The sequence below is a fragment of the Canis aureus genome, chromosome 37, assembly GCF_053574225.1.
Source record: "Canis aureus isolate CA01 chromosome 37, VMU_Caureus_v.1.0, whole genome shotgun sequence".
NCBI classification, from domain to species: domain Eukaryota; kingdom Metazoa; phylum Chordata; class Mammalia; order Carnivora; family Canidae; genus Canis; species Canis aureus.
Window position 1 is genome coordinate 17,790,414 of NC_135647.1, and position 72,089 is coordinate 17,862,502.

Below are 72,089 nucleotides of genomic sequence, written 5' to 3' on the forward strand. Positions count from 1 at the left end.
AAATTGTCAAAAGAATTTTATCCAAGAGACACCTGGGTGGCTCAACAGTTGAACATCTGCCTTTGGCTCAGAGCACGATCCCCGGATCGGGTATCAAGTCCTCCATCAAGCTCCCTGCATGGAGCTTGCTTCTCCCTCTCCCTAAGTCTCTGCCTCTCTCTCTGTGTGTCTGTCTCTCATGAATAAATAAATAAATTTTTAAAAAAAGAATTTTATCCAAGGTTAGCTCTCATCTAGACATAGGAATAAAAGAAAAAGGCAACCATTCTTCAAAATTTCTAAGCACCACAACTGACTTGCTTTTGTTGTTCAATTATTGTCAAGCCTCAGATTAATCAATATTAATTATTTCTTTAGGAGAGGATATAAATCAATATTAGGAGTTTTCAGGATCTTTTACAGGAGTCAATCAAGAATGGTTGGATGAATTGTAGCAAGAATTGGCTGGGAAGTGCATCATTTGCTTGAAAAGGTAAGAAAACACATTTTTATGTTATATCATTTTTGCAAATGAAGAAATCAAAAGGCTGAAAAGTCACTTGTCCAAATATTGCCATTAGAAAAGTAAAACCATATACAACCAATTTTCTATGAAGAAAGGAATGATCAACTTTGCAGAATAATGTAGAAAGAGCTTCATTTCTGTTTAACACTCTTACCCTCTGTTATTTCTTTTTGCATATAAGCCCCATAGCTCCTGGAACCCTCCCCCTAAAGAGAAAGAAGGGGGCTGAGGATTGAAAGGAGGAGAGAGATCTCGTGACAGCCCTAGACTAGCAAGATTTCTCCTATGTGATCTTTATTATTCCGTCATTTGCCCCTGATCTTCCACAGTGGGTCCACTTGACTGGCTCCTTCATTTTGTGGGGCTTTGTTTAACTTGTTCCTTCCCCTGTCACATTTGCCTGCAACAGTGTCTGGTCATGTAATGGTCTACTCTGGTATTCACGGGATGTCTAGTAGAATGAGTAAAAGTAAAAGGGATGAATAAAAAGAAAGAAGGAGAGACAATAGAAAAGACGGAAAAATGGAAGATTGGAAAAAGGAAGGAAGGAAGAAGGATGGATCAGTCTAACAGAAATCTCAATTTCTTGTACCTAGCTCATTAAAAGTAACTTTCATTTCCATCACACAAAGAGCAAGAGACAGAATGAAGAAACTAGCCTCTTTGCCAGCTCTCAAATTTAGCCTTCACACTATTGGCTTCCATTTTGTTTAGAGTTTTGGAATTCCTGGGAATCAGACATAATGATATTCAAATGAAAGATTTAAACCTGCATTTTAAACCATTTCAATCAGGATATTTCACCCACATACAATAGACGCAGAGATTGACACCATTTTATAGTATAGCTTATACCAGCTTATTAATTATAGAACAGATTCCATGTGAGTTATTAATTATTATTATTAATTATTATATAGTAATAATTATTATTTGCAGGTTGGATCAACCTGCAAATTTGAAGTAAGATATTGTACAATGACAAGGGGCCAATCCTATACCAATAATGCATTTGATATCTGTTAGTGACGTCATCTGTGACCTGAGAAGGGTTCCCATTTTTATCTTTGTTGCCACATGAGAAGAAACTTATCTGGAAAGCTTCAAGCCCTCAAACATCCTAGACAGAGACTGGCTGGAGACACATTTAATCCTGGAAGTATAGCAAGTACACAGGCCATAGGGCATTTTATTTTATTGTAAGTGGTCTCTACATCTGACGTGGGGCTCAAACTCATGTTCCCGAGAACAAGAGTCCCATGTTCCACTGACGGAGCGAGCCAGAAGCCACAGAAGATCCATGCTTTAAAGGAAACATCTAAACTTCATTCTCCTTCCTCCCTCCTACTCCTTTCAACAATACTGCAGAAGAGGATAAACTCTGTGCTCCTGCCCAATTGGACTTTTTTTTTTTTTAAGTAAAATCATGATGGGCTCCATGACAGCCCTTGGAGGCATATTTCCAAAAAGATGAATATATTGTAATTAAAGTTAACAAACTCATCCACCAGAAATCTGAAGTGCACAGCAGAAATGGGTTGATTTTAGCATGTTAGCAATGTTGCCACTTGACAGCTCTTGTGTCAAAGTTACTATTTGAATATATATTTAAAGTGCTTGGGGCACCTGGGTGGCCCAGTCAGTTAAGCATCTCACTCTTGGTTTTGGCTCAGGTCATGATCTCAGGGTCGTGAGATCAAGCTCCAGTGATCATGACCCCATGTAGGGCTCTGTGCTCAGTGCTGAGTCTGTTGGAGGTTGTCTCCCTTTCCCTCTCCCTCTTGCCCCACCCCCTCCTTGCTGGCTCTTTAAATAAATAAATAAAAATAAATAAATAAATAAATAAATAAATAAATAGTTCTTGGTTGTATGTATCAATAACTAAAATAGAACTGACTCTATGACTGATAAGTTAGTATAAATGATTGTAAAATGACTATTTTCCATAGAAGATTAGAAAAAGATTAGAAAAGAGAAAGAGTAAGCTATTATTTTCTTAACACAAATGGTGCTCTTTCCTTTGTTATTTGGATATAGGTTATTCCCCAGGAAATATTTTGGTTATTGTGTGCCATTCTTTATTTTGTTAATCTCCTGGGAAACGTGAATCTGGTATCCTCCAGCAGAATCTTCTATTCTGTTCTCTTGCACCATTTAATTGCCTCAATTAGCCATTTTAGAAAATTTTCAGCAGATGAAAAAACAGGTTGTTTGAAGGCCATAATTAAAATTAAATATGTCATTTATATTTTCCCTCTTTCCTATAATACTACTACTTGACCTATTACATTTTGGCAATGGTATGTTTTTGCACTGCTCTGTTTTTCCTTTTTAAAATCTCTTATCCTGAGCTGTAATGGGGTAAACTATCAACTCTGAGTTGTCAGTACATTTTTTTCTCGTGAGTTTAATCAAAATATTGACCTCAGTAGCAGGATACAGATGAGAGTGATCAATAAAAAGAGCTTAGATTTTTTTAAAATTTTATTCATTTATTCACGAGAGACACAGAGAGAGGCAAAGACACAGGCAGAAGGAGAAGCAGGCTCCATGCAGGGAGCCCGATGTGGGACTCGATCCCAGGACCCCAGGATCACGCCCTGAGCCAAAAGCAGATGTTCAACCACTGAGCCACTCAAGTGCCCCAAAAAGAGCTTAGATTTTAAGTCAAGAAAATATAGTTTCTAGAGGTACTTGTATTACACACAACTATCATAAATTCCCAATATTAAAAATAAATTCCTAAAACGGGTAAAATGGAATGATTACTTCTACTGCCACGAAAAGCAGTGGAAATTTTTTCACTTTACAAAATAGTTACCCCTACCATTCTTTTCTGTACCCATTCCCCCTAATGTATATGAAGTACAATTTGATTTATAAAACCCCACAGATGTGCAATATCACACAGGCCCACAGATTCCCCCCAGGGTTGGCAGATCTAAAGTTTGGTTCAGCTGCTTGTCCAGGAAAACTGTGTCACAGGAACTCCTTAGGGCAACTTTAAAATATCTTTATACTCTATACTGTTAATAATATTTAAAGAAGCAGTCACCGAATCCAGTCTCATAGCACCTTTCCACTGATTAGACATTTTGGCCTGTAAATTATACTATCTCATTGGTACAGCAGCCCTCTGTGGAAATTTTCTCCCCCTTTTGGGGATAAGAATCTCAGACTGTCCACTCTAAGTGACTCTGTGGAAGGGTGAGACTTGAACCCAGTCGTTTAGCTTCTAGCCTAGCACGCTTTCCATTCTATCACAGTTGTTTCATGTCATTAACACTTGGGACTTAGAAATAATCCTAGAAATTACATCAAAGGTAGGTCAAGAACTGGCTATAATGGTCTCTTCAAAATTGTTCAATGTGCTTATTTGTCATCACCCTCGTACTTACGTACTAAGCTCATTCCACTTCTGAATTCAAGCCACTAACCATTAGTATTGACGGAGACTGTTCTCTCCCTCATACAGAATATTGCACTCTTCCATCTTCTGGGAGCTCCTGATGACCTGTCCTGGTTGGGAAAATCATATATTCCAAATATTTTAACACAAAAGAATGATAGTTATAAGGCAACAAACATAAACAAGTAGTTAAATGACAGAAATAGATATAGATAGACAAATAGAGTTAAAAACAGAATTTGACTTCCAAAAACACATAAGCACGGAGACAAAATGTTTTGAAATGTGACACCAAGTGCCAGTTCAGAGCAATTAACTGATGTTTAATAAACAGGCAACTTAAATTTTCATCCCACTTGCGATCACTGGGGCAATATTTCTAGGGAATCATATTAGTTTTTAGCGTAAAAAAATTTAGCATAAATTTTTTCAGAGTACACAATAAGCACCAACTAGAATAGTGACTCTCACCTGGGGCGATTTTTCTCCCCTGGGGACATTAGTTAGCATTATCTGGAGACAATTCTGATTGTCCCCACTGGGTGAGGGGATACTACTGGAGTCCAGCAAGCAGAGGCTGAGGATACTGCTGAGCATCCTACAATTGACAGGCAACCCACCCACGAGAAAGAATTTTCGGGCCCAACATATCCCCAGGGTTGAGGCTGAGAGATCCTGCACCAGAGAAAGCATTTGGAATGTCAGGAGTGTGTAAAGGGAAGAATAGTAAAAAACAGAAAACATGCAGTAACTGTGTGCTACCAAAAGATGTGTGCAATTAATTGGTAGCAAAAATGGAAAGAAAAGGACACAATTAAACATTTGTGTCACTCAATCTGATGCCAGTTTCCTAGATAGCCCACGCCATGTAATCCTGCCTTTGCTGGACATGGGCGCCTGATGGTCGTCCTTAGTTCCCCTCTGTCACCAAGGTGAGCACTGCCTCCTCTTTTCCTTTCCTTTTCTTTTCTTTTCTCTTCTTTTCTTTTCATAAGATTTTATTTATTTATTTGAGAGAGAGAGAGGGAGAGAGAGAGAGAGAGAGAGAATGTGAGAGAGAGAACACAAGCAGAAGGAGGGGCAGAGGGAGAAGCAGGGAGCTCCAGGATGCAGGGCTCCATCCCAGGACCTTGGGGTCATGACCTGAGCAGCTGTCAGATGCTTAACTCACTGAGCCACCCAGGTGTCCCCAGGCCTTTTCTACCTTCTCCTGAAGGTCTCCTACTCATAGAGCCTTCCCAGATTTCTCTCCCTGGCTCTCCCCTGGGAATTAGCTTTGTCTTTCTCTGAACTCACCTAAGCACAGAAGAAATGCATTGGCACTCTATATTCTTTGTGACCTCCTCTTCTCTGACCTCTCGCTTTCGCTCATGCCCACATAATTTAAGAGAAAGCAAGACAATTATTGTGTGCCTTCCTATTATTCAATTTCTAAGACACTGTTCTTTTACTCCAGGGTGACCTATCTGCTCTCACTCACAGACGGTTCCCCTGATACACTGCTCCCCTTCAGAGCAATCTGGCTTAGTTTAACGTAGTCACTCCACACTGCTACCCAAGCAAGCCCGGGTGGTTCTGTTCTCTTTGAACCATATACGTTGGCCCAGTAAACACTTTCCCAAGCCCTGTTTTAACACTATTTGAAGCCATAAAATGGGTTCTGAAGATCCAGAGGTTACCTAGAAGAGCTCAAGTGTGTAATTCTTGAGGAAGTGTACAATTTCTTTGGTTTCAAGTTTAGAAAAACAGCGATTTGTCATGTTTCATATTTCCAAGCCGATAGGCCCAACTCATGTGGTTTGCGTCTGAGCTATGCCGTAAAAAGGAAGTAAAATGTCAAGTTGTTTATTTCTGCAAGACCTTCTTATCTCAAAATAACACCGAGTTTGCTTAATCAGATCTGTGTTCAATAACATCAGTGGAATTCCTCTCCCGGTCACCACTTTCTTTCCAAAAATGACAACTTCTGGGAAAGGAAGAGTTAAACGTTTTGACAATTGTGTCAAAACAGAATAAAAGGCAAAAGTTAACTAGAACAGCAGCTCTCTATTCCAGTGAAATAAAGAGTCTAGTCTCCTGGTCTCATCTCACACGCTACCTTCTTTTCAATGCTGTTTCATTATAGATGAAAGGCGAAGTTAGGAAGCTCCAAAAAGACACCTATGGAAAAAAAAAAATCTCCTTCCTGATCATAAGCTTTCACTTAGTGACAAGCAGAAGCCCTGTGTGCTGATGTCAGCAGAGCAACAGTGAACTCCGCGCTCTCCATTGTAAGATAAGTGATCAAAGTCCTCTATGGAAAAGTAAGGAGAGCCGCCAAAGCTTTTTGTTTTACCTTCGAGACCTTCAGTTTGATCTCAAAGTCTGAAAGTCATACTTCTTAGGGCTCTGAAAATTGTAGTGTCAGTATGTTTTTAAAAACTTAGCTATCGGAATAAAGCAGAGCACAACACTGATATTTTATTAGGTGTCCCAAAGAAAGGATGTCTTGCTGACACGGCAGGCACCCTTCTTTGCACACAAATGACATAAAACAGCCGGTGCTCATTCAGCACACCCACTGAATTCAGAGTGAAGTTAGTTTGGGGAAAACTTCTCATAAACATGTTTATTATTTATATAGTTTATATAAAGTGATTTCTCTGCCTTAGAACTTCTTGGACACATGTTTATAAAGTTCACTTGGCAATTAGTCATCTGCTCCCTTAGGATATCTTTGTAATTGCTACCTTGGACCTTTATTGAAATTTTCTGTTCATTGCTTCCCCCCGCCGAATTTCAAGTTTTTGTAACTTGACTCTTGAAGTAAATTGGGACATCTTTTATGCATTTCTTACACATTTTTTTTTTTTTTTTGCAACCAATGGAATAATAGGTCATTGACGGAGGGAGTTGTGTTTTGTTCAGGATGCCTGAAGAATGCCTGACAGGGTTTAGACACATACTACATTCAACAAAATTATAATCTTCCACAAAACTTCCTCTAACTGTACCTAAATCTGAGCCAAACCCACAGCAAAGTCCATGTGTTCTATAAATCATTTTGGACTCAACATGTTGATTTGACTATATCTTATGCATCATTATTTATTGGGTCTTAATAGGTACAGGCACATTCCCATTTGATCCTGAAAATGAAACTACAAGATGGAGTTTATTTTCCAATTAGAAAAATAATGCAGAACTTGGTAGGTAAGTTGCCCCAGCTCAAGTGCACAGCCTAGATTCTAACACAGGTCACTCTGATTCCAACGTTGTGAACAGCTTCGCTAGGAGACCCTGACTAAGAGTCATGTTTTAAGTAGTGCTACATCGGTGAGTTCTGCTACCTCTTTGGGAGTTAAACTTTTATTAAAATATTGAATACTCAGCTATAGCACTCTGCATCGGCAAAACATTTTAAAAATCAAAATTCATTAGATTCCTGCATTATTTCTATGATGTAAACATTTTGATTTTTATTTGGTGGACACTGACACTAAAATGAAAAGAGAACAAACACTATCCCCAAAGGCAATAGACTTAAGTAATTTTGAGATTACTACTCCCTAACCCTATTCCCAGAATGGTTGAGGCATGTCTCAAAATACAGGAGAAATACTAAAACTCATAGTGTTATTAGGTTGTAGTAAAACCAGTGATCCCAGGCTGGAGTTCAATGAAATACCACCAACAACAAAAATAGTAACAATCATCATGTTTAAATGCTTACAAAGTGGCAAGTAATATTCCACATTTTTAACATGCCTGATTTTATTTAATCTTTGGGTTAATTATATGAGACAGACCATCCCCCTGTAGCATACATGAAGATGACTTACAAAAGTTAAAGTTATAGAAATAGTTTTTGATAGAGACAGAATTTAAACTCACATTGCTCTGAATTTAATACAGGTGTGTTTACTTGCCCATCTACACCTCATCCCTGGGCAACTCAGTTTGCAGGACAAGTCTGAAGTCATGGGACAGTTACCCAAATGTAGAAGGAACCAAGCATGGACCAACAAGTTACTATTATTCATAGTGTATTAAGCAATATCCAAGTGAACAATCGTACAAGAATGAATACTCGTTGATGAATCTACCAATAAAAATAAGACAATAAGTAGAAGGGTAGTTCCAGGCCATTTATGTGAAAATATTTCAGGGAAAGGAGGGGCTTCTATGACCTGGACTAGTCAGAGACAACATCACAGGCAAAGTGGTCTCGAGTTCACTGTCTTTGACATTACTGAGTCTCTATCATATTCCAGACCATACCTCGACCTGAGATACAACTGTGAATGAATCAGAGTGAGTACTTAGAGGAGGGATAGGATCTGGATACAGAGGAGAGGGTAGAGAATTTGTAGGGAATATACAGGGAAAGGGAGACAAGTCACCAAATTAAAAATGACACAATCTGGGATTGTGAGGAGTCAGGTTCATCTGCAGGGCTGTAGCAGGGAAGGAATGGAAAATCCGACAAGACAAGGACATCTTATCATCTTGAAAATCAGGCAGAGGATTTTGATGGGATGGGCTACTGATGGCTCTTAAGATGAGTTTTTAGGAAGAGTTTTCTGGTGACATTAAAAGGCAGCAAGACCAGAAACACAGCCTGGTTTGTTATGAGGTATATCCTAATGTGAGGTGATGTGTGGGAACGAAAAGAAGGGATAGATGCCACAAATGGTAAATAAGAAAAAATACAATGTCACTTTGTGTTTACTACCAAAGAGAAAATCTACCTATGTACCTGAAATAATGAAGCAGCCGAAGCATCTAATTTATTCTGGAAAGGAGGACAGGACCAGCAATGTTTCTAGGCAGAGGCTGGCCTGGGAGCCTGCTGGAGAACGTGTGGAGAACAATGCCTGTCCTGGCCCAATGCTCAGAGAGTCTAACCCAAGAGAGGAATTCAGGAGTGCAGACAATTGGCTATGGTGATCTTACTTCCAGAACTGCAAGGGGATTTTGTCTTTTTATTTTTTAATACATTTACACAAAGGTGAAAAACTAAATCACATTTAGTCAAATGTTTGTTAATGGTCTGTGTCATTATTATTATTACTATATAATATTTTAATTCAGTTTGTTCTAGAAATTACATGATACATGGAAAGTATATTTTTGGTATCTTATTAAACTTTTGACATATATTTTTATTTGTTTCCTACTTCTGTAAAAGTATGGACTCCTTCAAAAATATTGGCCCATATCTCATATTTATATGTAGTCACATAATTTCAAAAAAGGTAATTAATTTAAAGCACTGATGAAATGGCTTTAAAAACCATCAAGATTATTTATAATTATATTTCAAAATCAAGAAAGATAATTATAAAAGGAGAGAATATTAAGGTATATAAGGTACACATCTGTTGCACATATATACATGTTGCACCATATACATTTAAAACAAAATGGTGACTTTAAGTTTTTTTTACAAAATGGTGACTTTATAAAATGCATTGTAAAAAAAAATAAAAAAATAAAAAATAAAAAATAAAATGCATTGTACACACAAAAATCAATTCCAAATGGATTCAAGACTTTGACATAACACCTGAAACTGCAGAACTCTTAGAAGAAAACATAAAGAAAAAGCTTCATGACATGGTCTTGACAATAATATTTTTGCTATAGCACCAAAAGCACAGGGGGAAAAAAGCAGATATAGACAAGTAGGAGCTTCAAACTAAGAAGCCTCTGCACAGCAAAGAAAATAATCAATAGAATGAAAAAAAGGAAATGTGTGCCATCCATATATCTGAAAGGGATTACGATATTCTATGTATATTTATATTATATATATTTATGTTTACATATTTATTTATATTTATATGTTACATTATATGTAGTTATACATTTATATATTATTATGTTATATTTAGGTACACATATATAATATCCAAAATACATTTAAAAATTCTTACATTTGATAGCAAAAAAACGAAATACTTGATTAAAATCATCAAAGAATTTGAATAGACAGGCTTTTCCAAGAAGATATACAGATGGCCAACAGGGATATGAAAAAAAAAATGCTCTAAATCACTCATCATCAGGGAAATGCAAATAAAAATCTCAATAAAATATCATTTCCTACCTGGCGGATGGCGGTTTATAAACAACAACAACAAATGTTGGTAAGGTTGCAGAGAAACCAGAATCTCTTACACTGTTGGTGGGACTGTAAAATGGTGCAACCACTATGGAAAACAGTATAGATATTCCTCAAAAAGTTAAAAATAGGGATGGCCGGGTGGCTCACCAGTTAGCATCTGCCTTCAGCCCAGGGCATGATCCAGGAATCCGGAATCGAGACCCACATCGGGCTCCCTGCGAGGATCCTGCTTTTCCCTCTGCCTATGTCTCTGCCTCTCTCTGTGTGTCTCTCATGAATAAATAAATAAAATCTTAAAAAAAAAAAAGTATTTACCTAAAGCTAAAAAAAAGAGCAATTACTGGTCAGGTTTTCATCACCTCTTTATCACTCTTATTGCGTATTATTGAATCATGTTACCAATGCTATGTAAGTGTGCAGTGCTACCACCACACCTGGCTGTTAACTGAAGTCTGTCCAGCTATTACACTTTATGGGCAACATCTAGATTGGCCCATATGCACTGACTGGTTATTGATAATGTCAATTGCAGTGTGAAACTACACAATCACGTGATATAATACAGTGTGTGTGGGGGGAGACGGTAAACAACAGGAATCTGACATTTGTACCCAGTTTCTACAGCCTTTCCTAGGTCATTACTCAAACAAATATTCAGTATCTGATTTACAAAAACAATAATACTTTCTACCACTTACTAAGTTGATATTATGTGTTTTACATAAAATTATTTTCACACTTTAGCAATATAGTAACTGAAGACCAGAATGGTTAAAAAGTTCAACTGAAGCAGAATTAATACTATAACTAGTACTTGAGCATGAGCTTAATGAATTATTAAGGTCAATTATCTAATTAATTCTTCATAAAAATAAAATAAGAGTGGCCATGAGAATCAATATTTCAATTTAACACTTAAATTTAAAAGAAAAATTGTATTTAGTTCTTGGTTAAGTCTTTACAAGACTAGTACTTTACAGACTAGTACCAGATATTTTATTAGAGATTATCACTTACAAAACCATTCTTTAAATTTTCTTATTGGAAATCTGGATCTTAAATACATGAAAAATGTTTGCGTTGTAGCTCAAAATGACAGTTATTAGTAAGGAATGTATCATGATCACAGATCAAATGTGCTTTTAAAAAAGCATCAGCTTCCTAAAACATACAGAGTAAAAGAAGTTGCAGAAAAAAATCAGGAGTGAAAAAAAAAGAAAAGAAAAGAAAATAGTGCACCCTAAGGCAGTGGAAATCCTAAATCTTAGGAACATTTAATTGACCCCTGGGTAAATCTCATTGATGGATTTAGATTATTGCTCTTTGTCATTTTTGGATCATTTAAGAAACATACTTAAGAATCCCAACTAAAAAAAAAAAAAAAAAAGAATCCCAACTAAAACCTTTTAATGTAGCATCAGTGTTCTAGATTTAGGGCAAGAGTACTTTTCTATGTACTTTAAACAATGTTCTCTAAAGAGAATTTCAGTGGATTTTAAAGTCTATGATAACCTTGTGCTTAAACACATCCACTCTGATACTAGTTTTCTTCTATTACTGTCTCTTTTATTTCCCTTGTGCTCCTGTAGTGTATAGTATCGTGTGGCATATGTTTTAGGCAACGATTTGTGTACACAATAGATAATATTTTAATTTCTAAATGCGTCATCTGAATTGAGAAAGAAAATGTCACTGTCTTCTCAGCTTCGGTGTTCACTACCAAATCGTGCTGGCTAGAAAATCTGTACCGAGAAAGCAAACCCACTGTGCTAGAGTTTAACAAATATCCTAAACTAGATAATGCAAACAGGCTGGGTTTTAACACTAGTCCACATCAATCTAAGGTAATTGTTTTAAATGCTGTAAATATTCATTTGATACCTCTACCATAGAATAAACAATTACTTACCACTCTCATATACTTCTGAGGTTTCCAGAATACCATAAGGATTTATTTACTTCCTGTAAAACAACAGGGGTCCTTAATCCTGTCAACAGATTATAAGGAGCTGTTTTCTCCTGGAGAGGAGAGTTTGGAGAGCCCCCAGCCCGGGTGCTGGCGTTATTTTGTGACATGCTGCCATCTATGGGAGACCAGTGGGCATTACCTGTAGGGCTGATGCTGAGAAACCGCAGGGTGGGACAACTGCTCTGCAAGGTTAGTTCAGTAAATGAAGCAGTTCTTGGTCAATAACCAGGAAGACAAATTATAGCACAGGCTAGAAAATAAATTTTAGAAACTCCAAGCTGGCACCACTCGCTGCCACAGCTATTCCTAGGGAAGGGCGGGGGGATTTCTATGGCAGTTACTCTTGCAGCTTCCCTCCAAATCTGTTTCATTTCCCCCCCCCCCCCACCAAACGCATGCACACCCACATCAACACTTTTGCCTAAAGTGTTGCAGTGTTATTAGAACAGTACCACCTTCCGCACACTTGCAGACAGATACATTACTTAGGTTAATTACACACTAAAAAACCCCTGCGCAATCTGAATCATAGCATAAACCAAATTTCCAACCTGCTCCTGACCTTCCTGTATTGCAACTGAGGCTTGTGAGACAATGTGACATATTTCCATTCAAAATACTGCAAAGAAATACTGATTTAACAATTTCTCCTCCTTCTCGTTCATTTAAAGTTTGTACATCAAGATCATGACACACATTTTACTGTTTGAAAGGCCCTTTTGTGTTTATTGAAAACATTGATGACACACTTTCAACAGTAATGTCATTTCTTACTCACTTCAGCCCTAAAAACCCAATATTGTTATTATTGTCCAAAACGGTGAACTTTCCCAGAAAGTTAGAAAGGTCGAGTCACTTTGCTTATGTTTTACAGATAAGTAAACAGTAAACCTAGGATTTGAATAGTCTGTCTTTCTTAGGCCTTCCTTGTGATCAAGGAATGATTCAAAACTTGCTTCTTGTTTTCTGTTTTCATCTTACATCTACATGGCCTTGGGCAAATCATTTAACTTTCCTTTGTCTCAGTTTTCTTATTTTTATGTCAAAAAGTTTAGGGCATATATTTCTGTATTCCTTTCCAACTCTAATCATATAATTCATCTTCCTTGTTGAAGTCAAAATTAAAGTCACAGATGGATAAAACTCTGAAGGTTCTTTAATTCAATTCTCTCATAAACAAAAAAGGAGCAAAGCTTGTGAAAAAAAAATCAGGTAGCTAAGAGGCACTCTCCTTGGAAGAATTAACTTTCTATACACGAATACCCCTAAAGAGCTCGATTTCAGCTTGTTCTAGGCCCTCCAATTTTCACTAAGCCAGCTAAGTGAAAACACAGAGAACAAAAAGTAATCCTTGAGTGACTTCAACAGGCAAAATGGGAATATGGTAGTGGTTACTCATCGGATATAGAGTAGGAAAGAACAAGGAATCTGTAGAATTATGAGGTATTCTGACATGTTGACTTGATAAAGTTTGGAGTCCAGGAAGGTGGACCTCAAATGGGATAACAAGTTTGCCAATGAGGTAAACCGAGCAGGCATTCCTCCAAATTACTACCTTAACAGTGAAGAGAATATTGCTTTTTCACCATTATTTATAGATCTTCAGAGGCCCCCGACATGGCTCAGTATAATGGCTTTGGTGTTAGTAGAGTTTGGAAAATAATTTTCAAGTGAATGACACACTTCCATTTCTGTCTAAGAATGGACAGCTGCAAAGGATATTGCTTCAAACCTAATAAGGAGAAAAAGCTAGATTATTTACAATATCATAGCTTTTCTGGGATTCATTAGAGAGCTGATTCCTCAAAGCAATAAGTAAGCCAAATCTAAAGATGAATAAACCCATCAAAGGAAAGACAGGACATAAAAATGGTCTCACCTTAGTTGGGACAGGAAAGAAAGAGCCAAAGAAGTGGGTACAAAAGAAATAAGTGAACTTAAAAAAATTATTTATTGATTTGAGAGACAGTGTGTGAGTGGGGATAGGGGCAGAGAGAGAGAGAATCAAAAGCAGACTCCCCAACGAGCAGGGGCCTGATGTGGGGCTTAATTCCAGGCGGCCGAGATCACGACCTGAGCCAAAATCAAGAGTCAGGCCCTTAGCCAACTGAGCTACTCAGGTGCCCCAAGAAATAAGCAAACATTTTAATTAATCCTCAAAGACCAAAAGTAGACTAGTAAGCTAGTATGGAATAGGTGCAAAATGTTTTTAACAGTCTCCTGCCAGATGCTCAGGAGAAAGATGAAGTTTGGACAGGAAGCCAGAGAAATCTCTCCTAGCACAGGGGAAGTAGATGATGATCATCAGTGGGGATATGGGCAGAGGCCCTGCATACTTCTCTGGACCTCTCCAACACAGTGGATGCCTTAGCTTCTGAGGGATGAGTAGAAGAAAATGCATTCACACTTCAGGGGAGTGGAATGGAATTCTTTGGGACACAGGTACAAATTCATTACTATTAGGAAAAAGATTGAAACCTGTACCATTAGGGAGGAGAATACAAAACAGTCTTAGACCTCGGATCCTACACTGATGCAAAGTAAAGGCCTGACATTGCTGGTGGAGGAGCAGGAAATCCCATCCAAGACTGTCAAGAACTGTGAAGGGTCTGAGATTTTACTGTACTGAACAAATTAGCTTGACACAATGTCATAGATTCTGGCAATATAGTATGAGGCCCCTAGGGCATAGACCAAGAACAACATTCAGAACAGTTGTTGAGAACACTCACAGCAATAGTGGTAGTCAGAATATTATCATTTTTTTCTCCAGATCCCTGAGTCCCATTTCCCATAGGGTGACAGGATGAGTGTACATGTAGTGAGTTGCCTTACAGAAGAGAAGCTCCAATTTAGGATGTTTCAATATTTTATAATAGACTGCAAACAAACCTATCTAACTTTTGCCCCAGAGGGAGATTTGATCTTTAGTTTAGTGAATAGCAAAAAAATTTGCCCTGTGCTCCAGAGAGATTATCTTTTTCTGACAGGTTTGGTCCCTATACAAAATTGTTGAAAAAATAGTTCAGAAAAGAAGATAGTTAGTGTCTCTGCTCATATAGTGTTCAGAAGCACAGGAGACTGTGGGGAATTGTCTCTTAAAAAACACCAGCCAGGGGATCCCTGGGTGGCTCAGTGGTTTAGTGCCTGCTTTTGGCCCAGGGCGCGATCCTGGAGTCCCGGGATTGAGTCCCGTGTCGGGCTCCTGGCATGGAGCCTGCTTCTCCCCCCTCCTGTGTCTCTGCCTCTCTCTCTGTCTATCATAAATAAATAAATAAATAAATAAATCTTAAAAAAAAAAAAAAAAAACCCACACACCAGCCACAGATTACAAGACAGAGATATTTTTGCCATGAGGAGAAGGGACAAGAACACTAAGCAGACCCCATCCTGGAGGCCAGGAGACATATGTAGGTTTTGCCAAAGATTAATGCTGGACAGAGACAGTAAAGAACTCGTTCAACCCTACCATGCACCAAGCATTGAGTACCACGCACAGCACTCTACGACTGGGAGAATGGGAAGAACATGGAGAGAAACTCTTCTCTGTGGTACAGGTGTGTAGGGATGGCCAAAACCTGGTGGGGAACAACAGGTACTGGGAACATCTTTGGGGATCCCAGACTCCCATCTAAGCAGCTGGAGGAATTTACAGCCTCCAGTACATTGAAACCAACCATAACAAAAACAAGCCTAGCTCAGACTGGCTCACCCCCACACACTGACTACTTCAGAAAAGAAAATGTGGAACCATTACTAGGCTTAAATACTATTTTCCTGTATTTATACTGTTCTATATGTGCTGATATGCAATAAAAATATGAAATACACACAAAATGAACTCAGAAAAAAAAATCAACCTATTTTCAAGAGATAAAGCAATCAACATAACAAGAAATAGAGATGGCTCAGATAATGGAACTCACTGGAAAAAGTTTTAAAGCAATTGTCACTATGTATTAAAGGATCTAGTGGGAAAGATGGATGATGAGCAAAAAAATGGGAAATGTCAGCAGCCAAAAATAGCAACATTGAAATGCTATAAATTAAAAAAATAATAATAAAAAGCTGCATCAGAGATAAATAAGTAAATCCTCAGCAGGATCACAGAAGGGACACAGATGAGGAAACTAGGTGAGTTTGAAATTAGGTCGACAAAAATTATTCAAACTGAAACATGAAGTGTTTTAAAAAGTGTTAAATAATGAATAACAGAACATTCAAGATCTTTAGCACAGAATCAAATGGCATATGCATGAAAATTGGAGTCCCACAAGGAGAAGGGAGAGGTACCAAGGAAGAAAAAATATTTGAAGAAAGAATAGTTGAGAATTTTATAAAAATAATGAAAAACATCAAAGAAATTCAGAAGACTTTAAACCAAGCAAAAATAAGACACATTAGAATCGAACTGAAATAGAAAGATGAAGAGAACATCTCAAAGACAGCAAGAGAAGAAACAAATATTACATATAAGAGAATAAACATAAGAATTAAAGAAGACATTTCATCAGAAATAATGCAAGCCAGGAAGACACTGTAGTGACATTTTTAAAAGATTAAGAGGAAAAAAATCCTATTGTTGGAATTCCAAAGGGAAGATAGGTTTCAAAAATGGAGGTGGATGAAGACTTTTGCCAACAAAAGATGAGAGAATTCATTGTTATCAGACCTGCTTTTCAAGTAATATTATAGGAAAGTTCTTCAGGCACGAGGCATATCTCAGATGGAAACTTGAACATCACAAAAAAATGAAGACCTCTGGAAATGTCAAGAAATAAAGGTTTGATTAACACTTCAATGTTGTTGTACAGACAATTGGCCATGAGAAATCTGCAGTATTTATGAGTTTATGTTGAAATCATAGATAATATGAGATGACAACCATAATCACATTATTGCCTTATAAGTAAAAATAATGATGATGATAAGGAAAGCAGTAATAAAAAATTGAAATCTCAGGGAGATATTTAGAATGGAATCTAGAAAACAAACACCCACATATACAGACACCTTATATTCAAAATGTTCAAATCAAAGATAAGGAAGAAACAGGAATGACAACTGGTCATTACTATGAACCTGGCCAGCTGATAATAACAATGGAAAAGAAAAAGTAAAAACTACCAGATAAAATCGTGTATACACACTCTGAGCTTACCAAATCTTTTGGGGAAGATTTTCCAAATAATTATATTCCCTTCCAAAAGTATATATCATCTTCATATATATATATATTTTTCATATATAGTTTGGAAAGGTATATAATTATTTCTGAGAAATATTCCCAAACAGAAAATAATGCTTTGATCAGAACTGCTTCATGCTGCGTATCTATCACCACAATCACCTCTGTAGAGGCTTACATGGTTTTAGTCTCATTTACGGAATGATTTTTGTAAACCATAAATCTCTTCATGACATTTTAATTTCTAAAGGCTTTAAACAGTTTCCATGATCTCCAAGATCACTTTCAGACATCACATGGGTACTTCGTACACTGAGCCCAAACCTTTTTCTTCAAGCAACTCTGGCTGTTCTCTCGAGGCAATCTCCTGGGAGCAACTGGCCTGCCATAAGCTAGCCCCCATCATATTTGCACAAATGAGGTGACATCTCATTTTTTAATGACTCCAAGCTTTTCCACTCTTGCGCACATACTCATACCTTATAATAACATCTATTTTATAAGAGTTCATAAAGACTAAATATGATAATAGATGTAAAGCACTCAAAATAGTACCTGATGTGTAACAAATATCAATTTCTAAATTTTGTATTATTTTATAATTGTCTATTAATCTGTATATGTTCTTCTCTAGAGAATTATTCTTTTTTTTAAGATTTTATTTATTTATTCATAAGAGACACAGATAGAGAGAGGCAGAGACACAAGCAGAGGGAGAAGCAGGCTCCATGCAGGGAGCCTGATGTGGGACTTGATCCCAGGTCTCCAGGATCAGGCCCTGGGCTACAGGCAGTGCTAAACCACTGAGCCACCAGAGCTGCCCGAGAATTATTCTTCTCTATATTTTATCTGGCACAAATTGACTCTCAAAAATATTTGTTGATTGAAAGATGAAATATGAATATTTATTAACAAGAGATTAAGAAACCCCTAATGGATTATTATCTCTTTATTTTAAAAAAATAGTAGTCTATACCTAGAACTAATATGTTAGATGTCAATTACATCTCAATAAAAATTGTAAAAGAGGGCAGCCTGGGTGGCTCAGCAGTTTAGCGCCACCTTCAGCCCAGGGCATGATCCTGGAGACCTTGGGGTGGAGTCCCACATCTCCCTGCATGGAGCCTGCTTCTCCCTCTGCCTGTGTGGTTTCCCAACAAATGCCTGTTCATTTTATTAAACTTGAATATGGATTAATTTTATCCCTTTTCTAATACTTTTGTCATATGCCTATAACTTTCACAATAAAAAAACAAATGGAACTGAAAACAATTTCAAAAACCACAAAAAGCGATATATTTTGATTCCAGCCTTTCAATCCCACATTTCAGATTTTTTTTTTTTATTGGATAGTTAGGATACCATGGTGCCTATTTGTGTTTTCCTTCTACCTGTCTGATCATGTTTCATAGGCCTGACTAGGTAAATTCAATCATCACAATCACTTAATGTTGAGTATCTCAGAGATCAATCCTCAGACCTTTTCTTCCTTCTATGCACATTCATTTCCTTTCTTATGGCCTTAAGTGTGTATCTGAAAATAAAACCCAAACTTATATACTCATCTAAGACCTCTCCCCTCACTCCATATATAGTTGACCATGCACTCATTAGATCTTTCTGAATCCAGGAAAGATAACTTGGACATAACAAACATGCCTACAGTTGCAGTGTTGATCTTCTCCTGTTGCACCATCAAAGCTATGCATCTTTTTAAGTCTTCACCATTTGTCTATTTCCTCAAGTAACATATTTATTTACTTTTTTACTTTTTTCATATTAACACTCAACCTAGTGAATCAAAAACAAAATAACTTAAGAACCAGGTAATTTGTACTTAGCATGTAGTTATGAGATCATAGTTACTGAATCCTCTAATGTAACTCGTAATAAACATGACAATAGAAACTTAACATCATAGAGAAGCTTCTAGGAAGGATAAAAATGCTTTTCAAAAAAAAAAAAAGATATTTATTTTTTAAATGCTCAGTACTGAAGCTTTGGAAACAACCAAATGTGCAGTAGAAGAAACATTTCCATCCCTTCCTTGTGCTGCTCATTTTCTTTAAAAAAAAAAAAAAAGTATTTGTTTGACAGAGACAAAGAGAGAGAGAGAGAGAGAGAGAGAGAGAGCAAACAGAAGCAGGGGGAGGGGCAGAGGGAGAAGAAGACTCCCCATAAAGCAGGGAGCCTTTCATGGAACTGTATCCTAGGGCCTTATGGTCAGGATCTGAGCTGAAGGCAGATGCTTAACTGACTGAGCTACCCAGGCACTCCTGCTTGTGCTGCTCATTTTCATTCACTTGTTGATTTAACAGCTATTATTTGAGCACCTAGACTTTATAAGGTATATTTTTCTGACAATGGGGAGGCAGGAATTGAACAAAGCGTACAAAGTTCTTCATAGAACTTCTGGTGTGGAAGACAGGCAATAATCAAATTAGAAAAATGAATAAACAGTAAAAATATTGTGAAGAGGGTACTATTTAAGTATCACCAAGGAGGGACACTTTGAGCAGAGACTTAAATATAGGAGCAGAAATTAAAGATATTTTTAATAAGACAACTCACAATACCATTGAATTCACCTGCATGGCTTACTTAACAAGTTGTAACAGCCCCTGTCATTTGCCATTAGTGATGGAAACATTCTAGTATGAAGCTTCTGTACCTTAAATTTGCCAGCTTCCTCCATGATTGTGCAGAATAATTTTCTATTTTGCTATGGGGTGGTAATATGTGCACTTAACTCAAACTCATCTGAGCTGACTTGGCTCAGATGCTGCTGCTGAGCTCCAGTGCCCATTTCACTAGAAGATTTGGATGTAACCCAGATTGTTTTATTTAGTTCAGAAGTGGCTTTTCATTTCATTTGATTTGGAAGAAATATTGGTCAATGAAGCTCAGAGCACCATGATAGCAATTCATTTAGTTAAGAAAATAAAAAAGACTATTTTGTCAAGCACTTTGTTGGGTAAGTATATATCTCAGAACTCTGAAGTCAGAATATGGGGCAAGTAAAGCTGGATCATTTTGATTTAAACTTTAGATATTATGTATTTTGTAGTCTACTTAAATGACACAAAGATGGCTTAGACAAAAATGGGGAAAGTAGAATTTTAAAGTCTGAGAACATATCATCTATCATCCATCTATCTCAACAAACACTAGCACATATAAATATGTTCATATACATAATATTGGATGGGCAGCCCGGGGGGCTCAGCAGTTTAGCTCCGCCTTCCGCCCAGGGCATGATCTGGAGACACGGGATCGAGTCTCACGTCGGGCTCCCTGCATGGAGCCTGCTTCTCCCTCTGCCTGTGTCTCTGCCTCTCTCTCTCTCTCTCTCTCTCTGTCTGTCTCTATGAGTAAATAAATAAAATCTTTAAAAAAATAATATTGGTAACATGCTCATACATTCATTTACTAAGCACCTACCCTACTTGTGCCATGCTGTTATAGACAATTGGGATGTATCAGGGAATAAAACAATCCTTGCTTTCATGAAGCTTACATTAGAGCAGGGAGAAATAGACAGGGAGACATAATAAACAAGTACATTATTTAGCATTTTAGGTGATAGCTGCAATAGAAAAAGGAAAAATTGAACAGAAAAGGAAGATCAGGAGTGCTGAAATGAATGACAGGCAGGTTTGCAAACAGGGTGGAGAGGGTAGTGAAGGATGTCAGAGTATGAGTTATAGAGCTAAAAATATTCAATGTGTTGGAGTTTTATGTGGTGTGGATAAATATTTACATATAAACTATATTTGCATTCCAGGTTGACATGTATACATACATTCATCAAAATTTATATTGAAAAATGTTTTTCCTTTAAGCTCTGCTGATCTTTTTAGTATTTTTAATAAATAAAATGATTCTGGCATTCACTTGAAAACACTTGCTTATTTTTCTTCTCCACAAATGGGCATCTACCCATTAACTTCCCATAGATAAATGGATTAAAATATATGTAAGTAAATACATGTGCAAATTCTTCCCCAAATATGGCTTATGTGGCTATGTCTTAAAGAATAAGTTTCTTTTTCTATATACAAATGGGAAAGGCCTCATAATCGATGATTTGTACCTGACTTTGAAACTGAGATGCTACAACCCTCTCTGAAGAGACAATAATCAACTCGCTGCCTGCCAGACAGAAGAAGAGATGTGTAATCATTTTCAAATTCATTTTATCAGACTCTAGTTCCCTTCACTGTCTGTTTAGCAGATACATGCAAAGTGTAGAAATGTAGAAATATAGCGTCAAACTGGTATATTAAGTCTATAATGTACATGTCTAAGAAAAATGTCTATGCTGAGTGAGTCAAGTAAATTAATATTTTGTCTTTGGTTTGGGGTTTTTAATCTTGGAGTTTACTACTTTGCATAGCCTCTTTTATGTTGGGTAACTATTGCTTATGTTGATGATATAACACATGCTGACTCCAAATATCAATTCTAGGTAAATCCAATTAAGCCCAGAAGCAAAACAGCTGGATTAGCAGCCCTTGCATAAATTATTTTTCTTCCATTTACTTTGTTTTTTTGCAAATGAGCCCTTTAATATGAAAAATTTTAGCTATCAGTGTCCCCATTCCTTATTAATATCAGAAGCCTAAAATGAATCCCTTAAAAGTAAAGGCTGAAGGTTTTCTTTTTTGTTACTACTATGAATGTTATGATTAAAGCTATAAATGGATACGCTCATGTCATATGTGGACTTCTTGTTTGTGAAAGAAGGATATCAGAAGGACATTTAAAGTGGTATCCAATAACGAATTTCCCCCTAAAGGCTAAGAAGCTATTTTATCTTTGGCCATTTGGAGTTTTGTTTGTTTTCTTTTTCTATCCAGGAAAATAAAGCCAATAGTAAAATATAGACAATTTACCTAGTAAGGTATTCAAGATAATGAGTTTTTGGTATTAAATCAAGACACAAGTAGAGTCATCCAGGGGCAGAGAAGTTTTTTGTCTATTTTTTTAAGAGCCATGAACAGCTATCTCATTACATTTGGAAATATTTTGATAAACTTTTTATTATTATTATTGTGAGGTCCTTAGTTGCATGATAAATAAAGATGTGTATGTGGTATTTTTAAAAAGTGTAACATATAGGGACTCTTGACTTACTTGGTCAGAGAAGCATGTGGCTTTTGATCTCAGGGTAGTGAACTGGAGCCCCACTTTGAGTACAGAGGTTGCTAAAATAAAAAAATAGACTTTAAGAATAAACATAGAATGAAAAGGCTTAAGATGTAAAGTATAATTTTACCTCACTGATAAACTTTTTTTTAAAGATTTATTTATTTATTCATGAGAGACACACACAGAGAGAGGCAGAGACATAGACAGAGGGAGAAGCATGATCCCTACAGAAGCCCAATGTGGGACTTGATCCCAGATTCTGGGATCATGACCTGAGCAGAAGGCAGCCGCCCAACCACTGAGCCATCCAGATGCCCCTCACTGATGAACTTTTTTTTTTTTAGTTTCTTCATGATAGTAGATTCCATTTGTTTAAAATATGATTAATGAGTGATCCTAATATAATAAATAATAGTCTTCTTAATTTATTTGCATCTTCTTTTCTGGTAAGGATAAAGGAAAAATGTTCTTCAAAACAAAAGGAAAAACAAGGAGCACCTGGGTGGTTCAGTCGGTTGAATGTCCAACTCTTGGTTTTGGCTCAGGTCATGATCTCCAGACCCTGGGATCATGCCCCATATCAGGCTCCAGGCTCAGTGATGCCTGCTTGAGGTTCTCTCCCTCTGCTCTTCCCCTGCTTGCTCTCTCTCTAAAATAAATAAATGAATATTTGAAAAAAAGAGGAAGAAAGAAGAAAGAAGAAAGAGAAAGAAAGAAGAAAGAAAGAAAAAGAAAGAAAGAAAGAAAGAAAGAAAGAAAGAAAGAGAAAGAAGAAAGAAAGAAAGAAGAAAGAAAGAAAGAAAGAAAGAAAGAAAGAAAGAAAGAAAGAAGAAAGAAAGAAAGAAAGAAAGAAAGAAAGAAAGAAAGAAAGAAAGAAAGAAAGGAAGAGACACTGTTTGCTGCCCAAGACTGGTTTTACTCTTGCGCTTCAGTATCCTCTAGTCTCAATGTCTACCACTCTCCTTTATCATGTCATAAATCTCATTCAATCATAATCAGGTTTATACATCAAAAAAACCCCACGTTTATAAGAACCAAAACTCATGACATTTCTGCCTTCACCCTTCTCTGTAAGAGACATTAAGACAAACAGTGTAGTGATTTCCCTTATAGAAGTCAGCATTTTTTCATTTTTTTAACTGTAAAAGTCTGTCTTTACTGAATGGAAATGATCACCTTCAAAAATACTGAATATGCCATGAAAACTATTTCTATAAGAAGAAGATACAGTCTCTTATTTCAGACTTTATTTTTTAAATTTTGATCAGTTTTAAATTCACAGAGATATTGAGCAGAAGTTTTTTTTTTAAGATTTTATTTATTTATTCATTCATAAGAGACACAGAGAAAGAGGGAGGCAGAGACACAGGCAGAGGGAGAAGCAGGCTCCACACAGGGACCCCGACATGGGACTCGATACTGGGTCTCTAGGATCAGGCCCTGGGCCAAAGGCTGCATTAAACCACTGAGTCACCCGGGCTGCCCATTGAGCAGAAGTTTAAGAGAATTTTCTAAACCCCTCTCTGTCCCCTGCACTTAAACATTCAGACTTCTCATTAACATCCTCCACCAGTGGTACATTTCTTACAACTGGAGAACCTACATTGGTACATGATAATCACTCAAAGTTGTTATGATTCACACTTGATCTTGTACATTCTATGGGTTTGAACATATGTATAATGACATAGATCCATCATTGTGGTATTTTAAGAGCACTTTTACTCTCCAAAAATCTTCTGGCCTCAACCTCCTCATCTCCCTCACCCCACCTAACTCCTGGCAACTGTTTTGTTTTGTTTTGTTTTGTTTAAATGTCATCATAGTTTTGCTTTTTCAAAATGTCATTTGGTTGGAATCATCAGTATGTAACATTTGCGGATTAGCTTCTTCCTCTTAGTAATATACATTTAAATTTCTCCATGTATTTTTTTAAGATTTTATTTACTTATTTATTTGACACACAGAGAGAGAGGAGAGGGAGAAGCAAACCCCCCAGTGAGCAGAGAGACTGATATAGAGCTCAATCCCAGGACCCTGAGATCATGACCTGAGCCAAAGGCAGGGGTTTAACTGACTGAGTCATGCAGATGCCCTTTCCATGTCTTTTCATAGCTTTATATTTCATTTCCTTTTAGCACTGAATAATATTCCATTGCTTGGATGTACCACAGTTTATTTATCCATTCTCTTCTGAAGGATATCCTGTTTGCTTCCAAGGTTTGGAAATTATCAATAAGGCTTTACACGTACAGCTTTTTTTATGTACATATTTTCAACTCCTTTGGGTAAATACCAAGGAATATGACTGCTGGATTATGTAGTAAGAGGATGTTTAGTTTTGTAAAACAGTGCCAAACTATCTGCTAAGATGGCTGTACCATTTTGCAATCCCAGCAATGAATGAGAGTTCCTGTTGCTCCACTTACTTGCCATCATTTGATGGTGTCAGTGTTTCAAATTTTGGCCATTCTAATAAGTATGTTGTGGTCAGGATACAATCTTGCAAAGTTTTTTCTATACTTATTATTAGATTATAATAGTACACCTCTTCCAAATAACTATGAGTTAGATAATTACTTTTAAAATATTACATTATTAATTTTGTAATCAAGAAAATACCTGTAAAGGAATGAAACCATGCATGTATCCATTTAGTGGTGAGTTTGCAATTATTTGGTTAAATAGAAGAAAATAAACCATGATTAAAATCTAGCTAAACTGATCCTTCAACAAATAGTATTCTAGAAATATTTTATTTTTATTTCAACAAAGGAGAAAGGGAAATAAAACTTGCTTTTATTCATTTCTTCATTTACATGAATTCTCACATGAGTAATTAAGGCGGAGATTAAAAATTGGCACTTTCATGCCAACACTAAAATATTTTAAATATTTTTCATAGTTTTCAAATATACACTATTCTTAAACCCTTTCCAAGATGAAAGACAGTTTTACAGGGAGAAAGTGATTATTTAATTTGGCAAACCATAGAAATATCCAGCTGAGGTACATTAAAACAATTTTTACAATTGCCTCTAAGGCAGAAAATTTTCACCGTTCCTTTGGCTATAAAAATCTGTCTCTACAGAACAGAAATAAGCAATTATCTTTGAAAAAATGTTAAAGCAGGTACATTAATAGTTTTTGCTTATCCAAAAGCTTTATAGGATATCTCTGCCCACTTCTATAAGTTAAATCTAATGTTGATTTTCTTTATAATTATTACTCAGTTATAAAAAAAATTTACTGGTAAATTAACAACTAAAAGGCTAAATATTGACTTATACTATTTTTGTAAGAAATAAGATACACATAGTATGAACTCTTTAACAAATGTTAATTATCCTTTTTGACAATGCACATAGCTTCAGGTAACTTTCACACTCAACCTAATATATGACAATGCTTATGAAAAGATGGAAATTTCACAGGAACCCAAAAACTATATAACAAGAGACTTACATAGAATGCAAGAAATGAAAAATAAAATATTAAAAGCAAAAAATTCCTGTTACAGAGTTGCCAATGTCTTTTGGCAAGAATCAGTGAACTTAAAAGTAGGCCAATAGAAAATAACCAAATTGATGTAAAAAGAGAAAAGAGTGAAATAAAATTATAAAGATGAAAGTCAAATACAAATGTAAAAATAAAAGTGAAATGAAAACACATTTCCCCAAGTTCTGTGGGATAACAGCAAGGAGTTTAACATGCAAGTAATTGGAGTTTCAGTATTAGAGGAATAAAAAAGTTATAAATTGTTGTTCTGGCTTCAGTTCTAACATGTAAAAAAGCTTAGAAGACATTATTCTTGTCCTTACAACAAGAAAAAGCTATAATCAGTGAAAATCAATAACTTTTCTTAGGTCCATCTGAGAACTAAAACAAAGGGAAAATTGCCACCTTAAAATCAAGAGAGACATGTTGGTGAAGCAAGAGCATCACAGCCAAGATGGGCTTCCCTGGGAGAGAAATCACTGAAACTATAAGCAGATGGAAACAGTTACGTGGTAATTTTTATGAATTGCTGGGGACCAAGTCTGGATTCACTGGGGAGTGAAGAGTTTCTGGAGGCTGCAATATCAGGGGGACCTAAACTCCTTTGTGGTTTGACCTCAAGGAACCCCACCAAATTCTCACCCTGAAGAGCCAAGAAAAATACTCTGATGGCTCTGGAAGGAGGAGGGAAAGTAAACTTTGTGAAATACATCCAAAGAGTTGTCTAAGACAACCTACAGAATGGGAGAAGATATTTGCAAATGACATATCAGATAAAGGGCTAGTTTCCAAGATCTATAAAGAACTTATTAAACTCAACAGCAAAGAAACAAACAATCCAATCATGAAATGGGCAAAAGACATGAACAGAAATCTCACAGAGGAAGACATAGACATGGCCAACATGCATATGAGAAAATGCTCTGCATCACTTGCCATCAGGGAAATACAAATCAAAACCACACTGAGATACCACCTCACACCGGTGAGAATGGGGCAAATTAACAAGGCAGGAAACAACAAATGTTGGAGGGGATGCGGAGAAAAGGGAACCCTCTTACACTGTTGGTGGGAATGTGAACTGGTGCAGCCACTCTGGAAAACTGTGTGGAGGTTCCTCAAAGAGTTAAAAATAGACCTGCCCTACGACCCAGCAACTGCACTATTGGGGATTTACCCCAAAGATACAGATGCAGTGAAATGCCGGGACACCTGCACCCCGATGTTTATAGCAGCAATGGCCACGATAACCAAACTGTGGAAGGAGCCTCGGTGTCCAACGAAGGATGAATGGATAAAGAAGATGTGGTTTATGTATACAATGGAATATTACTCAGCTATTAGAAATGACAAATACCCACCATTTGCTTCAACGTGGATGGAACTGGAGGGTATTATGCTGAGTGAAGTAAGTCAGTCGGAGAAGGACAAACATTACATGTTCTCATTCATTTGGGGAATATAAATAATAGTGAAAGGGAATATAAGGGAAGGGAGAAGAAATGTGTGGGAAATATCAGAAAGGGAGACAGAACGTAAAGACTGCTAACTCTGGGAAACGAACTAGGGGTGGTAGAAGGGGAGGAGGGCGGGGGGTGGGAGTGAATGGGTGACGGGCACTGGGTGTTATTCTGTATGTTAGTAAATTGAACACCAATAAAAAATTAAAAAAAAAAAAAAGTAAATGGGAAAAAAAAAAAAGAGTTGTCTATTACAAAGACCTACTTGCCAGAGAAAATATCTTTACCTGATCCACATTCCACCTGGAGAAAAGGCATTTCTGTGAGTCCAGTTCCTTCTATTCTTCCTGTGTCAAATAAAGGAAGAATAGCTAATTGTGTCAACTAAAGGAAAAATATCTAATTGAGGAATTAATAAAGGGTACATCCAGGAACACAGGCCCACTATAAGATTTGGGCATCAGATTATAGAATGCCTTCCCTTCCCCACATCTTCCTGTTGTATCAATAGTACTTCAGTATGATAACAGTACATTGCAGAGAAAAGAGCTAGAAGACTCAGACTTGACCTGAGTGGATGTACTTAGAGAAGCCAAAGGCAATGGCAGTGACCAAACAAGGATACTAGAAAAAATTGGAGACTCTGCCACCTATAATTAGTTATGGAAACATTAAAGACAGCCTAATTCCTACCAGATGAACATACAACCTCACACTAAAGCCCTATTTACTGTCTCTCCTATTACTTGATACATTTCTGGCTTAAAAAATAAAAAGAATATGAGGCATATTAAAGGCAAGGGAAAAAAACACATACTGATGAGACAAAGTAAACATCAGAACCAGATCCAGATTTGACATATATTTTGAAATTATCATACAAAGAATTTAAAATAATTATGATTACTGTATTAAGGGAGTTAGTGGAAAAAATGGGCAACATGCATAAAGAGATGTGTAATATAGTCAGAAATATCTAAACTTTGAGAATCTAGAGGAAGTACTACAAAGAGAAGAAGAATGGAGAGCAGAAGAAATATTTTACATAATAATGGCCAAGAATTGTCCATGATTACTGGCAGACATCAACATACAGATCCAAAAAATCAAAGGGCAACCAGCAAAATAAATGCTCAAAAGCTACACTTAGGAGTACCTGGATGGCTCAATGGTTGAGCATCCATCTGCCTTTGGCTCAGGTCGTGATGCCAGGTTCCTCGGATCAAGTCCCACATCGGACTTCCCCCCCCCACCCCCCGCAAGGAGCCTGCTTCTCCCTCCACCTATGTCTCTGCCTTTCTCTGTGTCTCTCCTGAATGAATGAATGAATGAATGAATGAATAAATAAATAAATAAATAAAATCTTTTAAGTAAAAAAAAAAAAGAAGAAGAAGAAGAAGAAGAAAAGCTGCACTTAGACCTCCGCTATTCAAATTATAGAGAACAAAAGACAAAGAGAAAATTTTGAAAGAAGCCAAGGAAAAAAGTCACCTTTTCTATAGAGGAACAAATAAAAGAAAAAAAAAAATACAACTTCTCATCAGAAACCATGAAAGGAAGAAGTGAGTGGGTAAAATATTTAAGATGTTAAAAGGAAGAAAAACCACATAAACTTAAATTTCTGTGTCCAGCGAAATTATCCTTCAAAATGAATAAATAAATTCTTTCTCAGAGAAATGAAATGGAGGAATATATCTGAAACAGAAATTCTCTGCAAGAAATGTTGAAAGGAATTATTCAAGGAAAATGAAAATTTTCCAAAATTTTGGAAAATTAGTAAGTGAAGCTAAAATTAAATATTTTCTGTTCTTATTTGATAGGGAAGATAACTGTTTACAGTAATAACACTACAATATAGTGGGAGATTACAGCAAATTCAGTATTGAGGAATCTGGGTATATTTAAAAACATATGTGTATTTCCTCAGGTTTGACCATAGTAAATCACAGAGGCTTTACCTGGCAGGCCTCACAGGGAAAATTGTCCTCCCTACACTAGACTTGGTGCACAGTCAAAGCATCACAATTTCTGAGAGTAGTTAGAGTCAGAAGCTCAGGTCCCTCTGGCTGGTCATGTTGTTGCATATTTTCCTTCCTAGTCCTAAAGCTTTCATTCACAGATATTTTTATCTGAGGCCTTAGACAGATATTTTCTTCAGGTACCTTTAGTGAGACATTTTTATGAGTTGGTGAAGGAAGGGAAAAACTTAAAGACAATTTTCACTACTCTGCCTCAGTATTTTACCATTCCTTTCATCCTTCCTCCACTCCTGGATCCATAAAACTACCACAGATTTTTGTTCAAGGCTTCCTGTGTTGCACCTTCACCCTCACTCCCATAGCTGGTGTGATAAATTAAGAATATGCAGATTATAACCTGCTTTATACAGAGGCACAAGCCACTGACAGGGGGTTATCAATGGCTCCCTTAGCATCTGAGCTTCCATTTTGGGGGAAGTGAGAACCCCAAGGCAGTTGGGGTTGAAGGTACAGTTTCTGTAAACTTACACGAAGGAAGTAAAGTCACAAGATTTATTGTGAATCCTAGAAATGGGGTGAAGGTTGCAATGAGCCAAGGGAAAGGTAGTCCTCTGACCCAGCATATGAATGAGCAGGAAACAGATAGCAGGGTAGAAGCACTTACTATTTATAAAGTGCTTAGGTGGTTGCCATTAACTTTTCCCAGGCTCAATTCTAAGTGATTATTTTAAAAGATATTCTGGGAAAAGTAAAACAGGGATTTGTAGCAGGAATCCTAAATTCAGGTCTTTATCTAAATATCCAAACTCTGGGTGTAAGCAGGCTTGCTATGCTGTAGAATGGCTAGTAAGCAACTCAAAATGGCTATTTTCCCTTCATACTCCATCATGAGTGAGATGTGCTGCTCCACTTGATCTTTGACTATTTGCAGTTCCCATAGGGGAAAATGGAACAGAGGATGCTGGAGATTTCTCTGGTTCTAGAGTCCTGCTTATACCATCTTAATAAGTTATCAAAGGTTTAACTCACTTATCTTTAGCTTGTTGCTTTAATTGGTTACTCCAACATCTGGCATCTCAGTTCTCTCCCAGCTCAGCTGAGCTCTTGATGGATGTAAATGAATGACAAAATATCATGAAGAATAAGAGGGCTAAATTGGGAACACTTTTATAGGGTTCCTTTACTACACATGAAAAAATACAGCATGATTTGAATTTATAATTAGATTATTTTAAGATATATATTGAAAAATTCTAGGGCAGTCACTAAATTTTTTCTTAAGAAAATAGAATAAGGGCACCTGGATGGCTCAGTCAGTTAAGCATCTGCTTTTGGCTCAGGTCATGATCCCAGGGTCCTGACATATATAATATAATCTGGCATGATCATGCCAGGCTCCCAGTTCAGCAGGGAGCCAGCTTTTCCCCTCTCCCCTCTCTTCAAGCTCTCATGCTATCTCTTTCTCTCTCTCAAATAAATAAAGAAAATCTTTTAAAATATATATAATGATATGCTAAGACAGGAGATAAAAAGGAACCATCTGAAATTTTCAATTAAAACGTCAGAAATAACTAAAATAAATAAAACTTCAGAAAGTAGTAGAGAGAGGAGAAACAAAACGGAGATCCAATGAATAAAAAAGAGTCATAAATACAGTAGATAACAACTTAACTATATCAAATTCACATGTGAATGATCCAAATACATTAAACGACAGAGATTGTCAGAACGAGTGGAAAAAAATCAAGACCCAACTGTATTTTACGCACAGAAAAACCATGTTAAATATAATAACAGACTAAAAAGAAAGGGAATGAAAGATATTGCATGCTAACACTAAATAAAAAAAGGTTAAAAAGGACTTTAATTTCATACAGATCAGATTTCAGAGGAAGGAAAGTTACCAGGAATACATAGATGATTACAAAAAAAAAAAAAAAAAAATCCTCAATAATATCTACTGTGTATGTGCCTAACAGCAGAGCATCAAAATATATGAAGCAAAGGCTGATAGAATGGAAAAAAGAAATAGGCCAATCCACCATTATACTTGGAGCACCCTCTTTCAACAACTAAAAAATTAAGCAGACAGATAATCATTAAGAATAACTGACCTGAATAGCACTATCAAGCTATGTAATCTAAATGACATTTATAGAATAATCCATAAAACAACAGCAAAATATACCAAATGTCTCAAGTTTTCATGGAACATTCACCAAGATAAACATCTTGAGCTATAAAATACACTTTTACAAAATTAAAAGAATAGAAATCATACAAATTATAATTTTTTAGACTACAAAGAAATTAAAGCAGAAATCAACAACAGAAAGATAGTTGGAAAATGTCACAATATTTGGAGATTCAAAAAATGATTTGATAGACTCTAAGAGCCTTTCATGATAAAAACACTCAATAAACTAGAAATAGGTAGAAATAACTTCAGTCTAATAAAAGACATCAACACCAACTTACAGCTAACATCATACTGAGTAACCAAAGACTAAATGCTTTCCTATTAATCAGAAACAATGTAAAGATATCAGATCCAATCATTTCAACCCAACATTGGCTAGAGGCTCTAGCTGGGACAATTAAGAATGAAAGAGAAATGAAAGGTATCCAGATTTCAAAAAAATAAAAAATAAAATTATTTTTAATCCTAAAGAACGCACTAAATCTTATTACAACCAAAAAATGAATACACCAACATTGGTGGACATACTATCAATATAAAAAATCAATAATATTTTTATACAGTATAATAAACAGCAAAAAATAAAACAATCCAAAAATGGTATTAAGAAAATAGTTTCATTTGTAATAGCATAAAATATGAAGAAATTAGCATAGTGATAGACTTGAATACTAAAAACTACCAAATATTATTGAAATAAATTTTAAAAGACTTATTTAATGGAAAGATATCCTATGTTCATGAATCAGAAGATGTGATAGCATTAAGAAGCCAATATCCCCAAATTCACGTACAGATTAAATAGGATCCATACTAAAATCCCAGCTGCTTTTAAAAAAATAATAATAATAATTGACAAGGAGATCTTGAACCTCATGCATGGCTTAGAAAAGCCAATATTATATTCATAAAGGGAAGTTTTGTGGACTAACACTTTATGATTTCAAAACTTACTACAAAGTTACAGTAATCAATATTGTGTTACTAGTACACAAGAATAGAACCAAGAGTACATAAATTAAGCTATACACTTCTGGCAAATTTCACTTATTGAAAAGAATAAGTGATGTATGAACATACACTTGCAAAAGAATGATGTTGGATGACTACCTCACATTATATAAAAAATTAACTTAAATAGATCAGAGACCCAAATGTAAGATCTGATTCTATAAAACTTTAATAAGTAAACTTATTTTTTTGTGACTTGTTTGCAGGAAATAATTTCTGAAATATGGCACCAAAAGCATAAGTGACAAAAGAAAAAAATAGATAATCTGGATTACATCAAAGATCAAACTTTTTTTTTCTGCAGTAATACTGCCAAGAATGTGAAAGGAGGAAGTGCTGTCATCAATATGGTGACATAGGTCATTCCTACCTCAGGCCCCCCTCACAAGAAGACCCACTAGAAACTGTCCATAGACAGTTTATCATTGTGAAAATCTTAGGACCTAGTAGTGAGGCAGAAACTTCTTCCTGTATTATAAAGCAATGGAGATTTATGAACTGTCTCATAAAGAATTCAGAATTCTTAAAAGTTGTAGGCCAGGAGAGGTCAAGATGGTACAGTAGATCTCCAGTGGATACCTGAAACAGCTGATTGTACCACACCCTATATGCACCTTGTTGATTTTTTTTCCTATACATGCCTAGCTATGATAACATTTAATTTATAAATTAGGCACAGAAAGAGATTAGCAATACCTAATAATAAAATAGAAGAATTATAACAAGAATCTATAATAAAAGTTATGTGAACATGAATATCTCCCTCTCAAAATATCTTGTACATTATGTATCTTTTTTTTTTTGTAATAATGTGAGATGATAAAACACCTACACTAGATGAAGGGACATGAACAATATGGGCATTGTGATGTAGTATTATGCTACTGTTGACCTTCTGATGATATGTCAGCAGAAGGATCATCCACTTCTGGCCTGATTTCACTGAAAGTAACTGAAAGTACAGAAAGCAAAACAGTGGGTAAAGGGGGAGTCTTATATATTCAAAATACTGAAAGAAAAAACTGTCAATCAAGAATACTAAACCCAGCAAGATTGTATTTTAGAAATGAAAAACAGATAAAGACTTTCCTGAACAAACTAAGGCTGAGGGAGTTCACAACCATTAGACCAGACTTACAGGAAATGCTAAAGGTTGTTCTTTAGCAGAAATAAAAGGATACTAAGTAACATTGCAAAACATAAGAAAGTTTTTAAAAAATCACTGGTAATAGTAAACATACAGTCAAAACAGATTCTTTAATATTGTGATGGTGGCACATAATTGATTTAAAAGTCTAGATTAATTGTCAAAATCAAATGCATTAAAAATAACTATAACTGTATTAATGTTATTGAATATGTAACATAAAAGTATATAAATTATCATACCAATAACTAAATATGAGGAGGGGACAAGGAAAACTATAAAGTTTTTAGATACTATTGTTATCAACCTAAAATAGGATGTTATAAATATAAGACATTTTATGTAAGCATTATGGTAACCACAAAGGAAAAACCTGTAGTAGATACACAAAAGTTTATGATAAAGGAGTCAAAGAATACCACTACAGAAAGTTATTCAGTCACAAAGGATGATAGCAAGATTAGAAGCAAGAAACAAAGGTTATTCAAAAAATCAGACAACTTTATAGGTATCTATTTACCTATAAATAATTTTAAACAAAAAGATTAATTCTCCAATTAAAAGATATAAAATGGCTAAATGAATGGAAAATAAAAAGATAAAAAAGGGCTAAATGAATGGAAAATAAGATCCAAGGAATGCTGTCTACAAGAGACTCATTTTAGGTTTGAGAACACACATAGAGGGAGAACGAAGGGATTAAAAAGAACATTTCAAGTGAGAGATAACCAAAAGAAAGCCAGAGTAGCTATACTTATATTAGACAAAATAGACATTAAGTTAAAAAATGCTCAAAAGAGGCACTGAAGGTCATTATATAGTAATAAAGCACAACATGTCAATCCATATATCAATATTGTAAATACTTATGAATCCAACATTGTGGCACCTAAGTATGTAAATATCAACAGAACTAAAAGGAAAAATAAAATAATAGTTCGGAAGTTTAATATTCCACTCTCAACAATGAACAGATCAATCAGTCAGAGAATCAATAGAAACATCAGATTTAAACAATCCTATTGACCAAATGGATCTAAAAGAAGTATACAAAACATCCCATCCAACAGCAGCAGAGTACACATTCTTAAATGTACATAAAACATTTTTGAGGACAGATCATATGTGAGGCCACAAAACAATTCTCAAGAAATTTAAAATAGAAGTATATCAAGCATCTAATCTTACCACAGTGGATTGAATCAACACCAATAACAGAAATAGGGGCACCTGGGTGGCTCAGCACTTGAGCATTTGCCTTTGGATCAGGGCGTGATCTGGGAATCTGGGATTGGGTCCTTCATCGGGCTCCCTGCCTGGAGCCTGCTTCTCCCTTTGCCTGTGTCTCTGCCTCTCTCTGTGTGTCTCTCATAAATAAATAAAACCTGGCAAAAAAAACAGAAAGAAAATTCACAAATACATAAAAATTAAGTAATAAACTACTGGACAACCAAGGAATCAAAGAAGAAATCATAAGGGAAATAAAAAATTATCTTGAGACAAAAGAAAATGAAAACAGAACATACCAAAACTTACACAATGCTGCAAAAGCAAATTGAGGTGGAAATTTATAGTAATAAATGCATACATTAAAAAAAGAATGCTATCCAATAAACAACCTAACTTTACACATCAAGAAGCTAGAAAAATAACTAAGCCCAAAGTTAGCAGAAGAACAGAAATAATGAAGATCAGAGCAGCAATGAATGAAATAGATGATACAGATGGTAACTGAGCAAATTGGATAAATTCAGACAAACATACAAGTTACAAAAACTGAATCATGAAGAAATAGAAAATATGAACATATCAATGAGAAGCATTAAGTTTAAATCAGTAATCAGGGCAGTCCAAGTGGCTCAGTGGTTTAGCACTGCCTTCAGCCCAGGGCATGATCCTAGAGACCTGGAATTGTGTCCCATGTCTGGCTCCCTGCATGGAGCCTGCTTCTCTCTCTGCCTGTGTTTCTGCGTCTCTCTCTCTCTCTGTCTCTCATGAGTAAATAAATAAAATCTTTATTTAAAAAAAAATGAATAAATAAATAAAAATAAATAAATAAATCAGTAATCCAAAACCTCCCAACAAAGATAAAGTCCTAGGACCAATTTCATTGGCAAATTCTACAAAATACTTAAAGAATTAACTCCAATCCTCTCCCAAACTATTCCAAAATTGAAGAGAAGGGAACACCTTCAAAACCACTTTACATGGCCAGTATTCCCTTGATACCAACGCTGCATAAAGACACTACAAGAAAAGTGAATTACAGGCTAATATCCATAATGATTATTAGATTCAAAAATTTTCAAAATATATGAAATTGAATTCAACAGCATGTTTAAAAGGTCATATGCCATGATCAAATGGGATTCATCCCTGGGATGCAAGAATGGTTAGATGCAAAGCAATAAATGTGATATCTCACATTAATAGTATAAAAGATAAAAATCACATGATTAGCTCAACAGATGCAGAAAAAGCTTTTACAAAATCAATTTCCATTTATGATTAAAACCTCTCAACAACCTGGGTATAGAGTGTAATAAAAGTTCATGTATCACAAGCCCACAGCTAAAATCATACCCAATGGTGAAAGGTTGAAAGTTATTCCTCTAAAATCAGAAACAGGAAAAGGTTGACACTCTCACAGCCTTCTTCAATACAGTACTGAAAGTCCTTCCCAGAGCAATCAGGCAAGAAAAATAAAAAGAAGTCATCCAAATTGGAAAGAAAGAAATAAAATTTTCTCTTTTTGCAGATGACATGATCCTATATTCAGAAAACTCTAAAGACTCCACCAAAATACTATTAGAGAAAGAACAAATTTAGTAAAATTGCAGGCTACAAAATCAATATATGAAAATCAGCTGTGCTTCTTTTTTTTTTTTTTTTTAAGATTTTATTTATTCATGAGAGACATAGAGACATAGGCAGAGCGAGAAGCAGGCTCCATGCAAGGGAGTCTGATGCAGGACTCAACCCCAGGACTCCAGGATCATGATCTGGGCCAAAGGCAGACGCTTAACCACTGAGCCACCCAGATGTCCCAGCTGTGTTTCTATACAGTAACAATGATATATCCAGATAGAGAAATTTTTTTTTAAGTCCCACTCAAAATAGCATCAGGAAGAATAACTTTTTTTTAGGAATAAATTTAACCAAAGAGGTAAGGTAAAATATCTGTACACTGAAAACTAATTGGTGAAACAAAATAAAAAATGCAAATAAATGCAGAGATGTTCCCTGGTCATGGACTGAAAGAACTAATATTTTTAAAATAGCCATACTACCCAAAGTGATTTATAGATTAATGCAATCCTTAACAATTTACAATGTCATTTTTTACAGAAACAGAAAAAAAAAAAAGTCCTAAAATTTACATGGAATCACAAAAGACCCCAAATAGTCAAAGCTATCATGAGAAAAGAGAAAAAAGAAAAAAGTCGGCGGCATCACACTTCCTGATTCCAGGCTATATGGTAAATTTACAGTAACCAAAATGGGATAGTACTGTTATAAAAACAGATACGTAAACCAATGGAACAGAATCAGGAACCCAGAAATAAGTCCATCAATGTACTGTCAACTAATATTTGACAAGAGAGCCAAACATATCAAAAGAAAGAAAGACAGTTTCTTCAATAAATGGTTATTCACAATCAAAGAATGAAACTGGACTCCTATCTTATACTGCCACAAAAATGAACTCCAAATTATTTAAAGACTTAACTATGAACACTGAAGCCATAAAACTCCTAAAGAAAATATAAATAAAAGAAAATCATACTCATGGAAACAGAATGGATTGGTGGTTGCTAGGAAAGAGGTAGGGGATGGAGTAAACTAGTGAAGATGGTCGATGGTCAAAAGATACAAACTTCTGGGTATAAGATGAATAAGTTCTGGTAATAAAATGTACAGCATGGTGACTATAGCTATCAATATTGTGTTGTATATTTGAAAGTTGCTAGGAGAGTAGATATTTTAAAATTCTTATCACAAAAAATTAATTATGCCAAGTAATAGATGCATTAACTAATCTTATTGTGGTAATCATTTTACAATATACACATATATAAAATTGCTACATTTTACACCTTAAAATTACTCAATGTGATATGATAATTACATCTGTTTTTAAAGGTTATTTATTTATTTATTTATTTATTTAAAAGAGAGAAGGGCAAGCAAGAACACCAGTGAGGGAGTTGGGGCAGACAGAGGGAGAAGCAGACTCCTCACTGAGTGGGGAGCCAGACTCAGACTCCATCCCAGGACCCCAAGATCATGACCTGAGGTGATGACAGATGTTTAGCCAACTGAGCTACCCAGGCTTCCCTGATTATATCTTAATAAAGTTTGAAAAGAAATTTTTTTAAGTATATGAAAAGATAACCCACAGATGGGGTAAAAATTCTTTTAAGTCATGTATCTACTAAGGGATTTGTACATATAATTTCTGAAGAACTCTTACAATTCAATAACAAAAACAAGCATCCCAGTTTAAAAATGGGCAAAATATTCGAATAAAAATTTCTCTGAGGAAAGCATACAAAAAACCAATATACTTATGAAAAGACATTAAATATCATTAATCATCAGGGAAATGCAAATCAAAACCACAAGATACTTCACACTTATTACACTGACTGTAAGCAAAGACAGAGATAAAATAATAGGCTTGGTGAGCATGTAGAGAAATTGAAACTTTGGTATTTTGTTGTTGGAAATGTACAATGGTGCTACTACTTCAGAAAACAATTGGTTAGTTCTTCAAAGTCTTAAACATAGAATTATTATATGATTCATCAATTTCACTCCTAAGCATATACCCAAAAGATGGAGATACCTATCTGTAGAAAACCTGGTGCAAAAATGTTCATAACAGTTTTATTAGAAGATAAAATTAAAACATCTATCAACTGAGGAATAAATACACATAGTGTGGTATATTCTAATATTGGAATATTATTTTGCAATTAAAGGAAATAAATTGCTGATATATGATGCAACACAGTTGTAATCTAAAAACCATGCTAAATGAAAGAAGCCAGTCACAAAGAATCGCATATTGTATGATTTTACGTATATAAAATGTCCAGAGTTGGCAATCCTATAATGAAAGTAAGTAGTGCTTGCTTAAGGCCAGGGGTGTGTGTATGTTTAGAGAGACTATGGAGTGAATACTAATTGGTATGGTATTCTTTTGGAGGGGATAATAGTATTTTAGAATTAGATATAATCCTGTAAACTTACTGAAAATCACAGTGCATTCTTTAAATAAGTGATTTATATGGTACACGAATTATATTTAAATGAATCCTTTAAAAAATGGTCAATAAGGAAAAAAATTCTTAATATCATCAGTCATCAAAGAGCTCAATATACAAATTAAAACCACAATGAAATAACAATACACACCTACTAGATTGGCTAAAGATGAAGAGGTTGTTGGAGAGAATGTGAAGTAAATGGCTCTTATGTATGTTTTTAACTAAAGTGTAAGATAATATAGCCACCTTGGAAAATAGTGCGGCAGTACCTGGTAAGGTTAAGTATGAATTTCCCACATAACAAAGAAACTCATCTTTTGGGTATTTATCTAAGAAAAAGGAAAATGTATGGTCACACAAAAACATATAGGTGAAATCAAAGCATCATTATTCACAAAAGCTAGAAATTGGCAACCACCCAGATGATCACCAACTGATGAATGAACAAACTGTGATGTGTTCAAGACATGGAATACTCCTCAGAAACAAAAAGAACATGGGGTACCTGGGAGACTTGGTCAGTTAAGTGACTAACTCTTGATTTCAGCTCAGGTCATAATCTCAGGGACCTGAGATTGAGCAAAGCATCGGGCTCCCAGCTCAGCAAGGAGTCTGCTTGTTCCTCTCCCTCTGCTCCTCTGTGTGTGTGTGTGTCTCAAATAAGTAAATAAAATCTTTATTAAGAAACAAAAAGGAATGTAAAAATGCATTATTGAATTTCATAAACTTGATTCTAAATGAAGTAAGTGAAATATAAAATATTAACTGCTATATAATTACATTGATATGAAACTCTAGAAGAGATAAAACTATTTAGAGACAAAGAAGATAAGTTCTCACTGGGGTCAAGAGTGGAGAAAGGGTATCAAGTGCTGAGGGGCAGGAGAAACTTGGTAGGGTGAGGAAACTGTTATTTATCTTGATTGTGGAAGCATTAAACTATTGTAAAAATCACCAAATTCTTCAAAATGAATACTTAATATTTTTGAATTTTAATACATATGTAAATAATACATTCATAAACAAAAATTAATAAAAGAAATATAGACTATATAACCTTTCACATAGTATCTTCCCAGTTCATTGCATTTGCCATCTATGTGAAATAGTAGCATATGGTATAAATGATGAAAGACATCTCTGTCATTGTGTTCCATTGGAGAGAGAGAGAGAGTGAGCAGTGGGATTGGAGGGGCAGAGGGAGAGAGAGAATCTCAGACAGACTCCCCACCGTGCTTGGAGCACCACATGGGGCTCATTCTCTCAACTGAGATCATGACCTGAGCCAAAACTAGAGTTGGTCACTTAACCAACTGAGACATCCAGGCACCCCTACAGCATCACATATTCTCTTAATGTTTAGAATCCTAGCATTTAGAAAGAAAGTAAATTGGGCAGCCTAAGTGGCTCAGTGGTTTAGTACCACCTTTAGCCCAGGGTGTGATCCTGGAGACCTGGGATCGAGTTCCACATTGGGTTCCCTGCATGGAGCCTGCTTCTCCCTCTGCCTGTGTCTCTGCCTCTCTCTCTGTGTGTGTCTCTCATGAAGAAATAAGTAAAATCTTTAAAAATAAAATAAGTAAAAAGAAAAAGAAAGTAAATTCTATCAGTTTATTCTATTTTGCATACTTATCTGACTCATATTCTCAAAGGTCAAAATATTTATAGCTTTAAATAGTCAATATAAGCAATGCATTGGCAAGATAGTATGATAGACGTTGTAAGAAATACAAATATTAAACAACAGAGATCTTGTCCAAATGATCTAACAATCTAATTCTGGCAAACAAATATGTGTGCAACTACAAATATATTATAATGTATAAAAGTATATGCTAATTCAACCAAGATCATAGCTAATTTGTAACTGAAGGGAAGAACTGACAAAGTTTGAATTTTAATTGGGTTAAGAAGTATTGGTGGGGTTTTAGCTAGACAAAGGAGGATCATTTCAGATAGAGAAAGCATTTGTGAGAAAATCCCAATGTTCATTTCACATTATTTGTCTAGGTGATGACTTTTGCTTGGTATGAGTAAAACAAAGAAGGAAAAAATGAGTAAGTATGAAAAGATAGCCTAAAACCCCAAAATAAACAGAATCAATTATTAGAGCTTTAGACTTTTTTTATGTAGACAATACAGTAATGAAGATGTTGGAGGAGCATAGGTATGCTGAATGTGATCAAATCTATATTCTTAGAAAAGAAAAAGGATAAGTTGCAGCAAAAAAACAAAAACAAAACAAAACAACAACAAAAAAAAAAAACAAGGGAAGTTAGAGAAAACAAATAGAACTCTTGAATAAGAAGAGTTGCTATGGAAATGGGCAGTGGCAACTAATTAAAGAGACATCTCAGTGGTAAACCAACAAGTCTTGAAATCTGATTAAATTGTAAAGGTTCAGGCTGAGAGGAAGTTAATGGATAACACAATTATTTCTAACCTAGAGGAGAATGAATAGTGATACTATTGCCCAAATAAAAGACAAAAAGAGAAGATCAGTATTGAGCTCAATTAGAGCCATGATTATTTGAAATGTGTTTGGAAGCAGAGTAATATTTGAAAATACTTTACTAGATCTCAAAGTAGAGTCAAGGCTGGAAATACGTATTCATAAACCACATACATGTCAGTGGTAGTTGAATCTATGTCAGTGAATCTCATGATTATCATTTGTCAAAAGAGGAGGTGAGGAGGGAAGAGAAATGATGGGCTGTAGAAGTAGATCTGGTCAAAGGAAGAACAAAAGAGACTCAAGAGGTCAGAGGTTAGGGGAGTCCCAATATTATATAATCCTTTTTTTTTTAAAGAGTTCTTGGTTAACAGCTTATATTCTCCAGGTGGAAAGTGAAAACATACTGGAAAAAAGACAATTATCAGTTGGTACTTCATTGGTCTGATTAGAAATAAAGTATACACATACAAGAAAATTAAAAAACACATTAAGAAATGAATTTTTAAATTGCATCTCACATGATCCTATGGAATTATAACTCATAGCTTTAGACCCAGCTCTGACCTTAATAATTTTTATTAAAATAACAATATAGTGTCTGCTTTCAAAACAGTGGTAATTTTGAACACTAGCCTACACTAGTAACAGCACTAAGATTAATAATATCATGAACTTAACAAAATTGAGATACAATACTTTTAGTTACCTTGCCAATTGTTTAAACATTCACTGCGATTACAGATGTGCAATTAAGGATTTTCCCTATGCCAAAATTACAGACATTTGTAATAATTTATAAATCCAAGTTCTGTGTGTATCCTTTCAAAATTAAATTTTCTCCTTTATATGAGAACAATGCTAACAACTTCCTCAAATTTTGTTAAAAGCTATTTTCTGATCTACTTTCAAGTATATTCACATTATGTGTTTGTAAATAAAGATACATCCTAGAAGGCACCTGGCTAGCTCAGTCTGTTAAACAGCCAACTCTTGATTTTGGCTCATGTCATGATCTCAGGGTCTTTGGACTGAGCCCTATGTAGGGTTCTGAGCTCAGCGGGGAATCTGTTTGGACTCAAACAGCTAGCTAGACAGGATTCTACAGACTCAAACAGACTCCACTCCTTATCCCTCTCCCTTTGCTCCTCTCCTTATTCATTCTCTCTCTCAAATAAATAAATACATCTTTATGAAAAAAGACAGTTCTTAGAAAGGAAAAAGTATGAGGAAACACATTCCAGATAGATAACTTTTAGAGAAATTATCTCACAAATTTCAGTGTGTTCTCTCTTTCTCTCATTTGGCTCTCTGTTATACTGGGAAAGATACTGATTCTGCTGAATCTGTAAATAAACCCACTAAATCCTATTAAATACTCTCTTCTAAAATTGGTTATATTGAACACTGATTACTTTTAGAAAGTCATGTATATTTATTTCTATGTTACAATGCTCCAACGGCACATGTGCACTGTAATACTCTTTCACTTATGTGCACACTATTAGTCTTTGAAAGATAAGATTTTGAGTAATTATATTGCCATCGTTAATTTTTGGTATTTCCTAAAATAATCATAAATTACTTTTATAAGTAAATATCATAGCTGCTATTAAAATTTGAATAATTAAGTATTTATTATGATAACCATAAAAGCCTTTTTTTGCTAGAGCATATATAATGAGAAAACTTTTTAATGAGAATTATTTTATTTAACTGAAGCTATATCCATCAGTTTATAGAGAGAAGAAAACACTGTGGAAATGAATGCATTGTTTAACATTCAAAAAGAATGAAGTTCAAAATGACCAACTGAGAATGACATTTGCTTCCCCCTACTGACACAAATAGGGAACAAAAGAAGGAAGGAAGGAAGGAAGGAAGGAAGGAAGGAAGGAAGGAAGGAAGGAAGGAAGAAGAAAAGCTTTTAAAGTAATAGCTGAAGGAATTATAATTGTGTAAATAGCTAGAAAAATTGATAAGGATGGTGGTTGTGAACATAAAAGAAATTGTAATGAATTTCTAGAAAATGAATATAGGTATGAATGATCTATAAGAAGTCATGACATGGACAAGGTTGTATCAAATGGTAGATAACATGAAAAGAATCCTGGGAAGCTCCAGTCTTGAAATCATCAGAAAGAACAAATGAACAAGCATGAGAAATAAGATTGGAAACAAAATGATAATTAAATCTGTCTAAGCAAAACTGATGCTCTGTATCCTATAATAACCTTCACCCACTCACCAGCCTTGGTGTACAGAATACAAGATCAAAATTTATTCTCAGACAAAAAAAAAAAAAAAATAGAAGACTCTTCTCTGAAGTTGTTTAACCAACCAAAGGAAACTGTAGCAGTTAGTGTGGGTGGTAGACATAGTTGTTACTGGTTCCCCCTCTGCTCAGTGAATAAAAGCCAACTACTGGTCAGATGCTGCCCATGTTTACAGAGAGCACAATCAGCTTTTTAACTACCTCAATTTAAAACATGAGTGGAAAATCGAGGAAGATGTCCTGTAGCAAGGAAGAGAATGACCAAAAGAAAGAGAATATGTAACCAAAAAATAAACCGGATAATTTAGAAAAATAAAGGCAAGTTTTAAATATACTAATTAGTATGACCAAGAGAAACAAGAAGACATTTCATTCATCAATAAAAACAGGATGCTATGAAAAAAGAAACAATAGAAGAACGAGAATTTTAAAAATAACAAGGATCAAAATTTAAAAACTGAATTAAGGGTTGCAAAATAAAATTGAGAAAATCCCCAGAATATAATGCAAAAGACTAATGAAGACATTCTGAGAGGAAAGATGAGCCAGAGAAAATCTAACCCGGAATGCCCAGTTTCTGATAAACAAGTCTAGAAATGAAGAAAGAAAAAAGTGGAATAGGAAATTATCAAAGAAATAATAGCACAAAAAAGTCAGACTGAGTAAGAAGCAGAATCTGTTCAAAACCACTGCAACTTTTCCACATCTGAGTGTGCTGGATTTAGACCCAACTGGATAAACCACCTTGCAACAAGGAACTGTAAAACCTGGACAAAAGAGTTACCTACAGATACTAGACAGTGAACAGAGCAGATATATTCTGGCAGAAAATCCATGCTTACTGGGAAGAAGAAGACAGCTGTACAAATAAGTACTGTTTTTGAGGAATTGAGATTAGTCCTTTGGGCCAGCAGCAGGGAATGAACATGAGAAATCTCAAAATTGTTCTGGCGGAGTAACCAAGAAAACAAAACCTCAGCACCACGAACATTGAAGAGAATGGGAGAAATCCCAGAAAGGAAAGAGCTGGAGCCAGAATCCCAAACTCTCACTGACTCATATCTGAACTATGCACGCATGGACTAGTATCACAGCAGCTCAAACATGGGGAAAACAATTGAACGGTGATCCATGTTGCTATTCTGAATGTTGTTATCCTGAATACTTAACATAAGCAGGCAGGTTTGGGTGGAGTAGATACTGTCTTATAGGTGGGCTGATGAGAAACTTAGATTTTCTATCTGTGTTGCCTTGAAGCTAACTACAGTCCATAGAACACACAGATAGTAGAGGCAAGAACATACATGGAAATATTGTAGTCTTCCTGTCTGCTAAAGAGGGTGGGTATTCTTGGAAGGGAAAGAGGGAAAATTTCTAGGGATTTTCGAGGGAACAATCGCTAGAGCAGCCCCATCTCAGATATAAAAACTACTTGCTAAAACAAAAGAAAAAATACATATCTCAGAAAAATAACAGAATCCAGTACCCTTTTAATCATGTCTGTGATACAATCTAAAATGACCCACCACATGAAGAATGAAGAAAATAGAACACATTCCAAAAAGTGAAGGAAGTCAGTCAAGTCCAACCCAAGATAAACTAGATGTTGCAACAAAAAATTAAAAGCAGCTATTATAAACTGTCCTTAATGAGGTGAAATAAAGCATGTTTTCAGTGCATGAGAATCTCAGTAGTGATATGAGAGGTCTCAGTAGAGAAATAGGAATAATGATATAAAACCAAGTGAAAATTCTAGTAGTAACAAAGAAAATTTTTGAAATAAAAAAATTACTGAATTAGTTCAGCTAAATGAATAGGACATAAGAAAGAGTAAGTAAGCTTAGAGGTAGCAAAGAAAAAATTATCCAAGGTGAAAAGCAGGGGGAAAAAAAAGAAAGAAAGAAAGAAAGAAAGAAAGAAAGAAAGAAAGAAAGAAAGAAAGAAAGAAAGAAAGAAAGAAAGAAAGAAAGAAGAAGAAAGAAAGAAAGAAAGAAAGAAAGAAAGAAAGAAAGAAAGAAAAGACCAACTCAGAGATTTGTTAGATAATATCAAATAGCCAAATATATGTGTAATGGAAAATCCAAGAGAAAAGAGAATGAATGAAGCAAACAAAGAAATACTTGAAAAACAATAGTTGAAAATATCTAAAATTTGCAGATATAAGATGCTAAGTAATGAAAGAGCAAAATAAAGACTGAAGAAGCCTACACAGAGACACATTGAGTAAAACAGTTAAAAGTCAAAGACAAACACCAAGTATTAAAGTCAGCAAGTAAAAGAAAACAAATTGTCTACAAGGAAAGAGCAATCTAATTAAAAGCTTACTTCTTGTAATAAAACACAGAGGCCAGAAAAGCATGAAAAAAATCTTGAAAGAGTTTAACAAATCTTTAAAGATTTCAACACTTCTATTAAAAGGCACAGATAGTAGAAAAGATGAAAATAGAGAAGACTTAATCATATGTTCTCTATAGAAGAAGCACTCTAAATTTAAAGATACATATTAAAGGTAAAAGGATGGAAAAAGATAAACCATCCAAAAATTCCATTCTTGAGGGACGTGGGTGTCTCAGTCAGTTAAGCATCTGATTCTTGATTTCATCTCAGGTCATGATTTCAGGGTCATGAGATCAAGCCCATGTTGGGCTCAGCATGGAGTCTGCTTGAGATTCTCTCTCTGCCTCTTCCTTTGCCCTTTGCCCACTCATATACTTAAATCAATCAATCAATCAATCTTGAAAAGAATCTCATTCTTTAAAAAAAAAAAAAATTTATTGGGGATCCCTGGGTGGTGCAGCGGATTGGCGCCTGCCTTTGGCCCAAGGCGCAATCCTGGAGACCCGGGATCGAATGCCACATCGGGCTCCTGGTGCATGGAGCCTGCTTCTCCCTCTGCCTGTGTCTCTGCCTCTCTCTCTCTCTCTCTCTGTGACTATTGTAGATTAAAATTTATTTATTTATTTATTTATTTATTTATTTATTTATTTATTTATTTATTTATTCATAAGAGACACAGAGAGAGGCAGAGACATAGGCAGACAGAGAAGCAGGCTCCATAGAGGCAGCCTGATGTGGGACTTGATCCTGAAACTCCAGGACTACACCCTGAGCCCAAGGCAGACGCTTAACCACTGAGCCACCCAGGCATCCTAAGAATCTCATTCTTATAAAGGTAATACTAACTTTCTATCATTCATCTATCAAACTATGAATCTATCCAAACATCCGAGATGTTTTTATAATAATGTTCATATGGTACTAACATTACACTCCTCTTCGTGGTGTAATTGGTCCCGAGGTGCAAGTTTATGTTGTCTGTTTTGTTTTGTTTTTTACATTGCTTGAATTTTTTTAAGAAAATATGGATCATTTTTAAGAAAATGTGAAGTTTCTTCAAAAGCACAGATTTACATATAAACCAAGAAAAATCAATATCTCTAATATTCTCTAAACAAAAAGTTAAAAAAAATAATAAGAAAAAAACTATTTAGGAAGTTCTTTAAAAATAGTAGCAGAATAAGATGTTATTAAGAAAAAAGTAATAGTTTTGACTATTTAAAAATTAATACAGTCGGTGTTAAAAAATTAAAGGGACAGAGGCTGAATATTAATATGGTTTTAAAAGTGCTAATAATTTGATTTTTAATATTCAATATCAAACAGAAAATTGGTCAAATTACATTAACTGAATTGCCACAAAAGGAAATACACACATGAGGATATGTTTATCCTCCCAGCAAATGTAGAAAGGCAAATAGAAACAATAATAGATAATTTTTGAAAGATTTTAATATGTAAAATATCTTGTGTTGACAAGTGAACAGGAAAACCAGCACATCCATGCATTGAGTTAATTTCTCCAAAGAAAACAACTGTGCCATTAGAGAAAGGATAAATACTGTCAGGCAGAAAGTAATAGACCCTTTATTATATCTCTACAATGTAAGTTATCACTGAAAGTGGAACATGGGATAATGTTTTTCAGTTAAAAAAAATGTATTCAACAATCATGTATTTCATTTATTATCATTGAACAAAAACAAGTGTTTGGTTTTTTTTAAACAGCAAAACAATTGAAGAATCACCTAGAACTGGGGAATAATGTTAGTTTAGAAGATGGTTATGCTGAAAACAGAAGTTAATGTTTGTCTCATTTCTCCAGCCCACGGAGACACACCTATTTGTTTGTTTGTTTGTTTGTTTTCTTTCTAAGCCTGATAGGAATGTAGCAAGAGAAGAGAAAGGGGTCAAAGGAACAGTCCAATGATATACTAACTGATAAAAGTCATCTGGTATCATCTCTTTCAATAGCCCTCAGGGCCAAAGCTTGTTAAATATGTTATCTCTTGTGGAGAGTGAAGAAACTTATTTGACTTGAAATCACAGAGCCAGTAACAATTCCAAAAGATATGTGATTCCATGGTGAAGATAAAGGCTGATTTTGAATGATGCATTCTAAGCAATTTTGAGATTGTGAATATTTTTTTTATCAAAAAGAGTTTGTCTCAACTTTAAAATAAAGCCTAACTATATTTATTAATCTAGTTTGCATTTGAATTTCTTTTAAAATGATTAAAGTTATGGCTATTTTTAAAATTGAAACAAAACATATTTGTTTCTATTTTTTGGTTATTTCTTTAAAACTAGACATTATTTTAGGCCTGTAGACTAATCCTCATCAGTCAGATAAACCAACCATTTACTGGATGGTTCCAAAGATGCTCCAAAGGAGAGAGGGTCCTTGCTATCAAGAAACCAGTTAAAAAGATACATGTAAAACAAAACCCCAATGTATCATTGTAGGTAGTAGTAACTCAATAGTCTGCAGTATTTTATTATATAGAGAGTTCATTTTATAGACAATTAATTAACAGCAAGTTATCGTTCATGTACATGGGAATCATTCACATATGTGTGTCATTTTGAAATACCCTGATATTATAGCCAAAGAAAGTTTAGAGCAAGCATGAACATAATACTTTGGGGATTATATAGTTGGATATATATCAAGAAGTATAGGTTAAAGAACACAAAGAAGACTCTATCCTTCCTAAGGAATGTTACCCAACAATTTCACTTCTAGGTATATATTGGAAGGAAATGAGGACAAGATATGGAAGAAAGATCTGAACTCTTGTAGTTATTGCAGTGTTATTCACAATAACCAAGATATGGAAAATAACCTAAGTGTCCATCCACAGGTAAATGGACAAATATTACTCAGCCATGAGAAAGAAGGAAATCTTAACATTTTTGACAACATGGATTGACTTTGAGGGCATCATGCTTAGGGAGATAAATCAAAAAGAGAAAGACAACTACTCTATGATATCACTTATATGTAGAATCTATAAAACCTAAGTCATAAAAACAGAGAGTAAAATGGTGTTTACCAAAGGCTGGGGTTGGGGATTGGGTAGATATTTAAAAGTATTAACTTGCAACCAGTGGATAAATCATTCCTGGATATCTAATGCACAACATAGTGATTACAAAGAACAATACTATGTTATAAACTCAAAGTTTCTAAGAGACTAGATCATATTTGTTCCCACTACAAAAAAAGAAATGATAATTATGTAGTGAAATACACGTTAGCTAATTCTATGTTGCTAATCATATTGCAATACACAAATGCATCAAATCAATACATTGTACACCTTAAACTTACACAAGGTTATATGTCAATTATGTCTCAATAAAAATAAAATTTGAAAACAAGAAGCTATAGAAAATATGAAATCATTTGATCATAAGTTGAAAAAAATTCTCTTCAGGATGCAGCTCAGAATATTTTAGTAAACTCTAAGTTATGAGGAAAAGTATTTAAAAACTTAAATACAACATTAAAAAATAAAGATGCTATATATGATTTATATATAGAAATGTATTTCCATATCAATCATTTACTTAGAAAGAAAGGACTGTCAAACCTCCTTAGGTATACATACCTATGGTATGTATATCAACTGTATGTATAAATAGAACTATGAATTACAGTATATTGGATTGTTTTCCTCAATGATTTGGGTTTTGTTCTACGTAATCGGATGATACATTCTCATTTGTTGACGTCTGACTTACCAATTCATTCTGTGAGAAACAAAAATGCATTCCTGCAAAGGACACCCCTATAACCATACTTAGATTCCTATTTTACTGTATGTGCTCTGAACGTAGGCGCTAAAATAGTGAAGTAATCAATCTCTCTGTTGTTTTAAGCTTCTAAGTGTGTGGTAATTTGTTATAGCAATAAAAAAGAGCATATAACATTCAAGCCTGAAATAATAGATTGAAAAGTATGTGTGTGTGTGTGTGTGTGTGTGTGTACTAAAGTACAGAATATAGTATAAGGAACAGAATTTTTCAAAATGCTGTGAAATATATCTCTGTCATCTATCATCTATCTATCTCTCATCTATCTATCTATCTATCTATCATCTATCTATCTATCATCTATCTATATCTATCATCTATCTTTCTAGAAACACACACACAGAGAGAGAGAGAGAGAGATTAAAATTATAATTATTAGTCATTAAAGTCAGTAATTTCCCCAGTTAGGGTCCTAGAATTTTATAGTGATGACTTGGACCCAACTAGGTAGAAAATGTAAGTCACAGTAAATAACAAAGAGACTAGGCTCTTGCCTTTCCCTTATACACTTTCTTGATAAAGTCATTAACAACAGAAAGAAAGAAGGAAGAAAGAAGAAAAGAAAGAAAAGAAAGGAAAGAAAGAAAGAAAGAGAAAGAAAGAAAGAAAGAAAGAAAGAAAGAAAGAAAGAAAGAAAGAAAGAAAGAAAGAAAGAAAGAAAGAAAGAAAGAAAGAAAAAGAAAGAAAGAAAGAAAGAAAGAGAGAAAAAAGAAAAATGCATTTTAAATGGTTTTATTATTTAATATTCTTGGTAGAAAGAGTTTATAATTATAATTTTGAAAACTATAAATGATGTGTCAGCAAGTTTCATTTAGAGATTTTTGTCTATCATCCATAAAACTTCAGTTTTAAAACTTGAGATAGTCACAGAAACTTTATAAAGACCATGTGCTTGTGAAACCTCCTAAAACTTCCTTAAATTTTGTCTTAAAAATTAATATGACCATGAAAAGGGCATGTGATAATTGAGGTCTGCTTTTTTGGGGCAGCATGCAATCATCTCAGGATTTTCACTATTTAGTCATCCTTTACTGATAATGAAGTTATACATCAGGAAGTATCTTGGGAAGTCATTACTAGGGCATCTTAAGAACACACCACATTAAATACACTTGGTTTTCCATGAGTTGATATTTCTGTACTTTAAAATATTGCGAACAATAGTCTTTGATGATTTTAATCATAGAAAATCAGAAATATTTGAAGGACCATTGCTAAAGAAGAAAGGCCAGATATGCATGAGTCATTAGTTCAGCCTCTAAAATAGATCAAAGAGGCATCTAAAAATGAATTGGTATTTACTGCTCTGAAGGCAGTCATGGTATTCAGCTGACCACAATGTAAACTTTTCTCCAGCTGTGTGAAATGAACATTAGAGTTAAAAACAAATTACTGAGTTCTAGAAAGGAAGGAAATATGCAATGAAATTTAAATAGTACTTATTGCTCTCTTTCCAAAACTAAGTCTTAAGAATGAAGTGGAATTTTCAAAATCAATCATATTTAAAATGAATTCTTTTAAATTTCTTTAGTTATATTTGCTAAGATTGATTTTTTTTTACCCTTTTCCAAATTCCAAAAAGTAACAACTAAAAAAAAAATCAGGAAATATTCTATGTTGGTATTGTTTGGCCTAGTCCAATAGTATCCAGAAACCAGGGAGGTAATATAATCACATTTTCCTAACTGGGTGAGCTTATATCTGGCTTAGGGTGAGCTTATATCTGGCAATGTTGATGAAGTCATACTGATTCTATATTTGTCACTGATTTTTCTTTGATTACCTCTGCAGAAATATCTGTTGAAAAACAATGATTCTTCATTTTCCTTTTCTATAATTATACTTTAATCTCTTTTTCCTTCTTTGGTTTCACTAGCTGGATCTCCAGTAGAATGATAAATGACAAGAAGGATTCATATTGTTCTTACTTTTAATATAGATATTTCTAAAATTCTGTCATTAAGTACAATGATATCTATTGGAGTTTAATAAATACATTTTATTCACATTACAAAAGGCTTCTCATCTTATCGCTTTATTGAGAAACTATTTTTATGAATAGGTATTACATTTCATGGATTACTTATTTTCTGAATCTATTGCAAATATTATTGCTGGGTTTTTTTGTCTTTTTTAACCTTTACTATGGTTGCAGGTTGAACTATTTTAGCTTTCCTTATATCATTTCTATTAGGTCAACTTTATTATTTGAAATTACCTCTAAAATTTCCACTGATCTCATTAAATGAAACACATAGATTCATTTTGTTAGTCTATATTCTCAAATAGTTTGTATTAAGGATTGTTTATGTCTTAAAAATTTTGTAAAATTCTCCTGAAATATCACCTGGTCACTTTTAGAGGTTTATAGGTAATGCAGTTTTTGATAGTCATTTGCATTCTTTAAATGTATACTTGGATATCCAAGGGGTTTTGTTTTGGGAAGTTTTATCACTTGGGGAAGTTTTGTTTTTATTATTTTGAGAAGTTTTGTTTTTCTAAGAAATTATCATTTCTTTTTTACTTTAAAATATATTAATATATAGTATTTCATAGTATTATATTTTTTTCACTTTCTATTGTAGTTATAAGCTATTCTTTCTTGTAATATAGTCATTTCATTTATGTTTTCTTTTTTTTAAAGATTTTATTTATTTATTCATGAGAGACACAGAGAGAGAGGCAGAGACACAGGCAGAGGGAGAAGCAGGCTCTATGCAGGGAGCCTGATGTGGGACTCGATCCTGGGTCTCCAGGATCATGTACTGAGCCAAAGGCAGTGCTAAACTGCTGAGCCACCCGGGCTGTCCTCATTTATGTTTTCTTGATCATTGTTTCCAGTCTGCCTATTTCAAATCCTTTTAATGATTTATGTTTTACATTCTCAGTAAGTTTTGATATATATTTTATATTCCTTGCTTAATTTTTTAAATTATTATTTTACTGTAATATTACTTCCAACTTATTTTAATTAATTTCTTAAGTTGTGCTTTTATGGTTTCTTGGTAGAGATGCTGGCAGAGCAACTTTCAATCTTTGTTTTAAAATAAATGCATTGAGTATACAAATTCCCATAGAAGTACTTTCTGCTTGTTTTTCATGTTTTGAGTTACACACTTTTGTTGTCATTAAATCTTAAATATTTTATAATTTCTGCATGTTTTATTCTTAATCGTATAAATCATTTAGAATGGTGTTCTCTAGTTTTCAAAAGGTTGTATTTTGACTACCTTTTTAAAGTTGGTTTCTGACTTAATTGTATTGTGACCACAAATGTGATCTACAAAATATAAATCTGATTGAGACTTCCTTTGTGGCTAGTTACATGACATTTTTTGGTAAATGACTCCATGTGTAGTTGAAAAGAATGAGTTTTTTCTGGATATGAATCTACACAGATCTATTAGAACAAACTTTTTCATCATGAGAATTAAACTTACAACTCACTGAAGTTAACTTTCTGAAGGATATGTACTAAAATTTCTCATTTTGAATATGACTTTTTCAATCTCCCATTTTTTGTTAATTTTGTTTTACTTTATGTATCTTTCAAGCTGTGTTGTTAGACTCTTGTTAATTCCTGTGTCAGTGTAATATGGGGCTGTATTTTTCATCTTATGAGAAAAAGAAGTTTTCATAGGCTTCTGTTGTTTTCCTGTAGCTGTTGTAACAAATTATCACACAGTTGGTGGCTTAACACAATAATTTATTCCCTCATAGTTCTGAGAGTCAGAAATCCAAAATCAGTATCACTGGGTCAAAATCAGTGGTTGGTCAGGCCACACTCTCTTCAGGTTCTAGGAGAAAATATATTCCTTAGAGTTTCTGGTGGCTGACAGCAATCCTTGGCTTGTAGCCCTATCTCTCCAATTTCTGCCTCTGAGGCCACATTTCCTCCTTTCCTGTCTGTGAGATGTAATCTCTCAGAAGACCACTCACGATGGCACTGAGGGCTCACCTCTAGGATAATCTCCTCATCTCAAGATCATTAGCTTAATCACATTGTGAAGTCTGTTTTACCATGTAAGATAACATTCACCTACCCTGGATGCCTTTTGGTGAACATTTCAACACTTTCTTTGATTTTTTTAAAAGTTCTATTTGTCACTTTAATATCGCTATATTGATTTCCTTTGATTCATATTTTATTCACATAGCTTTCTCATATGTTTATTTCAATTTTACCATGTCATTTTATTTTATCTAGCTCTTACAAGGGTATTTTCACTTTCATTAATAAGTCTTGGCGTTCTAATTGCTGTTTTACTTTATATATTTATTGTAATTGCTGTTGTTTTAGTTTTTGTACTGTTCTGATTTCTTTCCATTCCCCCAGGTGCAATCCTTCTTTTCCCACTTCCCATCTTCACCCTCTCTGGTGTGATTGAATTTTGTATGTCTGATTTCATTTTTCTGTATAGTTTGGGACTTATATCTTGTGTATTAATTTTTTCCAGGGTTACAGGTAGGTTTTTAACAACTTTATCTTCTAAAAGTATCTAAATGATTTCCAGAATTAAAATAAATATTTCAACATGCTTTTACTGCCTTCTTCTCATTACCTTCCCTTCCTGTTCTAAATCGAAATGTTGATTCTAAATTGTCATTAAAAAAAACCAAAACAGCCATTTAGATAATTTTTTAAGTAAGTGTTACTAATTACTATTCAGTATTGCATTTTCTATATTCTTATGTTGGCCTGGATTTACCTTCTTTTTCTCGTGAATCTATTATAGTAATCCTCAGAGATCTGTGAGTGGTAAAGTTTCTAACTATAAGTATGAATACCTTTATTTCTCCTTTACATTAAAATGAAAGTTGTACTGAATAAAAATTCTACACCTTTCTCTTCTTAGTCCAGTTGAGTACACTTTCTATTTGGTAATATCTTATTAGGATGTTGACTTCTTTATTTTCTGCATTTTTTAGGATGTTTATTTCTATAATCATTTTGGACATGGAATTTTTTTTATAACGTGTCAAGATTAGGTAACTATGAATTTTGGGTTAGGCAACATTTCATTTTTTATAACTCTCTAGACTATTTAACACAATTTATTATTCTGAAGAGGTAGTAGATAAAATCATTGGTGATGCTTTATTTATTCATAGTTTTAATGTATTAAGGTATCCAACTTTCACTATCAATTTTATTCTCATATTTTCCTCTGTGTTCTACTTAGATTTCAAAGTTACCAACATAATATATAATATATCATAACATATTCATATAATGAATATTATATTCTCTAGAAATTTTTCTATACTCTATGGCATACTTCTTTTTAAAATAATTTTGAAGTGTAATATACATATAAACAAAGGCACAAATCTTAACTGCATATCAGAAGTATGATGCTGACACAAGGTCACAGAACAGAATACTAGCTGCATCTTACAAGGTCCCTTCATCCCCTGGTGGTGACTACTCCTCCCTTGCATGATCACTATCTTGACTTCAATAATTGTAGATCAGTTTGCCTGTTTTAGCTCATATGCATTCACTCTGACTCAGAAATTCCACGTATAGCTATGCATTAACCGAAGCATACATCCACATGAGGAAAAAAAAAAACATGTAAACAAACATTTCTGTTCCTTATTTTGAACTTGTTTATCCTTCTTTTAAGCCGTATTTATAAAAGAGTCCATCTTTACAATCTATTTCAAACTATTTTCTCTTACATATTTTACCTCTACTTATTTGAGTTTTCCGTTTTATCAGTATTTTTATTTTATGTTACTTTCATTAGCTTTCATTAGCTTATATTCTGTCATACTTTTTGCAATGCACTTATTACATTTTAAAAAATAAAGCACTAAATATTCCCCTAAATGTGGCTTTGATCTCATTTCCTTAAATTTCATAGATAGTATTTTTATATATATCTTTTAATTTTTATATTTCTTATTTACAAATAGTGATTATAATTTTGAGGAATTATACCTTGAAAAATGTTCTTCTTTTCAGAATTTATAGATATTTTTATTTCTCCCTTAAAATGAAAGTGTTTAAAAATGGGTATTTTCTATTAAATATTATTTATTTATTTATTTATTTATTTATTTATTTATTTATTTAACAGCTATTTGTTACCTAATGTAGATTATCTTAATTACTAAACAAGATAGGAGATACAGATAGAAGAAAGAAAGGTATAGATATATACATACATAAATATGCATACATATCCATTATGGTATTCAAAATGCTTTCTTATTACTGTATTGTCTTCTTGATTTTTTGAGGTCTCAAGTGGTTATGTGACAGTCTCCTATAACTTCTTGTGTTTTCTAATAATATTTGCTTTGTACAATTTAAATTTGTGATTTTCCCTTAATGCTATCAAAGGACTTACATTGAGTGTACTATACTTAAATCTCATCCTTTCTTCTTCCTTATCTTTGTTAACAGAAAATGAGATTACTATGAAAAACTTACTTAATATTATATCTTTTCTCCTTCAGATTTATTTTGAATATTTCCTTTTTCAATATTAGAGTTCAATTTTAATTATATGAGTGCTTTCTATTAGTCCTTTAATAAGAAGCCCTAGAATTTCTGAGAATCTCAGTTGTATTTCTCTCTTGATCAGCAGATCTCCACGTGCAGGTTATACGTTTATTTTCAAAATGATATGTGTGTTGGCATATTTTCTGCCTTCCTATGTGTTGAAGTACTTCTTTATGACATTTTTGGAAATGAAAGAAATCAGGCACTTCGGTGGCTCAGTGGTTGAGAGTCTGCCTTCCACTCAGGTTGTGATCCCCGGATCCTGAGAAAGTCCCCCATTGAGCTCCTATGGGGAGCTTGCTTCTCCCTCTGCCAATGTTTCTGCCTCTCTCTGTGTCTCTCATGAATAAATAAATAAAATCTTAAAAAAAAAGAAATGAAAGAAATCATTTTTGAACTTAAAATTATTGAAACATTGCCTCTCTTCCTCCAAGTTCTGAAATAAGTCTTTACTATTTTTTAGTACTCAGACCTGTGCAAAAGAATTCTAATTCCAGTTGTTGCTTTGCATATGAAAAGCCTTCTGGTTTGTTTTGTTTTTGCTTTACCTACCTTAAAAGCTTCAGCATTTGCCCTTTAATCTTCAACATTTGCCTGACACAATATCCACCACATGTGTTTAGGTAAACATTGTGAATCCTTTAATTCATCTGCAGTTACTATTTTTAGACCTGGTGATCTTGTATATTTCCTACTTCTGAGGTCAGCATGTGTCACACAAAACTAAAATCTTTTAACTTATCACTTTATTATTTGTCCTTTTTCTTTTCCCTCAGGGAGATTTTCTCAGGTTTGCATGTAATATTGTTTATTTTTCATCATTTCTTTACTTTGTACTTCCAATACATATCTCATTTCCACTACTACAATCATGGCTCCTTCGGGAGGGACCCTGTTGTCCACTTCTCTTTTTAGCTTACTCCTTTGTCTTTAGCAGTATCTGCTCCAGCCTAATTGTAGATATTGAAAATAAGTAGCTTCCAAAATTGTATCTGGTTGATCCAGTGTCAGAAATAGCTTCCCAAATCTTATCTTGTTCTTTGAGACTTTAAAATGCTGGTTTCTATTTTGTAATTTTCATTACTCTAAGTTTGTTTTTTATTTTCTTTCCAACCTGTATCCTTGCATGAGAAAAAAAAAAATCCCCTGGAACACATTATTTACTGTACACCATATGTATGTCTTTTCCTTGGCCTTATTGTAGATCCATGGTGGTTAGTCATGGATCTTCCATGAGAGATGTGATTCATATGAATAGTTCTTAGTAGAAGTATCTAGTTTTAGTTCAACACTGTGGCTTAGCTTGAGACCTTTTGAAACCACTGTCAGGCTCCCTGCGACTCTAAATCAGTGGATAAAGAAGCAAACAACACATAACCTGCCATCAACATCATATACTGAGGCCAGAACCTACCATCAACAACATATCCTGGAATCAGACCAGTTATCTCTAAATCTTTGATTGGTCAATATTTTAATTATGGAGACTAAAACTCCCTGGAGGTAATCTTGCCTCTTTAAGAACTACTCTTTTTTTTTTTTTTCTTTTTCTTTTTTTTTTTTTTTTTAAGATTTATTTATTCATTCTAGAGAAAGAAAAAGAAAGCAGGGGGAGGGAGAGAGAATCCTGAAGCTAACTCTCCACCGAGCACTAAACCTGACACTGGCAAGAAGCTCAATCCCAGGACCCTGAGATCAAGACCTGCACGGAAATGAAGAGTCAGCCACTGAACCCACTGAGCCACCCGGGACTCCCAAAGAACTGCTCTTTTTAAAAATTTTTCTAACAATATTTTTCTATGATCATATGTAAAAATGAAATGGGATGGGTAACAATACTCTCCATAGCAACAAGTGGTCTCACATCTAAAAAAGAAGTCCTTTTGAGGTCCTCACAATGATTTTTACATATAAATGGGAGAGGCTGTAGGTCACTAGATACTTGCCTCATAATTTCTCTTGCCTCTGAGGTTTTGCATATAATGGAAAAACCTCTGTCCACCATTGCATTTACCTAATTTTTATTTTTTTTTAATTTTTTATTTTAAATAGAAAGATCCTCTTTTTTTTCTTTTCTTTTTTTAATTTATTTATGATAGTCACAGAGAGAGGCAGAGACAGGCAGAGGGAGAAGCAGGCTCCATGCACCAGGAGCCTGATGTGGGACTCGATCCCCGGTCTCCAGGATCACAACCTGGGCCAAAGGAAGGCGCCAAACTGCTGCCACCCAGGGTTCCCGCATTTACCTAATTTTTAAACATCTCTTACATCTTTGCTTAGATTTTACCATAATCTCCTTGCAGGGAACATTTTTTTAAAATCCCTATACCAAATTAAGAGCTCCTGATTTGTTACCATGGTAACTGGTGATTGTTCCTCAACACACTTCATTGAAAATTCCTCCATACTTGTAACTCCTGAGTTCAGTGGAAGTGCTTTAGCTGGCATTGCACTAGTAATAGCCATAATCTAGTTTCAATAAATAGGAATTAATTGAATAGATGAGAGAGAGCTGCTAGCTAGATATTAGATTCCATTGCAAATCCCAATTTCAGCCGCAAATTTCTAACCTCTAAGACTGTGGGATATGACAAAGGCTGGGGTCTTAGAAATGTCTAAAGTCAATCAGAAGTACGGGAGTGGAGCCTGGAGGGGGTGATGGGTGTTGTGTGTTGGGGGGGGGAATGTCTGCTGCTTCAGCTAGCATCTAATCTTTGGAAAATCCCATTGCTCCTCTTTTGCCAAAGCCCCCAAACTCCACCCATACCTTATATACAAGGATAGCAAACAGGGAAACACTCTGAAAGTGAGAACCAAGACACTAAGAAACTAAGATAAAGTACATTGGGTTATAAAAGCCTGCAAGATACATTTTCCTGGACTAGTTCACTGCTTCAAGAAATGAGTTTGTGGCTCCGAGCTATAGGTAAACAGCTAGGCTTCATGAATTACAGGTGTACATACTGTTCCTCAGGGCCCGGAATTTAAATTCATACCACTGAACAGTTTTTAAAGGCTTTAACACATTATTTTGTTTGTATGCAAATGAGGGCTGCTAATTTCAAATGAGTCTTAACTATTTATTTAAGTAGTCCCAAAGGATCTCTACTTGAAAACAATTTGCTAGCAGTTATTTCAAGTACTAGACACACTCAGAAAATAATAAACTGTGCTTTAAATTAATTTAGTAACTTGGGTTACCAATTCCAACAGATCTCTATAATTAATCTGAATCAGAAAATCTATCGAAGGCAATATCTTTCTTTTTTTAACCTGAATTTAAGATTCCAAAGGGAAAATGAAAATGTCTTAGACACAAACATCCAAATAAGAAATTACAGTTAATGAAGAGCCTTTATATAATTACCCATTTGAGCCTGACGATTAGGATATGACGATATAGTCAACAGGTGAGTTATATAATATTAATATGCTTATTTAGAAGATGAGGCCAATGAAGCTTAAGACTTTAAGTCACTTGTTCCAGTTTAGAGAGCTGTGACTTGAACCTAGGACTTAGAATATAATCATGGTGACTCTAAATGATCTTGTTTGCAGGGCTGCCACATTGAATAATTCCAGATGGTTGCCATTCTCAGCACAAGGCCACTCAATGATCCTGATTGGCTGACTAGGTTTAAAGAAATTGGAATATTTAGTATCCCCATATAAGACAATTTGTAACAGTAAAGATTGTTGCTGTTTTTTGTAGCAAATACTGTTACTATTTTAGACATGACCAAGGTCTTTTATACCATTCTCAGCATTCCAAGGTAGAATAATAGTTTTTCTTGTCTTTTCCAAAAAGGGGAGGGAGGGGAATACTGAACCACTGAACACAATCTCCTTAAATCTACCAGGATTCTAAATTTAGGGTTTGGGCATTAAAATCATAGGTCTAAAGCTAGAAAAATATTATAAAGTTTATTTAGCACAATCACTGATTTTCCATTTAAAGAAAGATGTTGAGAACTGGGATGTAAAATGATTTGTTGAAGTTCACACAGGTTGTGACAGAACTAGAATACATACAAAAAAATTTAGTCTGTTGACTTATTCTAGATTTTTTTTCATGAGTCTGTACTTTACATACAATTTGCTAAGTCATATAAATGTTTGCAAAACATTTTTCCAAGTTATTACTGGGATATAGCTCTCTTCAGAGCCTATTGAACCATAGTAAAATAATAACTCGATGTAAGGAAGGAGTTATTTTCTAGATACCCAGGAAATAGCAAGTGGTCAATAAATTTTTATTGATGATGTAAAAGACTGGAAATAATGAGACACCCAAAATTATTTATGTCATTTTATTACTAGTAAATATCTAATGAAATAAGTACATAAAGGGATAACTGATATTGATAAAGAAAAAAATAAAGTATCATGTTGAAAATTCAATAGTAAGATCTTCCATGAGGATACTGAGTGTATATTGTATGCTATCTGTGGGTTTACTGGCTTACCCAGTATTGAGAAATAATGGAATTTCAGCTAAGCTGATTAACTTAGTCATCAGTTCCCTTGTTTACTAAATGTAGACTTTATCTTCCAGGATTTCTTCATCCTCTACATCCACCCCAAAGAGCAACAGTAATAATAAAAACCCTACAGAGATCTCAGGGATGTTTATGGGCCAGGCCTGGAACGACATACGTCACTTCTTCCCACATCCCATTGGTCAGGAGATATCCTATGATCCCATCTGGGTACAAAGCAGGCTGAAACTAACAGGATACAAATTTTATTTATTTATTTATTTATTTTTTTTTTTTTCAGGATACAAATTTTATATGAAAGATTTCCATGCTGCTATATTAGTGAGGGCATATCATGTAATTTCTATAACAGCCAACAAATGCTCTCAGCATTTTAGCATAATTGAGAGTTACCTCTTGCTTGTGTTACTCTCCAATCACTGGGGGCAGGAAAGGATTGGTTCCTTGTCTGTACATTCATTCAGGGACTTCAGCTCCTCAAGTATCACAAAAGCTGTGATACTCAAATGTTAAAATGCATCAGCATCACCTAGAGGACTCACTAAAGCAGATTGTTGGACCGGCTCCCAGAGTTTCTGATTCAGTAGGTTTGGGTTGAGGTCCAAGGATTTTTATGTTTAATAGGCTCCTGGAAAATGGTGAGGCTATGGTATTATAAGATTGAGGATAATGATTTGAGATCCTCTGTGTTTAGCCTCATTCACCACTTCTGCACCCCCAAAGTCTTCTACAGCCATAATACTAAGTAACAACAAAATGGAAGCAAACACGGGAAGTCTTGGGGATGTTTATGGGCCAGGCCTAGAAGTGGCATATAGCACTTCTTCTTACCTTCCATGACTTAGAAGTTATCCTATGTCCCCACCTAGATGCACAAGTGACTAAAAACTCACAGAATGCCATGAGGAAGAGAAGCACACAAATGTTAGTGAATAGTAGCTGTATTTAAAAAAAAAAAAAAAAGATTTACTTATTAGACAAAGAGAGGGTTCATGAGCAGAGGGGAAGGGCAGAGGAAGAGGGACAGGATCTTTAGCAGACTTCTCACTGAGTGGGGACCCCCATGTTGGGCTCGATCCCAGGACCCTGAGATCATGACCTAACCCAAAGGCAGACACTCAACCACTGAGCCACCCAGGCACCTCGAGAAGACATCTAAAAAATAGAGCTAAGCTACTTCCCTGTCATTAGAATGCATTTATCCCCTATTAAGTGAGGGAATAATGAATTAGAAATGTCATTGACCCCATAAGGGAACACATGATAACATACTGTAAACTATGATGCTAACATTTGCCCATTTTAAAATATTCTTTCAACTGAAAGAGTTTTTGAAAGAAAGATAAAGAAAAGAAATTACACTTTTCCTAAATGTCAGTAAGAAAAGAGTCCAACTCAAATTCGGTAGTTCCCTCAAGTGACTTTCATGACAGAAAAAGCCATGTGTGAAATTAAACAGCATGTGTCACTTTGTTGAGGTTTTTCTGTGGGTTGTATTTTTCTAAGTGTAATCTGAGCAGTTTCAACTAAGTTTTCACCGCGCCATTTATAACTTTTCCTATATTTATTTACTTGGAAATATATTATTCTTCATGTCAGAGTGCCAAGAAATCTGGTTAGTAAAAATGCCAGATTCTTTTATTTGATTTTATTTGATTTCATTAGGGACCATCAGCCTAGCTGCTTAAGTGCCCGACTACCGTTTGCAGTTAAACATTCATTAAGGAATCCCCAGTGGGTTCATTTGTTTCACTGAGGTCCAATTACAGTGCCACAAAAGCAGTTTTTGTAGCAATTAGCTGATTTTTCCTGTTTATGTTCTGTCTCTTTAGGAAGAGGACTAGCTTGTGGAGGTCAGATTTTTAATTAGGCACGATTTAGGGCCAATAAGAAAACTGATAATTTACTAAATGGCTGTGGTGGACTTAACAGCTCAAAGCAGAGGTAAATAACGCAACAGGGACCCCAGGACTCTGTTTTCCTGGTGTGCACAGCTCAGAGCCCTACAATGCAAGGAATAGATTATGTGTTAAACGGTTGTCATTGATGCTAATGTGCCATGCAGGGCACCAGTGTTTCAACCTCAGGTGCCACCAGGATTAGTTATCCACAGTGGTTTTGTTCTTGGTTGTAGGTCAGGAAAGAGAAGACTTCGCTTGTATTTTATTTCCTCAAAGTTGGTCTGAGAAGGAAGCTTTTGGGAGAACAGTACAAGAATATATAATTACTCAAAGGCTAGAGTGTAGTGGACCAAGCAATTGACACTGGTTGTAAGATTAACATCCTAAGTGTTATATGTAGATTCGTATGGACTGAGTGATTCTCCCCAAAATTCATACACTGGAGTCCTGACCTGAGCATATGACCATATTTGGAGACAGGATCTTTAAAGAAATAATTAGGCTTAATGAGGTAATTTGGTGAGCCCTAATCCAGTATGACTGGTGTCCTTATAAAAGGAGGAGATTAGGGACACAGATACACATAGAGGGAAGACCAGGGAGGGCATAGGGAGAAAACGGCCGCTGGCAGCCAAAGAGAAAGTTCACATAAAACCAATCCTTCTTACATCTTGATCTTGACTTCTAGCCTCCTAGACGGTGAAGAAATCAGTTTCTGTTGATTAATCCACCCAGTATGGGGTCCTTTGTTACAGTAGCACTAGCACACTAATACATCCACCTACTAGATGAATTTGAATAATCAATCATCTTTACACAATAGACATGTATGCTTCCATAAGTTCCCATTAATATCCCAAGTTTATGGCATCACAGAATAGCTCCAAAACCAGGTAAAATGATTTGTATCTAGGTTTTGCTATCCAGTCCTCTAAGCAAGAGCCACAGAGTGTTCTCCCAAATGACAAGTCAATCTATAATGATTACTTATGAGATTGTAAGCAAAACAAAAACACTGCCATACATTATCCCAAAAAAGTCCTGCAAACAGTAGGAGCTTCAGCTCAAAACTACGTAAAAGAAACACACTGTTTGAAGTTTAAGGAAGAAAAATGGAATTAAAAATAGTTGGAAGATTTAGATAGAGGAAAGCCATATTTGTTGTTAAATAGGTATATTTATTAAAATGAAATTATAAAAAAATAAATAAAATGAAATGAAATTATAGGGGATCCCTGGGTGGCTTAGCAGATGCATTTTTTCTGTTCATTTAAAGGATACATTTTTTTCTGTTCAGTTCGTGATGAACAGTGGGGAAGAGGGAAAGCAGAAGGAAGTACAGCCAGTCTCTCTCTGGAGAGGTGGGTTGAGACTTGTGTTCGAGGTGCTGTTGGAGTGGCTTCTCCATGAACTTGTCTCAGGCCTGATAAGGGATATGAGGAATACATACTCCTCCAGGACCAGTAAATTACATAGGAGCTTCCTAAAGCATCTCAAAGATCAAAGTTTTTCTTAGTCTCAAGATCAAGGAACAGCATGTTGGAATCAAGACCTACAAATTATAAAATCCATCAATGATTTTGGTAAATGTCCAGATGTTGAGAAAGAGTCCCTTAGTAGGCATTTTATCTCAATAAAGGAAAGCAAATGTGCGAGCAATCTTTTTCAATTTACAGGAAAGGAAAGATTTTGGTGAATAGAAATGGGTTTCATTGTAGCCTTAACACTAACTTAATACATCATGAGTTGCATTTACTGTTTTTATAATTTCATTTTATTTTTTATTTTTATTTTTTTAAAGATTTTATTTATTTATTTGTGAGAGCGAGAGAGAGAGAGAGAGAGGCAGAGACACAGGCAGAGGGAGAAGCAGGCTCCATGCAGGGACCCCGATGTGGGACTTGATCCCGGGACTCAAGGACCATGCCCTGGGCTGAAGGCAGGTGCTAAACCACTGAGCCACCCAGGGATCCCCTATAATTTCGTTTTAATAAATGTATCTATTTAATAACAAATACAGCTTTCTTCTATCTACATCTTCCAACTATTTTTAATTCCATTTTTCTTCCTTAAATTTCAAACAGGGGGCATCTGTCTTGGGCTCAGGTCAAGATCTCAGGGTCCTGGGATTGAGCTCCACATTGGATTTGCTGCTCAGCAGAGAGTGTGCTTCTGCTGCTCCCCCTGCTTGTGCTCTCTCTCAAATAAGTAAGATCTTGGAAAAAAAAAAAAAAAGAAAAGAAACTCAATAACTACTTATGGATTGATTGCAACTGCTCTAACAGAAAAGAAAAACCTACCCAAATGATAATATTTTGATATAAAGCAAGGAAATGGAGTTACTACATTGGGGTGGTGCAGCCCAAAAGGACTTCCTATGGGATGTTTTCGAGGCTTTGCTAAATTTTAACCTATGGAACAATCCACAATTAGTAATTACAATCCAATTAGTAGTAATTTTCTTTTTCTTCTTTTTTTCCTGTTAATACTCTCTGTGCCATGTTTTGGGAGTTGCTTATCTGTTCATGTTTCCTTTGCGGGTGGTCAACTTTACCTTTTATTGAGAAACCCACCCCATTCTAGGAATTTACAAGTCACAATTAAGAAAATTCATTCAAAATTCTTATCTCAAATAAGAGAAAGCCCATTTTGGATAAAGTTTCAAAATAGTCTCTTATAACAAGCTGCTTATTTATCATCTTTTTTTGACATCATTTTTGGGATGCTCATAAGACTTTATTTCTTGGTTCTTGGTTATTTTCTAGTTTTCCCAGGACAATTCCAATTTATATCCATTGTTGTGAACAATATCATCTTTGGTTTGCAAACCTGTAGCTGTTTACACAATAAATCATAAGTTCCCTGTACTTATAGCCAAGTATCTAGGTAATATCCCTCAGGTCACAAAAATGTCTCTACCTAAGTAGGGCTTCCACGGGAAAGCCCATGGGCCCCATAAGGCTATTTAGGTCTTGTCTGACTGCAAACAAGGGCCATGATGAGAATCTTCCTATTCAAGCAAGAAGAGCTGATACATATGTTAATTTTGAAACCCCAGTCCTGTGTGACTCGAAATTCTTTCAGGAGGGTAATTAATAATAATCAGTCACTGAAGTAACTTTGTACAAACAATGAGCAGCACTAGCTTCCCTATAGACCAAAAATAAACATATGGCTTTCAGTGAATTCAGCTAACAAAGAAAAGGAGAGTGGTTCTTCCTAACTTGTGTGTAGATTTTGAGATCATAATCCTCTACCTTTTGTCTCTTTTGTCCAGGGCTTTCACGTGGGTCACTTTGATTATCACAAATATCATCATTTTACTTAGTTGGTCTTCAGGGCATGATTTTTACATCATTTATAAACAAAAGATGCTTTAGGTAAATAGTAGCTTTACTAATCCTGCTCTTAAAAAGTACAGAAACGTCACATATCATTGAGCTTTTCAGCTGTCCTTATTAGAGGTATAAATATAAGCACATTCAGAAATATTTAACTGGTTTACCTGGGTTACAAACAATGTTCTTTTCAATCCTGAATCAATCTGGCTTGCTTTATTCCTGTAAGAGACTGTCTAATATATTATATTTTCCAGTAGTGGTCATTCCTAATGGAAATCTCAATAAACTTCCTTTCAACAAGTGTTTACGTACACTCGAAGTGAAATTTGGCAGGCTGTTAGGTCAGAATATGGGCTAAGGCTACTTAGTGTTGTGTAGTAAATGAAACCCACTTTAATTTCTCATAATTTGTAATCGAACTGTACACTGTAAATAAATAAAGGTTTGACAAACTAGTATTTTTGCTATTAAGAAAAATGAGACCTATAGTTTGGACTCTGTACAGATATTATTAAACTACCAAATTAAATACAAACAGAAACTTTATCAAGTCAAAAATGATTTCCTGTTATAGGACAGCTTTTTCTACCTGGAAGCTAGTGATGCAATACAGATTTGCATAGAAAATGATCCTAATCCTTGTGAAAATATCGAAGTCATATAGCAAGTTGAATTAAGAAAAGCAAATAGCCTCATAATTTTGTGTTGGTTTAACTTTTTCACTGTTGTTTCAGGCTAGATTTTGTTTTTCTTTTTTACTCTAGAATGAAGGACCCAAGACAACAAATTATGAATTCTGTTATTTGTATTAGACATCGTGGCAAATTAACCATTGGCTTTATTTTATTTGTTGCTTTCTTGTATATTTCAAGTCATCTGACTCATGTTCAAGAATGATAGCCATGAATTATATTGAGAACAAATAGAATTTTGCATTAAAAATTTAGAATTGGGATACCTGGGTGGCTCAGTGGTTGAGCGTCTGCCTTCTGCTCAGGGCGTGATCCCAAAGTTCTGGGATCGAGTCCCACATTGGGCTTCCTGTGTGGAGCCTGCTTCTCCTCACTCTGCCTATGTTTCTGGCTCTCTCTGTGCGTCTCTCATGAATAAATAAATTAAATCTTTAATTTTTTTTAAATAAAAAAAATAAGAATTTAGAATTATTCTGTCTCCCTGTCTCAAATAAATAAATAAAATCTTTAAAAGAAGGAGGGGCACCTGGGGGGCTCTGTTTGTTAAGCATCTGCCTTCCACTCAGGTCATGATCTCAGGGTCCTGAAATCGAGCTCTGATGCTGGGCTCCCTGCTCAGAGGGGAGTCTGCTTCTCCCTCTTCCTCTGCCCCTCTCCACTGCTGCTTATGCTTCTCTCTCTTTCTCAAATAAATATAATGTAACATAAATAAAATATAAATATAATAATATAAAAAAAAGAAAAAGTTGGAATTAAAAAAACACATCACCCAAAAGCCAAAGTATCATATTTGGGGTATCTACACACTAACAACCAGCCCTAGCTGGCTTCAGAGTTTGGGCCAAAGGAAGTGGGGCCTGCTTGGACTTCAGAGCACACCCTTGCACCACCAACCTTTAATCTCAAACCCTTCATGTCTCCCTAGGTTCCTGAATCTGCCTCAAGGTGATTCTGGCATCTACTCAGCCTCCTGCATTTCAGATAAGTTTTCTAATTGATTCCAGAGTGAACTTTTAAAAAATGCTAATTGGCTAAATGCTTTATTGGCTTCCCATGTTGTAAGGATAAAAACCATATTTGAACCTGGCCCGTAAGGTTTGAACTGGTTGGCTTCTCTCGTGGGTCACCGTGGCCTCATTTCTGGTTTTCCTCCACACGTACCAATGTCCAGTTTCTTCACTGAACCAGATTTCCCTCTGTTTCAAGACCTTGGCTCTGACTGGATGTTGGAGTTAGAGCCACAGTTTGAACAGGCTTTTGGAATATTTACAGTGGAAAGTTTGAAAGTCCTTTCTCAGATGCTGTAATTACTGAACAACTGTGAGAGGCAGGACAAAGAGAAACATGGCTCTTGCACTCTCCTAATTAGAAGCCCAGCTCTGTCACTGACTACTGACCTAACCCTGGGATAGTTACTTTACCTCTCCACACCTCAGGTTCAACATATATTAAAAAGGTGACAGTTCAAATACTAATGCCAATGTGGTCATGAGGATCAGGTGAGTCAATGGATATAAAACCCTCACATCATTCTTGGTGCAAAGTAAACATTCAGTGTCGTTGTTGTTATTATTGTTATTTTACCCAAGTTACAACCAAAGGACACATCCCCACAAAGCACACAGGCCACAAGCAAGTTGCCTCTAGGGTCACATAAATAAACCGGTTCCTTTCCGAATATATGCTGACATGGGAAGAAACAATTTTGAACGCATAGAAGAGGATGAGCAAAATTTAATTCAAGAAACAAGATGAACTCTGAAGGAGAAAGTGATCATTTGCCCTGTCACACCATTCTTAGGGTTCCTTATTGCATTAGTGAGTTGGAATTAATATGAGACTCGTACCACACCCTATTTTGCTATCATCCTACGTATCCTCTTATAGCTCTTCGTCATTACCCACAACGAGCAAACACTCTCTGTTACTGTTGCCCCAGCCTGGGTAAGCCTTCTATGTGTGTGGATGCTCTCTGCATTAAGGTTCCCTTATTCTGAGTTGCTTTAGCTGAATTCAACCACCAAGCATGGCTTCCAAATACTCTCTGCTATGTTGGATTGAATTCCAGAAAATGAATACAACGGTTAAAATGGATTTTTCTTCGAAGAACCCAGGTTTTTATCTGTATTGAAGATCTGGCATACGTTTGAATGGTGCTGATGGTGTGAACACTCTGCACTGCATGCCAGCATCACTGCCTTCCATGACAGAGCAAACCATTTGGCGAGTTTACGCCGATTTCGAGTTGCATCTTTTTTTTTTTTTTTTTTCCTGTCAGCCTTATTAATCTAAGAAGATAGCTTTTAGCAACATCTTTATTTCATTTATTTTTAAAATGCCCTCCAAAACCCTCTTCCATTCCAAGTATCTTCTTATGAAGTATGGATTGAGTTCTCAGGCTGTTGTTGGCACAGCTGCCAAATTGATTGAAAGCAAATAAACCAGAAGTGGGAGATGTGACAGTCATCATCCTTACAAGGCTATGGACCAATGCAGCGCCAGGGGAGTGCCTCTTATTTTTATCTTTTATGGGCTGCATGTTTTAACTAATAAGCTTTCTTCTGGGAAATAATTGTTAGCTTTCCAAATACATCGTGCCTTTAACTGCATGCAACACAATTTTAAAAAGTATGTATAGGCTGTGAATAAAATATATGTAAGTATAAAATCACACGAATGCTTTTTAACAAATTTATTAAAACTCAACACAAACAATAGTCCCTAAAAGTGGTTGCTAGAGGCTATGTTTTTTTGTTTTGTTTTGTTTTTTCTAACAGTGTTGCAACTCCTCAAGTTCCATTGAAATTCCTCTCAGAACCCACTGTTCAAGATCATGGTGATTCTCTGAGACTAAATATAATTTTTTAAACCACACATGTAAAAGGCAACTCTGATAACTGATTTTTGGTAATGAAGTTATGTCTACATCTATATTCTATCTGTAAGTAAATTTTAAATATATACATATACATAACAACAACTTGTTATATACATAAAACAATTTGTCAAGATTCATAAAATTATATATAAAATATATATTAATATAAATACATATTAAATTATATATATAATATACATATTTTAAATTTGGTTGGATATATACAATCTTGAAGGTCAGACCGATGAAATAATAGAGTTAATTAACTGGTGACTCAAACTGCAAATAAAGGTATTCCAAAGTTGGAATAGTAAAAATGGTTTGAACGGTGGCATAACAGCCTGGGTTTCTCAAAGGGGCAATTAAACGAATAAGAAGTGCCTAGTCATTCCTGAGCTAAGTGTTATGTCTATGAAGATAATGGGCACACATCCAGGTTAGCTGAATGGACATTACTCATTTGAATGTACAAATTCCAATACATTTGTTTTGTATCAACTTCATGCATATTGGGAATGATAAAGTACAGAGGCAGCACAGTTTCCTAGCTAGGAACATGGACTCCAGGCTCAGGCAAGCGTGTGACTGTGTCCACATCCACTAATCGCTAGCCCTCTGCCCTTAGGGGACTATTTAACCTATTTATATTTCACTCTCTTCACATGTAAAATATGAATATTAGCTGTGTAGATTATTAAGATAATGTAACAAATAGCTTAATAAAGTATGTGGCACAATAATACATTTCCATTAAAGATGTTATTAGTAGTTGTAAAAAATGTTTCTCTCTCTTCATGTTTCTTTCATATTGTCCAGAAGAAAATCATTTCAACCCATCCCAAAGTATAGAGCGAACAAGCCAGTGTGGAAAAAGCTAACAACATTCTAAAAGAATATTTCAATTTCTGTAGATGGGCTCAGTTATAAATACATGTCATTAGCAAATAGCAGACACAGAACACTTGAGCACACAGAAAATTCCATGACAGATAAAACTCTTTTTAAGTCATCATTTGAGTCTTTGACATTTTTAATTTGCTTTTTAAAATTTGGCTGGATATTGATGACTTTGGTTTAACTGGGAGAGGAGAGAGAAGAAAAAGGTTTCTGTTGGGGCAAGATGGGGTTAAAAGAAGCCTTTGAAGAGATTCCAAAATAGTCACGAAGGGAAGAGTTACTACAGGTACTATATTCCGGAATGTTTATTTTTCTTTCTCACTGGCTTCAAATGGGTCAGCATTATCAGTAAAACAAGAAGTAAACAAAGACCTATCTCCGATTACATCAGCTCCTGGGGCCATCAACAAAGTAAACATCAGTCACCTCATGATAAATACAATGATTATCTGTTATTGGACACTCACAGGCTGGCCTACCCACCAATGGCACAGCTAATGAATCCACTTATTTCTAATACAAATAAACCAGACAGAGGAAGTGGTCAGCCAAAGCTGAGTCCAAAGGTGAGATGGGGAGATGGTTAATAAAAACGCTCAAGGCTGACATTTCCTTTTTATTTGAAACATGCTTTTCTTGAGAATGACATGATCTTATTGATACGGTTTAGTAAACCTCCGCTGATGTCAGGTTTTAAGGTCCTTTTAGGTATGTGTTCTTTTTTCTAAGTGGAAAAAAAAATTCCACAGGAAAATAATGTTTGAAGTCTATCATGGTTCCATAGTACAGGACTAAATCTGAGGGAACACAGTTACGTTGATCTTTAGTCACTTGCCACTTAAAAATGGTGACACTAACAAGATATATCTGCAGCACAACAATTTGTCAAGATTTGTAAAAAGGCTTAAAATTGCTCATACCCTCTGCTTGAGTAATTCTACTTGTAGAAATATAGGTTAAGGAAGTAATCAGAAATGGAGTAAAAATATATGCAAAAGGACATCAGGAACACTTATTTTGATGATTATAAAATAGGATAATCTAAGGGTTCAAGAATAAATTGATTAAGTAAATTATGGCCTATCCATATAAAGAAATGTTGTGCTTTCTTTTTTTAAAAGATTTATTCATTTATTTAAGAGAGAGAGAGAAGGAGAATGGAGGAGGGGCATGGAGAAAACAAGAGAGAGACCAAACAGACTTCCCCTGATCACAGAACCCAACACGTGGTTCAATCCCAGGACCCTGAGATCATGATCTGAGCCAAAATCAAGAGTCAGAAGCTCAACTGAGCCACTCAGGCGCTTCTGAAATGTTATGTTTTCAAAAGCAATAGATAATGAGAGAAACTCCTTCAAAGTTATGTTAATTGAAAAGGGAATACGTATTACAACAGAAGTTATTTATGTTCTTTTTTATTTGGTTTTGGCAGTTTTGTTTTTTGATTTTTACTAAATCAAAGCTTTGATTTTGTTAAATTTTGTTAAATTTTATCAGCACACATAAAAAAACAGACACACAAACATATCAATACATTGACAAAATATTTCCAAGAACAATAAATATGTGATGCTAACATGAATTC